At 39.8% G+C, this 72089-nt stretch overlaps 2 long non-coding RNA genes across 2 annotated transcripts; both read right to left on the reverse strand.

Moving 5' to 3' along the window:
- Positions 1–25148: 25148 nt before the first annotated feature.
- On the reverse strand, positions 25149–25759 carry LOC114456202 (uncharacterized). The gene is made up of 2 exons (XR_003672811.1): positions 25448–25759; positions 25149–25372 (listed from the first exon to the last, which is right to left on the reverse strand). It is a non-coding gene; the product is annotated as an uncharacterized LOC114456202 (long non-coding RNA).
- Positions 25760–35891: 10132 nt separating this feature from the next.
- LOC114456204 (uncharacterized) lies at positions 35892–38000 on the reverse strand. The gene is made up of 3 exons (XR_003672813.1): positions 37929–38000; positions 36156–36245; positions 35892–35920 (listed from the first exon to the last, which is right to left on the reverse strand). It is a non-coding gene; the product is annotated as an uncharacterized LOC114456204 (long non-coding RNA).
- Between the last annotated feature and the right edge of the window lie 34089 nt (positions 38001–72089).

Genomic DNA, 72089 nt, shown 5'->3' on the forward strand with positions numbered 1-72089 from the left:
TAGACTATTGTAATAGTTTATTCACATGTCTCAACAAGAAGGAGCGGTCTTGACTGCAATTAGTGCAAAACTCTGCAGCGAGAATTCTGATCCGTACTAATAGGAGGACTCACATACTGTATACCCTATTCTAAAATAACTTCATTGGCTACCAGTGTCTTTTAGAATTAATTTTGCAGGGTCTGGCTAATTCATGCATCAGTGATCTAATCCAGCCTTACACCCCTGCTCGGGCTCTGAACAATCTGCTGATGGTTCCTCGCACTCGTTTTCGGACCAGAGGAGACAGATCCTTCCAGCCTGTTGCTCCCAGGCTTTGGAATGATCATCTGCTTTCTCTGCTTGCTATTGACTTTGATGACACCTTCAAAAGCCCTTTTTATTTGTTCAAACTTGTCATTAGCTACTCTTGGGCTGCTATGATTCTATGTTGTCATGACCTTTTATACTGTGTGCTGTTTTTGCTTTTAAACTGTGTTGTGAAGCACTTTGTGGCTTTTTGTCTGTGAAAGGTGCTATAGAAATAAACGTTACGTAATACTTAAGAACACTTTGATAGAATACCACCCTGCTCGTGTCTCCTCCTACCAGTGATGTCGGTGTGTTTGGGTTGTGAGTGATTAGCTCCCTCATGTTTTGCACCCAGGTGAAGCTCGTTCCCAATCAAGCCTCCCTCACTGTGTTAAACATTACCCTCCTTGTGTGTTGCAGCGTTTTTTGTCCCCTGCTCCCAGTTTTCCTTGTGCCTTCTTCTGATTTCTGGATTTTGGTTTTTGCAAGATTTGTAAAATAAATATGAACTGGTTTTATGAATGCTATGCCTGCCAGTGGCCTTCATCTCTTTCTGCGCATGGGTCCTCCACCACACTTACCCAGTGTGACGGAGTGAACTAGCCACCTCAGGACCCAGCAGAAAATATTTTATGAAGGCAAGGGGAGGACCGTGGACCCTCCAGATAACAAGCTCGTCCATTTCTCAGGTTCTCTAGCTTCCAGACTAGTCCTGTAGTGCCCACTAGTTCCAAGACGCCATAGTTGCTGACTGTGCCAGCGCTCCAGAGGGGTATTCCATAAAGCAGGTTATGTTCAAACTCAGAGTATGTTCAGGCTCAAATGAGGGAAACTCTGAGTATCCCATTCCTAAACGTGAGGTATGTTCTTCTCTGAGTATGTTATCCTGGCAACATTGTCTGTGAACTAAACCTGGTCGCTGGCAGCTTTACTTTTTTTTTTTTTGTGCTAATGGTAGTTTTCTTTCTAATATTGTGGATACAGATCATTAAGTGAAAGTCACTGAGAGGTTGATCTGCATTAAAACATCTACTGACGTCTGTAGGAAAGTTCTATGGATAAAAACTTGTGGATAATATAGAGGAGATGATAATTTAAATAAATCCAATTTTGAGGATTGATTGTTGTTTGATATTGTTATACAGTTTGATTTATAGATCACACAATTTTGAAGTTATGATGTTGCAGTGAATTATGATACTGCTCTTGGAAGCGATGGGTCTCGGGTTTGCGTCCTGCTTAAGACTTTTTTTATGACATATTTTTTGGACGTTGAGTTGACTGGCAACAATAGTACATTAAAAATCAATATAAATGATGCAACATCATCTGTCTTAATATCCAGTGAAACAGGAGGACTCTTTATGCAGCCATCCTATGCTGCTGCCATGCCTCCTCAGACACATTTTATTCATATTATTCACCGCTCGCCACGTCACTGAAGCAATAAAGTGATGAAGGGACCAAAAAGCCCGACTAATCAAGGGCGATTTGAGCCGCTATAGTCAGTTCAGTTCAGCTTTAGAACAGGCTCATACTCCTCAAACACTGGCTTATTTCACCCATCAGGGTGAATAAATCACTCTCTTCCGGGTGGTTACTGTGGTAGTTTGTGTAACCTTTGATCCATTGATGATGGCTTTTTATCGCGCGTGTGCACGTAAGTAATCCAAGGTTTACATACTCAGAGTTGATTAACCCACTTCATACCAGCTGTAATGGAATCAGATACCCAGAGTTTCCCATCGCTGGGTATGTTGACCCAGAGTTTATGGATAGACTCAGAGTTTGTTAACCCTCCTTTATATAATACACCTCAGCTCCAGGCACTGCCTGTCCCGAATGCAATAATCGAAACAACAACTAATTCAAGTCTCTGTTTGTTACTGAAGAATAATGTAATTTTTGTAAAAGATTGAGTAACTTCACATTCACTAGAGGACCAATTCAAACTTTTGGAAGTTAACTGATAATATATATCAAAACTAGCCAAACTGGCAGTTTAAGTCAAACCTACCTAATCCGGAAACACTATAACTCCAGAAAAAAATAATTGCGCACCTCTCATTTTTTAACTCAAAGTATTGATACCCTGAAGCCACACCCAAGTGTAGTTATCCTTCCTTAAACAGTTTCTAAGAAAAGCTGTTCCCTTTGAAGATACCTCGAACAGAGTCAAGAAAACGGAACAAGGGCAATAACTCCATAAAAAATAATTATGTGCTTCTCAGTTTTGAACTCCATCAAATTATTGATACCCTGAAGCCACACACCAAATTTGGTCATCCTATCTTTAACAGTTTCTGAGAAAAGCTGTCCCCTTTAACTCAGACGGACGGACGGAGCCCAAACCTATATCCCCTTTTACTTTGTGGCGTGGGATAATAATGGATATGGATATGACTTACTCTTCTGGTACGTGGGAACTTTAGTTAAAGACCCTCCTGAATGAATGATGCCAGGACATTGTTAGTCACATGGTGCACACAGATTTCCTGCCATCATGTTGGTGTTTAGCTGTCCTCTTCCCTTTCTATGTCTTTATTCATGTCATTAATTACTTCTTCTTTATGGCATCTGTCATTCTGCTGGTTGTGTGTCAGTCAGTTCTTTCTCTTCCTCTCTTCTGCCTCTTCTTGCTGCTGACTGAGTGTGTGTGCTCTCTTGATTGTCCCCAAGTGTTTCCCATTAATTTACTTCCTTTGTTGACTGGGTTTAGTGAGAATTGAAGATTCTCAATAATCTAACCTCGTCAGCCTCTATTCTTTGTGTATATGCTCCTTTTGTGCTTAGTTAATTACAATTGCAATGCAATGGTATGTGTGCATTACTAGACACATTCTGCTGAGAGATGGGTGGGTGGGGCTCACTGCCCCCTACCCATCCTCTTTTTTTTAAACTACACTTCATACATTCATTCACAACACACACAGGGGTTAGGGAAGTGTTATTGCAACCTTCTGGGTTGGGGTGGCTCCATGTTTCACAATAGCGGCAAAGGGTCATTTCATGTCAAATCAACCAAGAATTGTCCTTCATCTCCCAGATGAACCACTGAAATGGTTGGGATTCATGAGAAATGCACAGAAATCACTTATTATTTTAGCTCACACCCTCAAAGTTGGGCATGTAGCGCACCCTTGCAACTTTAATGACCAATATTTTTGGAAATAAAATAGCTACGCGGTTCATTTTAGTGTCATGTTTAAGCTCTATCATGTATTTTACATAGAATCTAAAAGAAAAAAAAAAAGGGATTTGAAACAAATTAATTAATTATTATTATTATTATTATTTTAGGGGTAGCTCATGATTCCAGAAAGCTTCCCTGTGATTTTTGTGATGGGCACTCTGACACTTTTACAGGTATGAGCAAATATGTGCAGCATAGTCACTCAAAAATCCCCATTTAGCAACATAAAAACACCTGTGTAGTTTATTCCTCAAGTTCTTTACTGTCAACTTAGAGGTTAACGTAGTCTCTGCATAATATTTTAGTGTTCTCTATTGAATTCTTATTTTGGAATTCCACTGGTATTCCCTGATGCTGGCTTCGGCTGTAATACATTAATCCTGTCTGAACTACTGGCATAACTAGTGTTGAAATCATTTTAACAAGATGTCAAAAGCAAAGACAGAGTTCCTCCTTTGGCCAGGAACCTACTGTGACCCCTTAGGTGTTCATCAAAAGCCAGAAAAGTCTGGCTTGAGACAAGTAACTGAAAAAACCCTCGCAGAATTTCAAGTGGACAGAAGAAGCTCTGTACACTGTTTTAAAAGCTTGGAAAGTTGGGGAAAAAAGTATTTGAGTATTTGAGAGTGATACGCATGGACCCGAACATTAGCAGTAGTGAAGACAATGGTGGTGACATAATCTTGCTGTTAGATACTATGGAAAATACTTATGAAACAATTTGATGACCAAAAGCTTGGGCTTATCTTTAGACATATTGTTTCAAACTAATCATTCTATAACAGGTGTAAGCACCCACCGTTCACAGTCACCCTCATTATTCCTAAGCATAGGAGCAGTGTTTGGAATAACAGCGTTTAAAATAACGGCGTTAGGTAATGTGGTAATCTAACTAATTAGTTTTTACGCCGTTACAACAACGTTAACGTAACTGAACGTTAAATACGGTGCGTTACATGCACTGATTGAATAAACTGTTATCCGAAAACACCCCTGGCTTCATACACTGTAATGAGGAGGTGGGTTAAAAACAAGGTGAGCGATTATGATTGGCTTAGGTGGTGTCATGTTTCATGGTAGCCAATCAGAGCCAGTGTTCTTACACATGTGCCAACACACACACACACACACACACACACACACACACACTGCAGATTGGATGAATCAGCAGAGATGGTGAGCGTGGAGCAGTTTGATAAAAAGTTGGCATTTTTAAGGTGGCGATACAAACATTACGTTCAATTAATTGTGGTCAAAGGCAAAAACGTGTATGTGAAGTGTTCATTATATCCAGGAGTGAAGACTTTGTCCACATCTGTTGTAAGCAACTCAAAATTAATGAAGCACCTCACAACACACGCATCTAAAAAATCTGAATTATTTGACATATAGCAACTTTTTGTTTTTTTAACAGCAACGGAAATAGTTACTTTCCTTGGTAATGAGTTACTTTTATTACAGAGTTATTCAGTTACTAACTCAGTTGCTTTTTGGAACAAGTAGTGAGTAACTATAACTAATTACTTTTTTAAAGTAACGTTCCCAACACTGCATAGGATGTCTCATCCTCTTTAAACTCTACAAACAGTATAACTGTGGGGTAACATCACATTGTACTTTCAGCACAACCAAAATAGCTTAGAGCCAGTTAATTTTTAATGTCCACCCAAGCTACCTCTCCCTTGTTCTCCTCTTAGGGTGTAAGTGCCCTCTCTTTTCATATCTTTCCCTCTAATAAAGTCCAGCTTATCCTTCCTTAGATGAGGAAAAACCCATCTGACCAGCAAAACACAGGTTCGACCACACTAAGGGCAGGAGACAAGATTCCAATGGTTTAGATTTGTTTTTATTTAATACTCACATTGTACTTTTTTAAAAATATTGTTTTGTTGGCCTTTGTTGTACAAAACAGAAGGAAAATAAACCAAACTATATCAAAGTAACTTAATCAAATCAGTAAATGTTGAGGACCAAAGCCAGGACTTACGAGACAAAACGCATAAGTCCTGACCACCCGTGAGGCACAGCACATCACTCAAAATACGTGAAAGAAATCCACCACCAGGGTTAAGAACTGGTCCATGGTTCTAATCCTGAAAACAAAAGGTTAACCCAAGATACAGTTCACAAAATAACAACAAATTCAATTATAAATTACAAAAAGTAGTTTAAGTTAACAGCTACGTGGAATTCAAATTATTTTTTTTAATTTTTGAAGCACGCACGCACGCACACACACACACACACACACACAGCAGGAGTTTAAAATACAGTTCATTAGTAGCAGCCTTAATCCGTGATCTGTAGCAGAACCCAGAAAACAGCAGCACAGGATGACAGTAGTTACGGTGGAGGGACAGAACAGCAGCACCCACCCAGGAGTGGCCCGTGGCAGCCCGTCTGAGGCAGCCTGACACACGTCTCACCACCTGCCTTTACGGTAGCGCACAACTTCCGCTACGTTCCACACTCATATAAGGGACCAGCCAGCGTGGGGAAGACCAGGAAAGAGACCCGAACAGTAAAGCCGTCCCAGGCGATACTACCCGAGGTTAAAGAAGAATGTGCTGATTGCCGGTATGAACCAGAGACTTCAGCCTGATGCCGTTAGCACAAACACTCGACCACGGGAAGGCTCGACATAGGAGGAAGTGATCTCTGTATCGGCTCACTACCGGTGCAGATATACACATCCTCCTGCTGACCGTAATGCCCACCAATTCAGGTGCCAACTTGAGTGAGAGTTAAAAATCCATCCTGTTACATTAGGGAGGGCTGTGATGGTTACAGTTAAGCAACAAAATAAATGTATTTGTGTGTTTATTGTTTTGAAAGGATTGGGCCATGACAGGCAGTACGATCTGTCAATTTTACAGCGGTCCTACGGTGTTCGCGCATGCGCAGTGTTAGAGTTTGAGGTAAGCCAGTTTGTGGCACTGCTTCAACAGTGAGATACCCTCACAAGGAGCGACCGGGATTTCTTACAACCTTACAATTGCTGATAAGGAACTGGTCGTGAAGAGACTTGGCCCTGTCCTTAAAACAGATGCATGAGTCAAAAATCAGCTCAAAATTGGTCAAAAATTGCACAGTGTATGCCCGCCTTAAGGCATTGTCAAATAGGCTGTTATGGAGGAACATGGGACAGAAGTGACTGCTTCTCAACGAAGGACTCTGTTTCTCCCTTGCTTCCTCCCTTATCTCTCCCTGCTGCAGCTGGTCCTGTGAGCCTAACAAGAGCCTCTCTCTACGACTCATCCAAAAACTGGAATAATACAATTAATTAGTTGGTCTCTCAGTGCTATCGACCAGATTTTTTCGGCAAAAAGAACCGGGGGTGGTGAACCCGCATGTCCAAGCGGGATGTTTGCGGCTGGATATGCACTTGACCCTTGGAACAAGTGGCAAGTTGTGTGTCTGTCATTCTTTCCGTGGAAGACGTGGAGGACATCTATATGATTGGAATAATGATAGTAGGCATGCTGCTGATCGGAGCTGGTGGCTTCCTAATCTATCGAAATGTCCGTATTACGCTGGCAACTATTTTAGAAAAGCTGCCAGTGATTTCTGAAGGATGTAGCAGGGCTCTGAACACTCAGACTCGTGTGTTGATCGATATCAAAAGCAAGCAAGAGCTGCTTATGGATCGTCTACGCATTATGGATAACAACTGGGAGAAGTTGGATGCCCGGCTTGGAAGTAGTTAGGAAACTCATTGGATTACAACAGAGAAACCCAGGACAGGAGGCTATTGGAAAAATGACATAGCCTGTATCAAAAAAAAACATTGCTTATCTCCCTTTCGGCCAGCCAAGGCTACAGCCAAGGTTGACTCATTTCTTATCACCAGGAAGTTACTGCAGACAGTGGTCGTTACCCCCACTCCCTCCACCCGCTCCTTCCTTACATTCCCACCTGGAACTGTTGACACACGTTATCTGGCTGTTATCAGTAGCGCAGCTATGGGTCTTCAATTTCAAAAGCCTTCGTTGGCCATCTGCCCACCCCCTCTCCCATTTGTGCCACATGGAGACGTGGTTGCAGCGCCTCCTACCCGCCCAGACCCCCTCCCCCAGCACACCTCCTACCCAACTCTACCTACGTACCAGGGACCTCATTTATAAACGCTGCGTACGTACAAAAAGAAAGCGTACGTTACATATAAGCAAAGTTTGGGATTTTTAAAAAAAAAAAAACCTGATAATGTGCACACCTCCACGGCAGCTCCGACCCTGCCGTACGCACAAAATCATGAGAAACGGGAAACTCTGACGCCAACAGGAGAAGGATGAAATTAAAGACAGCTCTGTGAAATTTATTGAAATTGTGTGAAATAATCGAACATTTCACAACACATAACTTAATTGAATAATAATAATAATAATTGTGATCAAAATCACATGATCATTGCGCAAAACTGCTGATCAATTGGCTGCAGCACCTGTAGCTGTTATAAAAAAGAACACACTCTAATGCGTAAAGACACACAGTGGCTCATCTGGCACTACTGGAGGACGGGATACACCGAAGGGAGAGGATCTACAGAGATCTGCGAGATCTGTAGGACCCTGTAAGCTATGCGTCCTCAATATTTATCTTACCCCCACCTTCTGTGACTGTTTTAGTCGTCTGTTTGTTGTCTCAAGTGAAGTCAAGTAAAGCCAAGTTGTTGATGAATTTTGTCTGCACTAAGGACTGCTGCCTCCTACCAGATCTTTACTTCTACAAGTTGGCACTGATAGTTTAAATACTGCCTGTGAATCAAAATCCACTAAAATCCACATCTGAATCCTGGTTGTCATTGTCCCTGACAGTTATGAATCCCGATGTTATCCATTTGTATTCCTCCAGAATGTTGTTGGCTCCCCTTAATAAGATGACTAAAACTCAAAGTAGTACTTAGATCTGTCATGGATAACTCAATAGCCTGGTGCAGTATATGTGTTGGTTATGTTAAACCTATTAGGTTTGTGTGGTATTGTTTATTGATGTGAATAAAACACGTAGTAAATTCTGAAGGATTGAAGCGGACGCTGGCACCATTCATTTAAGCAGCTGCTTCTGCTGCCGAGATGGTGGTGTAAATAAATTTAGTCACCTGACGTTCGGTCATAGCGCGCACACACCTTGCATCACACAGATAGAGAGCATGGGTTAATCGCAACTACACTTCCCAGACATGTTCGGCCTCAACTGCCCAAAATGCATCATGATTTAACGTGACACAAAGCTAGCAATGATACAAACTAACCTTTGATAAACCACAGATACCTTAAAAAAGAAGAGAATGGGTTAATTACTGAGTGCTAACATAACGTGTGCTATGAATAAAGAATACCATGATTGCATTGTTCACAAAACACAAACACACACGCAATTAAGCTATATTCATGGCTTTCCGGATCTTTTATAAACTTTAAAAAAACATGTTTGTTTTTGTGTATTAAAATAAAAACACTACATTCCAGAGAAGTGGAAACTGAACATTGCAAAACAGTTGGCACTAAATAAACGGAGCAACTGATGCAGCTGAAATAGTCTTTCTACATAGCAGATAATAAGTTGGGTCAGACGATGCTATCTGTTGCACCGCTTCTAGCCCCGCCCACATCCACGACTTCCGAGAGTGGTCAACTGTCCACTCCAATCATGTATCCAGTGTTCATTTGTTAATCATGGACTTATTCATTTTGGCTCTGAACCCTGTCATGTTGATAGTGGATTGGAGACACTGCCCGCTCGTGTAGCAGTTCGTACTCTTCTCGTCACGCGTGGCGACCACGTCACGCATTTAGCATTTTTTGGCATTATCGGGCATTAAATTATAAACAGTCAGTCCTTGTTTCTTCACACATACACATACATCTTACACTGAAAATATAAGAATCAACATAAATCGCCCTTTAATTATATGTTTGAAGTACTTAAGAGAAAATAAAACCGAAGCTCATAGCCTGTGCAACACACCAGAAGACAGAACTGCAGCTATCTTCCGGGGTGCACTACTCACGTTCACAGGGGTGAGGCATTCAATGACGCTGGGATAAACATTTTCCAGTGCAATGTGTGATTCCACTTGTCATCATTATGCAAACTTTTTAAACTGTGTTACACTCAGAGCATGTTGCAGCTAGCGCTGTCCGAGTGTCTGTACTAGCTGCTACATGTGCGAGAAGATCTCCAATGATCGGCAAACTCTTTCTTGCACAATTTGTACACCGCTGGGTTTTCAGCAACACAGCAACAACGTCTCTGTATTGTTTATTTCACTATTTATATCTAGAAAATATATTATGATACTGATTTTAACACTAACTGATGTACGATGAACTGAATGCCCTATTGTTGGGATTTGAACAGAACAGAACAGAGTGGTGTGTTTGCAGTGATAGTGTGCTGTGTCAAAGCTCCCTACACATGATATACTGACAGATGAGTAGCAGAAGCACAGAAAACAGTGGTTACACGTTTGCTCTGAGTAGGGCCTCCAAAAACCTATTTTCAACCTGTGTAAAATGTGTAGAAATAAAAGCTTGTTTTATAGTGAATGATCTTTTCCAAGGTGAGCGCAGAGAGAGATAGATGGAGAGAGGCAGAGAGGGCACTGAGGACAAGAAAACCCACATGACAAAGTCCTTCTCATATTCAGCACTCTATATAACAAACTCTCTAGCCATGCTGATAATCTGTCTAGATCAGGGGTCTGCAACCTGCGGCTCTGGAGCCACATGTGGCTCTTTGACTCTTTTGCAATGGCTCCTTGTAGCGTTTAAAAAAATATGGTATTGATGATTAATGACAATAACTTAAAATAAAATTATGATAAAAGAATTGGTTACCCTAAAAATGAATCATATTGTGCAATAACTTTGCCACCTTCCTACTTCACCTCCTGCAACATCTACAGATCATCAACTTTCCTGCACCTGTGGCTAACCTTAGGTTTTAAATCCCTGCTAAGATAACTAAACCAACAAAAACACTATTTTGGAAGAAAATAGAGATTTTAATTGTGTGGGAAAAGATTTATTTAACTGCCACTATGTCGGCTTAATATGCATAATGCATGCATTGCAAGAAATTAGCTATTAGCATGTGTTGACCGACATGATCACTCACATGTCATCAAATTCAAGTTATTTTTTGTAGCCCTTCAACTCCATTAACTCATAAAATTATTTTATATTATTTTAACTGTATAGAATCTTAACACTGTATTGTCTTTATTGAGAATGTTTTTTTTTTTTTTTGGCTCCAGGAGGACTTTAATCCAGGTGAGATTAGGCAAAATGGCTCTTTTGAGAGTAAAGGTTGCAGACCCCTGGTCTAGATCATCTGTTCATTACATGGCACATAATGACACATCCAATTCAGAGTAAACTTTGAAGTCATACTCCATATAGTAGCAGGATTACGAGAGACAGTGTCTATTAGTCAGCCATAGGAAGAATGATCAGTATTCCACTCTTATTTCATATTATTACGGTAGATTGTGCAACCATGTGTTTTTGTGCTGATGCAAAATTTTAATAAAAAATTACTGAAATCCTGTGGATCAATAATTTACTTGGTTTAGTTAAAAGCACTCTGCATTAAGTAATGTGCAGTGCCTGTGATTCACTGATTATGTCAGTGACTAGAGGTTTACAGATGCCGCTCTGTGAAATTTTAATGGGCAGGACTTGGAATAAAAGCTTTAAGTGTAGTGGAAATAATGAACTGGTAACATGATGCTCCTGGTGAATTACATACTGTATAAAATGTCTACAATCACTCATTCTTAATGCTTTTAATAGAAGTTGGTGCCTGGTTAAGCCTTAATATGTATGGAGAATAAATTTGTACTATGACAATCTGAAATCTGAAACCAGATTGTTAAAGATTAGAGTCTCTACTTTCATCAACAAAAATAATCATGTTTTTAGCTTCTGTAATCAGCATTTGAATAGAGGCAAATTTCACCACAAATCACCAGTTTCTGACAAAAAGCAGAGAAAAACGGCTTTTTCTGAAGAAACCTGTCAGTGACTTTGAAACAATTTTTTATTTTTTTGCTTTAGGGACACTTCAAACATTGAATTTCTTTCTATAAAACTACAAAAACAACACTGAGACCGGGCTTTTGATGGCAAAATTAATATTATTTTGTTATCTGGGTCAGAGTTGGTCACCGCTAATCTCCTAATCTCTCATCCAAGGGTGCGCTGCTGCCACCTACATGTCTCCAGTTGGTCACTACACCATAGTACAAGCCTGACATTCACTGGAGAACTCCGTCACACTGTCTCCTAGCAACCCCAGCAGAAAAATACAATTGACGCATATATGCGTCATATATGCGTCAATTGGAGTGAGTTAATATTAAATTAGGAGAGAACATGTACAGTGATTGTAAAGGGTGTGTTTCACTTTTATTATACCTTTTGAAATGACTATTATTATTATTATCATTGTTATTATTTGGGAGCAGGTGCAATTTGGCGCCCCTTCAGCAGATAGCGCCCGTGGCGGCCGCCTGTGTGACCTGTCGGGAAGGCCGGCTCTGACCAAGCACTCTGAAAGTGTTGCTGTTAAAAAAGTAAAGTAAGTCCTTTTTTACTTACATTTGTTGGTATGAATTAACAGCTCTTCTTTTAGAGCTTTATGTGAAATGTAAGTCCAGTTACGGACGTATCCCCCTTACTGGTGCAATGTTCAAGTGTATAAAATCACTTTCATAGGCTTTAACTGTTCAGTGGCATTGACAATGCATACATCATGTGTTGATGATGATGAAGAATTTTTAATGTTTTAGGGGAACCGAACACTGACCTATTACGTGTATATAAAGGCTGACGAGGGTGAGCGATCAGAAATTCATTTAAAGGAGCGTAGGGAAGGATGTATAAATCAGACTCCATAGTGACACAACGGTGGTAAGGGTAACTACAGCCATCGGTCAAGCCGCCGCGTGGCACACGTCAACTGTTTATCACCGGAGCACAGCTGATTCTGTGACTAGAGTATGGATAGCCGACCGAACCCTGACGGCACCGGACGAGTCGGGTTCGGACAGATATTTAGAACTGGTGGGTCAGGTTCGGTCACATAGTGTCGTTTGCGCGCAGCGTTCTTTCTTTCCTGCTGCAGCTGATGTAGCCCTGTAGAATGCAGCTTTAACCACAATGGTGATAGTAGGATCTGCTGGGCAGGGACAATGGAGCAGAGGAGGACAATTATAAAGGAATACATTCTTTTTTCTCCACAAAAACATGGATTATCCTTATCTTTGATGCATGGATTAAGTAAATAGATCCAATCTTTTAATTTTTCTGACCAAGCTTTAAAATGGATGGCATCATATTTGTCAAATAGAAAACAAGCCACCATGGTCAATGGAGTGACATCATCTTGTTTGGATTGTCCACTCGGGGTCCCCCAAGGATCCATCCTTGGGCCCATTTTATTTTCACTTTTCATTAATGATCTGCCAGATGTTTGCAAGGGTGTGGACATGCAACTATATGCCGACGATGCAGTGATCTATACAAGTGCCAAAACATCTGACGAAGCAGCTCAAACTCTAACATTAACATTAACTCACATTCAGAATTATCTCATCACTTCCTGTCTCCAGTTAAATACACAGAAAACTGTCTGTATGTTTTTTTCTAAAAAGGCCTCCAATATTACCCGCTCCAATGTGTATTTTGGAGATGAAGAACTGCAATTAGTGAAGGAATTTAAATATTTAGGAGTGTTGTTAGACTCTACACTCTCCTTCAAGAGTCATGTCAAAATGATAACAAGAATAATTAAATACAATTTGTCTAACTTTAGCCATATAAGAAGATCAATGACTAATCAAGCTGCTATGATGTTTTTGCACTGTATGATCCTCTCCCATGTAAGCTACTGTATAACCAGCTGGTCTCTGACAGGTGTAACAATTCTAAAACCAATTGAGAGGCTTTATAAAAAAGGTTTGAAAATTCTAGACCAAAAACCATTTACATACCACCATTGCTGTATTCTTTCAAAGTATAATCTACTGAGCTTTGAGAACTTCATAAAATTCAAAAATGTAAGTTTTATTTATAAGAGCTTACATGGGTTGGCTCCACCGCCTCTTAATAATTACATTAAATACATGAAGACTGCCTCGAGGACCACTAGGGCCATAAGCAGGGGTGACTGTCAGGTGCCTGCGAGAAAAACTAGCTTTGGTCAAAACGTCTTGTCCTACAAAGGCAGCGTTCAGTGGAACAGTTTACCAACCACAGTGAGGGAAGCCCCCAGCTTTAACACTTTTAAAAGTCATTTAAAGGACTGGCTCAGCTCAACACAGACTTGTGACCACAAGTGATTTGAACTAATATTTTTATGGTACATCTTAGGGCTACGTGCATTGCACTGTTGCACTTTAAGTACAGATATTGGAGAAAGAGGCACATTGGGGCTATGTGCAATACACTGTAGCACTTTAAAATAAAAAAAATAAAAAAAGAATGATAATTGGAGAAAGAAGCAAATTAGGGCTGTGTGCAATACACTATAGCACTTTAAATAAAAAAAAAAAAAAAAAAAATCTTAGAAAGAAGCACCTTAGGGCTGTGTGCAATGCACTACAGCACTTTAAATATATATATATATAATTATAACTATTTATAACTATTTATTATTTATTTTTTTAATTTCTTTTATTAAAAGGCAATTCAGGGCTCTTTGCAATGCACAGTGGCACTTTAAATAAATTATTATGATAATGTAAATTTATTGTTGCACTCCTGTGACTGACCAACCCTGACTATGTGGAAGTGAACTGCTTTTCTTTCCCCTGTACATTTCTTGGCCCCACAGCATCCTGTCTTTTCTCTTGTGTGTAGTTGTTCTGGTCCCAGTGTTCCATTTACATGAAATGTTACTGTATTCTATGATCCCTATGTTTTTTGTTTTTTTTTGTGTCCTGTATGTAATCTTTTTATATATTGTTTTGTGTCTCACCATGTCTTATTGTTAAGTGTAACATTTTATTACATCAGCCTGTCTAGGGACAGCAGATGGAAATTAGCCGTTGGCTACAATCTGGCATATTTACATTTTTTTGAATGTTCATTAATATGTACTGTCCCTACTTACATAAAGAAATAAAATTAAATCGGTCTGTTATTAATAATAATAATAATAATAATAATAATCTACCTCTGTGTGTGTGTGTGTGTGTGTGTGTGCAATGGACCACCATTTAGTCCGGTTACAGTCTGTGTCATGACACCCGTCCATTGGGTGGTAGTGACTGTAGTGTTGAGTCAGATCAGTAGACGGTGCTACATAGTGAAGCCCACATGATGATTACTGCAGCTTCACTCACGACACACCTGCCACTACACCTAACTACTGAAAATAGATAAGTTTAGTGAAAGGTAGGCAGGCACACACACACTAAACGACAACAAATATGAAAATAACTCAAAATACACAAAACTAAATATTTATACAAAACAGCACTAACAAAAAATACAAAATGACTCCAGAATCACACTACTTAAGGCAACAAAAAATAATTATACAAAAAATGCACAAATGACGGAAAAACAAAAAAGTAAACAATATTTATACAGGAAGTACACAAAACGACAACAGAAATGCAGAATAATATACAAAATGGCTCCAAAAACACAAAATGACTCCAAAAAACATATATTACAGAGAAATACACTAGATACATATGAATGCATACTTCCGACGGGCATTGTACATTACAGAAAAAACACCAAACAAAAAAAATATAAAAATTAGTTACAACACATTTATCATGCGCATGTCTCAAAGAATTAAACCAGGGAAATTGCACACGCTATTTTACTTCCGACTGGCACTGTACTCGACTTAAAAACAACATGCATTTACAGAAAAATACAACAAAAATATGAAAATGGCTCAAAATACACAAAACTAAATACAGTATTTATAGAAAAAATACACAAAAGTACTCCTGAATCACACTATAATAGCAACAAAAACAATAATTATACAAAAATACACATGACTAAAATAAAAATAAAAAAAACAGCAAACATTTATGCACAAAAAGACAACAGAAAGATACACAAATACACATGAATCCAAAAAACATACGTTACAGAAAAATACACCATACAAAAAAAATATAAAAGTGATGCTGAAGTCATGCACATTTCCCATAGAATTAAACCAGGAAAATTGCACCCACATTTTGCACCCGCAAATATACCCCTTATGCTCCCACATGAATACATGCTTCCGATGGGCACTGTACTAGTAATAATAATAATAAAGGTTTGGATTATATAGCCCTTTTTTGAGGAGACTCAAAAGGCGTTACAGAAACCATTATTCATTCACACCAGTCACACCGGTGGTGGTAAGTTACAATGTAGCCACAGCTGCCCTGGCGCATACTGACAGAAGTGTGGCTGCAATTTCGCACCTACAGCCCCTCTGACCACCATTAACATTCAAGCACAATTCATACCCATTCATACGAAGCAATGTAGGTAAAATGCCTTTCCCAAGGAAACAACAACAATGGCTTGGATAGAGTGGGATTTGAACCCCCAACCCTTTGGTTACTTGGCGCGCCTCTGTTTGTGTTTCACTTTAGGTTGTGAGCTGATCTGATGTTGACATTAGGAATTGTTTGTTAATAAAATTGGTGCTTACCACTAAAACAAAAACATGAGGTTTTCACTGTTGGGTCAGACTCGGATGAGAAAATGCGTCCCGATCCGCACTCCAACTGTGACGCGATTAATTATTTACTCGCTGTTCGTGTGACTGTTTACTGCAAGACCTGTGCACATGCCTCTGTATACATCTGTGGAACCAAACAGTAGTTTAGTCCACCGTGCTTGTCTTCTTTCAGTCTCCAAGCCGTCAATCTTTTTTATTTCCGGGGTATTGGGACACCTCTCTAACCTGTCAAGAACGCGCACCAGCAACATTTAACGTCACCATCAGCGTCATTTGACTTCACGTCTGCAGAACTGCGCAGGGAAGTGCAAAATGCATCACACAAACTGTTCAAGGCAATAGGGATAAATGTGTGTGGTCTCATTCTCTTTAGTTTAGAGCGCTTCATCAATCATGAGCATTATAAGACTTAAAATGTATGTTTATTTTTTTCACAAATCCTGCTCTATGCTTCTTTAAATAGTGTGTAGGCCAGTGTGAGACACAGATGTTCCAGAGAGTTTTATTTAATTTGTGTGTTTTTTATGACTCAATGTGCAGTGTCTGAAACAATCTTCTTATTCCTTCTGTTTACTCAGTGATCCTTGTTTCAAGTGCACTTCCAAAATGTTTTTTATTTCACTTTGTTCGTTTTCAAAGCTTTTATAGACTTTTACCGTCAGTAGATTTTTTTTCAACTACTTCCTCTGTTATTTCCAGTGCTATGGCTGAAGGAAATCCATTCACACTGGCCAAAGCACTGTTACGCTTCAAAATAGAAATGTTTCAGAGGAACTTACAGCTTTAGGGCTGCTACAAAAGCCAGGGTTTGAACTTGTATGAACTTCCATGTTTCATGGGCCTTTTTTTTTTCTTCTTCATAGCATAATAAATATGATTACATTTTTGGTTCATCTGTGGAGCTATAAAATGGCACTTTTTTTTTGCACGTAAAATAGATCAGCTTTTAACTGAAGCAGATCAATCAAAACTTAATTTACTTTACAAATCTTATTACTGTATATCTTCATCAACACCGAAACACAGCTTTGATCAAAAAAGAAAGGTTAACTCTTCTGCTATCTCGTTTTTCTACTTGCCCTCTCATTTGTCCTATTTATTGAAAATTCAAACAAAGGGCGCATATAAATCTATTGTGTGCTGAAATACTTAGAAGGTGCCATTTCTGTACCATCTGTGCTGTGCCTACTAAGATTGCACTGCAAACCGGTGCATGTGCCGACATGTGGTTCAGAAAATTAGCATTGGATTGGGGGAAAGCGTAGAAATTCATTTGAAGCCGTTCAATAGGAATAGAGGTGACGGTGCACATTCTCTCATGTTCGCCATGTTTGTTTTACATGTGAGGTAGTTCGAGGGGGAGGAGCTTGCATTCTTATGTAGAATAGGAGGAGCAAGAACTGTCAGGGGGAGAATTTTCCCCTTTATGAGTCATAAGGGGGCAAAACTCACTTTTTACAAAATGTGGAATAGCAAGGGAGGGAGAACTTTTACAACTTTGGCCATCTGGATGAGGCTAAAGGAATGTATATCCTTGTAGCAAAACCATTATAATAGTAATTTTTCATAATACTGCCTCTTTAAACCACAGAATTGTATTTGTGCAGCAGAGAGAGAGGGCACAACACACCACTCCAGCTCCTGAAACCCTGCAGAGCCAAAGATCTGGCTCCACTGGCTCCAGGGCTGTCTATACACATGTATGTGTGTCTACACATACACACATACAGGCCTGCTTGAATTTATTCAACTTGAAACATTTTATTGGGCACAACAAATGGCCTAAATACTGTTCAGTCAGTACATTTCTGTTCTTCTGTTTCCTCTGCATTTAACAAAAAACAGAGGCAACAAAGTGACAGCTTCACTTCAATAAATGTAACTTCTATTTCCATCTCATATTGGACAAAGTTATGATTCGTGTTTCTGAAATGTTGTAATAAAAAGTGTCTTGTAGCCCCTGTCAGTGATGCTGTGCTGCAGCAGGAATGTGTCTGCCATGGCATCCGTCAAGTAAAACTGTAATTTGCATAATTTGCTGAAAAATAAAGGAAGGACTGAAATAAAAAAAATACCTGCCCAGCATAACAATGAATGGAATGGCAAGTTTTTGCCTGGGGCATTTAATGCAACCACCAAGCAAAGACGACAGATTCTACAAATGTAACATTTTTTTTACACACACAATATAACCATCAGACTAGAGAAACTATTCCAGCCGAGCATATGAAATGCGTTCTTGCAACGTCATCCTATCAGTCCTCCTATTGATCGCCTATCCACAAATTAGGGCTAAAAAACACACTCTGCCCAGCCACTGAGCCCTGAATCTAATGTTGAACACTGAGTGTCTTCTATAGGTTCTACGGAGTGGGATGAGAGCAATTAAAACTGATGCTCGGTAGAACCACCCACAGAGACCCCAGAGCCCTCAGGAATGTTATGGGAGCAGTGGCGGAAATGATTGACTCGGGCAGAAAATGCATACTGACAATTACAGTTAATAGGAATTAAAGAGTCTTTGGGCCAACCATTGGGATTCTATTCCAGTCAAACATGGGATTGTGATCCAAATGGCCTCATATCACAAACATGTCATATGAGGAATATCTGGAATATGAAAACTAGAAAATTAGATTTCAAATATTTTGAAAAATTACAATCTTTGGAGTAGATTCCAATCACACTTTTTCATCTAAGGGTTAAACAGGGTGGTATTTACCACTTTTGTACCTGCTATCTATTACAGCACCTGCAATGTATTAGCATGCATAATAAATGTTGACTTCCTTCTTTTGAAACTTACATTTGGCCTGTTGTGTGCATCTCTAATAGGTCAGATTGTAAAGCATTTTCTTTTTTAGGAATTGCAGATACCTGGATTACAAAAAAGAGCAAGGTTTTCTTTCATTCTTTTTGGATTTAGCTGGCAGCAAAATACTGACTTTGGGGCTGTGAATACTCATGAGGCGATCATTGTGATTATCCTGAATGTCACTACAGTTTAAATTAGTGAATGCCAAACTCACCCACCACAGAAAAATAAGAAGTTAAGACTCCCTAATCCAATAAACTGGGCTGCTCTTTAAAAAACATGAATAGACACATTTCAAACCTCATTAAAAATGTCTCTCTCACACATAATCTACCCTACATGTAAAGCTTCAGTTGTTAACTTATGAGTTTACTCCGACACTACCTTAAAGCTGCAGTATGTAAGGTTTTTTTGGCGTTATTTGGTCAAAAATCCATAATTATCTTTGAGCATATTGTAATCAAAAGTGTTCTGAGTGGATAGTGAATCTCTTCTCCTTCTCCTGGCTTTGTAAATTAAGTTCAGAAAAAAAAAAAAAAAAAAAGAAAAGTAAATTAAGTTCAGAAATTCAGGAGTGTGATACTGGATGTCAGCCAATCATAGATCTTTCAACAAACACGTTTGCTGTTTTAGGCGTTACTATTGGTTATTCGACTGAAGTCACTTACCAGGCACAACAGTTACACGGCAAAGCAAGCGTAAAAAGGCAAACCGAGGTGGAGAACCAACAATTTAAAGGCACAAACACACTCGGGATTAACAAACCGCTTTGTGTCCTTGTAGTTCCCCGTGACTGTGCAGGCTTTGGGTCAAGGTGAATTTATTTTACAGTCTGAATGCAGTCTAATGGTCTTCTGACAGGAATCCCCCAAAAGAGCATCAAACAGCTACAGCTGGTTCAGAACGCTGCAGCTCGGGTCTTAACCAGAACAAAGAGGTCAGAACACATTACTCCAGTTTTAAAGTCTTTACACTGGCTCCCAGTCAGCCTCAGAATAGACTTTAAAGTTCTGCTGCTGGTGTATAAATCTGTGAATGGGTTTGGTCCAGAATATATCAGTGACATGTTAGTCAGGTATGAACCCAGCAGGTCTCTCAGATCTATGGACACAGATCAGATAGTGGAGCCCAGAGTTCACAGTAAACATGGTGATGCTGCTTTTAGTTGTTATGCTGCAAAGAAGTGGAACAAACTGCCAGCAGAGCTGAAGTCAGCATCACATGTGAACATTTTTAAATCAAAGTTAAAGGCACTTTTTTTCTCTACTGCATATGATTGAGAGAGAGATTTTTTGTCATGTTGTTGATGTAATGATGATTTTACTGATGATTTTAATTGATTTTACTGATGATTTTAAATGTTCTTATTGATTTAAATGTTCTTATTGATTTTAAACAATTGAATGTTTTATCATGTAAAGCACATTGAGTTGCCTTGAGTATGAAATGCGCTATATAAATAAATTTGCCTTGCCTTGCCTTGCCTAGTGGTTGTCACTCTGCCCTGAGCGGCAGTCGGCTGAGATCACAGCCGCATCTGTGAGCTTGTGGCTGGGACGAGCTGACGGCAGCAGCCGCTGTTCAGGGCAGTACCTACAGAGTGATACATGGTTTCCTGTCTCTAAAACCCCAGAACAATCTCCAATAATACAAGATGAAGTCCCTACACGCACGTGCAGCCTCTTGGGAGCGCTTCACCCGCCTCCCTTATAGCTTGCGAGGAGGGAGGCTGGACGGATGGCCGACGGAGGCGTGTGACGACCTTGAGTAGATCTAGTTCAAAAACAAAGTTCCAGGTGGCGGTGGGGGAGAGGAGGGGGAAGCGTCTTTCTGCACAACAGCCTGGTGATAGATGAGACAACCGTGAGCGGCTGGCTTTGGGAGCCAAAGCTGATAAGTGATTCAGGCTAATTCAATTTCAATAGCCTTAAGTCCCGGTCTCTCAGCAGGTAATCCAATAAAGTGGCCTTTTAACTCGTGAGCTGAGCATTCAACTTCACCAAGATCAATTTAATTTTGTGCAAACGTTCCACAGCAGCCTCCTACTTGCTTTTGAGATCAATCATCACATGATCCGAGTGTTGAGAGCCCTGCTCCATCCTTCAGAAATGACTGGCAGCCTTCTCAAAACAGCCGCCGATGTAATATTGACTTTGCGATAGGTCAGAAAGCTGCCAGCTCCAATCAGCAGAAAGCCCACTACCTAAATTCTAATCATGTAGGTGTCTTACATGTCTTTCTTGGAAAGAATCAACAGGCACACAACTCACCACTTGTTCAAAGGGTCGAGCGCATATGCAGTCGCAAACGTAACGCTCGGACAGGCGGGCTCACCATTGCCTGTTCTTTTTGTCGAAAAAGTGTGGTCGATAGCATTGAGAGACCAACTGGTCAATTCCATAATTCCAGATTTGGACAAGATGCAAAGAGAGGCTCCTAATAGATTCACAAGACCAGACAAAACAAAGCATCGGCAAAAACAGATAAGGTGGGAAAGAGGCAGCAGAGAAAATGTGACCGTCCTCGTCGAGAAGCAGAAGAGAAAGTACACAGTAGTACACAAGTGAGAAGCTTCACAGACAAGCGTAACAGAAGGACTAAAGAAGAGAAGAAGCTACATGGAAAATAAAAATAAATAAAAAAGAGCATTTCACATAGCAGAAGAGAGAATAGGCAATCATCAGAGTGTAAGTGTGACTTCATGAGAAAAAGAAAAAAAAAAGGGAGAATAAACATACCTGTCAAGTATCAAGTGTTGGCCAAGAAACTCCTGTATTTTACTCCTATTTCGCACCATTGTCCTGTATTAGTATTTTCCTGTGAATATCCCGTATTTTAATGTAATAATAATTAAATGATAAATAAATAAAAACATTCCTCTGTCTTACTAAACTGAACACTGTCACGAGCCTCGCGAGAACTGCCACCTGAAAGGGCCTGAGTGGCAGTTCTTGGAAAACAACTCAGAAAAGAGATGATGAATGAAGACGTTCCAGATAAAAAAACAAAGAAGTTGTATAAATACCTTGTAAAATGTGACAAAGAGTTTATCTTCATAAAGAGCAGCAGATGTGACACAGTTACATGTTCTGTTAGATTAATAACTGAGATTATAACGTCTACCACAGCGGAAGGAACGAAGTAAGTCAGCATGAAAAATCAGCCAATCACAAGCACCACAAATAAACACTGCTTTATAAAGTGTTAAAGAATGTAAAGTCTGCAATAAATGTGTCTAATAAGTCATTAGTGAATACCAGAGAACCATATGAGTGATCATGAGAAATTATAAGAAAATATATAATGAAAATAAAATGTTAATGTCTCACTTAAAGACAAACAACGTGAAATGAACAGCAAATATGCAACGTGTTGACTTGTATATAAACTGTAAGTATATTAAATAAACATATGTGCTTCATATACGCATTTATGTTTTTATTTAGGCTGTTTTATAATTTAGGAATTAGGGCTGGGCGATATATCAAGATTGAAGATGTATTGAGTTTTCTATTTTGGCGATATAGAAAACTATAATATCGCATATATCGATATACGTCTATTTTGTATAAAAATACTAGTTTTAGGAGTCGCTGCTTTTACTTCTCAGAACAACATGTAAAGCTCATTTACATGAATTAATGAGTGTGTTCTAACCCAGACCTTCCCCATAATAAACCACACTACGGAACTCACTCACACATGCTGTCCCTGATAGGTGAAAAAGCCAAAATTGGCACATATTGTGAAGCTGTTTTAAATATGTCTGTGTGGCATTTTGTATCAGCATATTTAACACAGAATTGTCTTTCTGCTCAGATTTATATCATATATCACCGTTTTCAGAAAATATATTGAGATATGAGTTTTGGTCCATATTGTCCAGCCCTAGTAGGAATGTTCACAGCATTCAATGCCAACAAAGGTCGACCTACCAGATTATAATCACATAATTGTATTTAGTCAGTGGTTGATAAGTGGCTATTTTATATTCATTGTACACTTGTCTTAAAATATAAGGGATACTGGAGCTTGGTTGGGGGGTGGGTCAGTCAGATTTTAGTGTATCAATAAAAAGACTTGTTTGCATTAATATCACTACATGCTGTAAAATCACTATAGTGCTGTAATTATATTACTCTATGCTACCTAAGGGTTCAAGTTAATGATTAATATATGATTACTGTCCAAAGCAACATCAAATGCAGTTTTTTTCATCAAGGGACATGAAACTTGTGTTGCTGGCTGGCTGCCCACACCACGCATGAAGGGGGCCACTTTCCCCCCGCCAGTCCGTCCCTGACATCTATATGGGGCCATTATTGTAACAAAGCTATTTGTGTGCACGCAATGCAATCTGTGTGTCTGTACCTTAATCCGTGTGCGTTTGTTTCAATCTGTGTCTGTATAATTGCTATGTGTAAAAACACCTGGTCCTCATTTTCTGTCCAACAGTCAAGCTTGGTAACAGGAGCCTCTATTGTTGACGACCACAGCTAAAATGCACTGAAGACAAGGGATGAATGAAATGTGATTAGCAGTCAGGTTTGAACAAGACAGAGCAATTTTGTTGTTGATGAATGGATGAATGAAACGGTAATAAGCAGATTAATGGTGCTGGCTGCTGATTGCTTCATCCAAACTAGCTCTGTAAATTAATCAACAATGTATTTATAAATATTTTCTATTAAGTGTCACATATGACGTGTCACACATTACTTTCAAAATCCCAAAAATCCAGAGAATTATTATTAATTATGATATTACTGAGGAAAGATAGCGATATAATTTAAAAAATAAATACAAAACATTATTAGAAATGATTAGGTAATTCATGTAGCTGTTCTACTAAAACCTGCCACAGAGGGCAGCGTTACTACATTGATCAGCCTTTAATATCGGGTGAGAATATAGCAGCCGGACCGAATAAATGCTCATTAGCCTTGGTTTATTCACGAGGATTGTTGGGTGAAGCTCAATATGCTGCCCTGTGCACACAGCTTCTGGAAGAGCGAGCACATGACTACCTGGTGAAAGATACATGAGGTTAATTCCCTTCAGGCGGATTGTAGGGTGACTGAGGTTCGAAGATAAATTAACTCCTTAAACTTTAATTACCTCATGGCTTTTTGCACTTAGTGCCATTCTCTCTCACACACAAATAAGCGTGTTGTGTCCCCCACCCCCCACCCAAACATTGCTCTTTAAATTATATAACATTGTACATTTACATACAAGACTCATGTAATCCATTTTCAGTGGGTTACATGGGTGTTGTTGTGCCTTTGTTTCCTTACAGGGTAAGAAGAGCCAACACATGGGGACAAACATCCCCTTTCAACACTGTTCCTACAGCCACTGCCATGCCAGTCAATTACATACTGTACATACAAACAGATTTCATGTATCCACCCCTGGTACAAACCACTATACCACTCTGCTGTCACCAGAGGTGACAAGTAATAAAGTACAAATACTTTGTTACTGTACTTAAGGAGTTTTTTCCAGTATCTGTTCTTTACTCATAGGGCGACCATGGCTCAGGTGGTAGAGGGTCGTCTTCTGATCAAGAGGTTGGGGTTCGATCCCAGTACCTGACTATGTGTCGAAGTGTCCTTGGGCAAGACACTGAACCCTAAGTTGCTCCCAGTGGTCGACTAGCGCCTTGCATGGCAGTTCTGTCCCATTGGTGGGTGAATGTGAGAGTGAATGGGTGAATGAGCTGATATGTAAAGCGCTTTGGGACTGCTTCAGTGTGGTGATAAATTAAGTCCATTTACTTGAGTATTACTTTTTACTTTTACTCCTTACTTGTTAAAACAAATGTCTGTACTTTCTACTCCTTACATTTTTAAAATGAGCATGTTACTTTTAAGACCTTCGCAGATGACGTTACAACATAAAAAGATGCAAACCGGTGCGTTCTTTGCATTTATTTTGGTAGTTTAAGCTTTTTTTTTAGTTTTATGGTTAACATTTTCAAGTTTTTTTAAATGTTAAACTAATTAAGCATTTGTAATGGGGGTTGGGGAGTTGCTGGGGAAGTTTGAATAACAGTGAATTGACCAAAAGTTTATGGAGGGAGAGTAAAGCAACCGGGTGTGAGCACCCCTTAGTTACCAAGGAGGACAGCAACCATGATGTCACAAATTTATTAAAAAGATTAAGGTAAAACAGATTAAAATGCCCACAAATTAAAATCAATGTATGCTAAAATCCATTAACGATGTGGGCTAAGGAACGAATAAAATAGGGAAAAAAGTCACTGTCCACAATAAAGTGCAATGTGCAGCTACGCCCAGGTCCTCCGCTCCCCCTTGTCCCAAGGCGGTAGATCCCACTGGTCACAGGCTCAGGGTCCCCTGAAAATGCAAAACATAGGCCAGCACGGGGGTCCGAGACTACGTCCGAAGGAGGGGTGTTGCCACGTCACTTACAGGGCAAGGCAGAGTTCCCCTCTGCCTTTGCGTGTATGTGGCTCTTAACACTCCAATTAGTCTCGATACTTCCCGCTGGCTCCAGCCCTCCACACGCTGGGACACCTACACAGAACAACTACCGGCAGTCAAACGTCCCACAACAATATCCCCGATCTGACTTTGTCCAACAAGTGTTACTACGGTCCCATAGGGTACTCACACGGAAGGCAGAGTCCTCCTCTGCCCCTGCGTGTATATCGCCTCGCAACACTTGTGATCCCGGCGTGCTTGTGGTCCCCGATGCGTGTGCCGTCCTGTGCCCTGGGAGCCTGGAGGGCAGGGTCCTCCTCTGCCCCTGGGAACCTGGGGAGGACCCACAGCTTCCCTGCTGCTCCTTCTCCTGTCTGTGTCGTTTTTCCTCCCCCTTGCTCCTTCTCCTGTCTGCCCCTTTTATTGTGCTCCAGCCACAGGTGCTGATTAACCTCAGGTGTGTTGATTAGCCTCAGGGTTTGGACATAGTCATGTGATTGAGTTGATCAAATTACAGCATGTGACTGGCAAGGTTCATAAAACAAAAGTTAAAATGCACTGCAAAAATAAAACCAATACAAAACACACTAAAAACACAGCACACAATACAAAATAAAATACCATTTCACAGCAGGATCACACATTTGCCATTTTATTTATAATAAGTGCTAACTTATCCATGGGCCAGTTGTTCAAAACATTTAATCTGGATCAAAATTATCTGGATTTGGAAATCCCGTTTTTTGCTACCCAGGATCAGATAATCCGTTTTACTTTTATGCCGTTTTTTCAAAGCAACATTGAACTGGACCAACCTGATCCAAATACGCAGTTTTCAAGATTACCAAACCCGAATTACCAGTGCTCTGAATAGGACGACATATCACAGTGTGGGCTACAGCTATGTAAAGAACAACAGGTAGAAGAGCCGACATGGGGTCACTGTAAGTGTTTTCTATTCTGAGTCAAAACACAAAAATAACAAATATCCGCTTCCATTCGTAATTTAATTTATGACTCCTCATCTGAGCCACAACAAATAAAAAACAAATTTACATAATACATTGTGAATATTTTGAATGTCTTAAATAAAAAGGCAAAATGTCCAATAGTTACAACATAAATAATGTTCAGGGTTCTTCCTCATCTGAGGAGGAGTGACCAGCATTTTCAAGCCATGCTTTTAGGAGGCGGAACAAAAGTTTTACCTTAGTTTGCTGCAGTTTGGTCAGATTGATTTGTTCCTCTGCCAGGAGTATCTGTGCTTCTGCTCTTTCAGTGTGAGTGGAACCACAGGGAGCATGCAACATAATACTTGTGTCACAATGTCCCTCTCTGTGATGGTGTTCCTGATGCACCGGAGCCTGTTGGTGACTTTAATAAAGCATGCCTAAAGACTGTGCTTCCCAAATTCGTCCAGTTTGTGGATTTTGCCATCAGAGGGGAAAATACTTTAAACCATGTTTACTCCAACATCAGGCATGCCTACAAAGCTACACCCCTCCCCCATCTGGCTGGATCTGACCATCTCTGCATGTCCCTCACCCCCACCTACACCACCCTGCTGAGGAAAACAAAGTCTCAGTTAAAAACAATAGAAATCAGGCCTGAAGGAGCCCTCTCTCAGCTGCAGGACTGCTTCTCAACAACTATATGGGATTTATTCTCCAGTCACAACCTCCAGGAGTACACTGACACCGTACTCTCCTACATCAAGAACTTTGTTGACAATGTCACTGTCAATAAAAGGGTCAGGGTGAACAACGAAGTGAAATCCCTCTTAAAAAGCTGCAACACTGCCTTCAAGTCAGGGGACAGGGCAGCATACAGAGCGGCAAGGGCGGACCTGAAAAGAGGCATCAGGGAAGCCAAGGCGGCTTACAAGAGGAGGATTGAAGATCACTTTGCTGTAAACAACTCTAAAATGATGTGGCAGGGGATAAATCACTTAAACTACAGAAGCAGGAACCAAGAGACATCTAGGACTGATGTCTCGCTTGCAGAAGACCTAAACCAGTTTTTTGCCCGCTTTGAGACGGTCAGGCCCTCAGCTGACACATCACCTTCATCCCCCCCAGCACCGGCACACTGTTACTCCAGGAGCACCAAGTGATAGGTGCTCTAAGGTCAGTAAACCCCAGAAAGGCGGCCGGCCCCGACGGAGTACCTGGTAAAGTACTCAGAGCATGTGCTGACCAACTGACTGGTGTTTTCACTAACATCTTCAACCTGTCCCTGACACTGGCCACCGTCCCACCATGCCTCAAAACCTCCACCATCATCCCCATTCCGAAGAAGGCAGCAGTGGACAGCCCGAACGACTACAGGCCTGTTGCACTTTCGCCTGTAGTCATGAAGTGCTTTGAGAGACTGGTCTGTCAGCACATCCGGTCCCGTTTGCCTCCCACTCTGGACCCCCACCAGTTTGCCTACAGGGCAAACCGATCCACCGAGGACGCTATCACCATAGCGCTCCACACTGCGCTGAGTCATCTGGAGCATCAGGGAAGCTACATCAGGATGCTCTTCCTGGACTTCAGCTCAGCATTTAACCACATTATCCCAGATATCCTGGTCCAGAAACTAAGTCACCTGGGAGTCTCCACCCCCATCTGCCTCTGGATCAAAGATTTTCTGACAAACCGCCCACAATCTGTCAGACTCGGCCCCCACCTGTCCAGCACCATCTTACTCAGCACTGGCTCTCCACAAGGATGTGTTTTGAGCCCCCTCCTGTTCATGCTCTACACATCCGACTGCTCCCCGACTCATCTATCAAACTCCATTATAAAGTTTGCAGATGACACCACCGTGGTCGGGCTCATCTCAGGGGGGGATGAGTCTGCCTACAGAGATGAGGTCTGCAGACTGACTACGTGGTGTTCCGTTAACAACCTCCAACTGAACACCACAAAAACAAAAGAACTGATTATGGACTTCAGGAAGAGCAGAGCGGACCCAGCCCCTCTCTATATCCACGGAGACCGAGTGGAGAGGGTCCACACCATGAGGTTCCTGGGCGTGCAGATCTCCGATGATCTCTCCTGGACTGCAAATACCACGGCGGTGGTGAGGAAGGCTCAACAGCGTCTCCATTTCCTGAGAGTGCTCAGGAAGAACAACCTGGAGGAGAGGCTGCTGGTGACCTTCTACAGAGCTACCACAGAGAGCATCCTGACGTACTGCATTACAGCGTGGTATGCAGGGTGCACAGCAGCAGACAGGAGAGCGCTGCAGAGGGTCATCTGCACAGCCCAGAAGATCACTGGCTGCTCCCTGCCCAGCCTGGACGACATTGCTAACTCTCGCTACCTCAGCAGAGCAGGCAACATCATCAAGAACTCCTCCCACCCCAGTAATCACTCGTTTGACCTGTTACCATTGGGCTGACGGTACAGGTCACACAAAACCAGGACAAACAGACTCAGGGATAGCTTCTTTTCCAGAGCTATCACTGTAACAAACAAATCCGCTCACATCGCTCACACATACTGATCATATTGATCTTGTGCAATAATACATATTGCTGTTATTGTAGATCTGTACATTCAAGCTGCTATCTGTGTATTTATCTGGGTATTTGTCGGTACATATTAATGTGTCATATTTGAATTTTTTATTGTTTTTGGTGTGTTTTATATATTTTTTTTTTTTCTCTCACTGGCACCTTGGAGTTGCACTCAAATTTCGTTGTACCCTGTACAAGGACAATAAAAGGATATTCTATTCTATATTCTATTCTATTCTATTTTATTGAAGAACCAGACAAACCTGTGGCGTTCTGTCAGAATGAGGGACTGACTGGACGTATAGGGATGTAATTGTTAGACATTGTTTTTGGCAGTTTTATATCTGATGATTGTTTCTTTAAAGTTAATATACAGCGATGACAGGTACATTTAATATATTTTTGTTTGTTATTGAAATCTGTTTGGTGGGATTTTTTCACGGTTTCATTTGTTTTCACAAGATCATTTTTATTTTACTAGTACAGTGCCCGTTGGAAGTATGCATTTATGTGGGAGCATAAGTAGAGTTGTCAATTATGGCCAAATGAGTATGTGTTTGAAGGTTGGATGCAAAAAAAGGTGTACATACTCTGTACTCTGTAGTGTTATAAAGGGGTATATTTGCCAGTGCAAAATGTAGGTTCTCCTGTTTTAATTCTATGGGACATGTGCATGACTTTTTTATTTTTTTTTACTCACTTTTATATTTTTTTTGGTGTATTTTTTTTGTTGTCATATGTATTTTTGTATCTTTCTGTTGTGTTTTTGTGCATTTTTTTTGTATAATTATTGTTTTTGTTGCCATTGTTGTGTGATTCTGGAATCATTTTGTGTATTTTTGTGTAAATATTTAGTTTTGTGTATTTTGAGCGATTTTCATATTTTTGTTTTATTTTTCTGTAATGTATGTTTTTTGGAAGTCATCATTATGTGTATTTTTTTCTTTCAGTTGTCTTTTTGTGCATTTTTTGTATAATTGTTTTTGGTTGCCATGGTAGGGTTATTCTGGAGTCATTTTGTGTACTTTTTGTATAAATATTGTTTAGTTTTTATTTTTATTTTACTCATTTAGTATATTTTTCCTTTAAAGAAATAAATACCGTGTGCGTGGGGTCCCGTGAAATGTTTGAGACGCTAATAACCAAACTCCATAGACAATGTAGCGCCAATCAGAAAAACAACAAAATTGCGCAAAGCAAAACGTAAAGCTCCAAACTACATGAGTGAGTAAGTAAATTAAAGTATTATCTACAATTCGGTTGTTTTTAAAGAAAACAAAAATCATTGTTCACCTTTGAACCGAGTGGTCTGAACTTAACTTCCATGCACGGCACCACAGAGAATCTGCAGTTTTCCAGATGGAGTATTGAACAGGTTGAGTTCAATACCGACTCACCACTGGCTGACGATTTCAAATGACTTATTCAGAGAGCTCCCATTTTTGAGGGGTGATTTTAAATGACCATGAAATATTAACTTAAATAACTTTTATCAGTACAAAAACATTTTTAGTATTGACTTTTTTTTTAACCCAAACAAACTGCGACACAGTGACGTCATGAACCTGGAACCGGATATAGCATGCTCAATACCGCGCTCATTATTGAGAGAGTCGTAATCTTAAAACTAACGCTTTGAACGTTTTGCTACACCAAATTACTCCAAAATAACAGATGCACAAACTCTGGGTATTTGGAAGCCATTGACAAAGTTTCAGGTCGAACGGGCACCACGTCGGGGAGATATTCGCTCCACGCACACAGACCTTTCTTGCATTATAGATAGATTTTGACTTTACTATACTAAAAGGCTTATTTTTTAGCCAATGTCTACGTTATTTAGTATATACATTAAATGATACAAATGTATTATTAGACCATTTTTAAAGTTTTACTACATTTTCTTCCTAAAATACACCTTAAATCCTACCCCTTGTTGGGATCAGGATAATCCTGTTAGAACAAAGTTATCCAAATCCTACTGAAATGTTTTGAACAACACAAACTGAAGCTTTGATCCAGATTAAAACTAGGATTGGATTGTGTGATCTAATCCGATTTCAGAATCCTTATTTCCCTTTTGAACCGATATCCAAGATTTGATCCAATCCAATAACCAACATTAGATCAGATTACCTTTAAACAACTGGCCCCAGGTGTTCAAAGGTAACAGATTTAACTTGTTTTGTCTTATTATTGAAGGGTCATTTATTTTACTTTTTACTTAAGTACATTTAGTAGCATGTACTTTTTTACTTTTACACAAATAAGGGAGCATTTTCAATACTTTTACATGAGTGCGTACATCTCCTGTATCAGAGTAAAGGTAAAATGCCCAGCTTCTTTTGCCATAAGCCTGACCACTTGATTGCTGAGTGGAAGCATAAGCAACAAGGGTCAGCTTTGAAAGAGCCCAAGCGTGTAGGATTGATTACAACATCTACTACTGTCCAACAACATGTCCTTAAGGAGCCGGAGGGTTGTTTCAAGCCGTTCATTTTTAACAGTTTTGTGTCTCTTACAGACAAGACTCAGGATCAGTGTCTGGTCACGGTGTTGTGGGACACAGCATGCTCACAGTCTCTTATCCTGTCCAACATCCTCCCTTTGGGCAGGCACGGCGCCAGGATTTTTTCTCTCCGGGTGCTAAAGGGGCGCGGGATTAACATGTGCGGGTGCTGAGAAATTTTTTTTGTTCTTTTCAATATTACTTTTATAAGGAGGTTCTTTTTTTTCTTCAATAAAAGAAGCTATGCAACAAAGCATGTTAGGTATAAATGTATTTTTAACTGAATTTGGTCGAATAATATTTAACACAATACTAAAGCACAATACAAGTGACCACAGGGCAATAACAAAAAATAAATACATGATTAAAAATTATGTGCAAAAGTGACCTATTCAACACCTTACAGCCACTCGTGTACCTTTCAATAATCAGACAATAAATCCCAATTGCTAAACGTCATAGAAACATTTACTCACCCTTGTTTTATATAAGAATGATGCGTCGTTGCTGTACATCCAAGGCCTTGGTTCTTTCTGCATGTATTGACAGGCAAGCAAGATTGCTGAGTCAAGGATTTGCCATTCCGTTCCTCAGGTACGTTTTAACGCACCACATGGTGGAAAAACTGCACTCACGTAAAGCGGGGGTGACAGGCAGGATGATGGAAATCTGTAAAAGTTTGTAGAGGTCCTCAAATGAGACTTTGTACAGTTTAACCATGGACAAAAAATCATGCGTGCTGCTGAGAGTTTCACCTTATTCTTTTTTACGTTCCAAGAGCCTGCGACTTTGGTGCACTTCAGCCAGTAGGTTGTCTTTTTTAATCCCATAAAACTGGGCCATGGGCTCAAGGCTCTCCTTTTTAAAGAATGTGGCACTTTTAGTGTTGAGGGCTGACTTGCCAACAGAAATTGCACCTGCTTCTGTTGAAAACAGTCGTCTCATTTCATTCACTAGTCGGTCATTGACAGGGTAGAATGATGAGTTTCGGAGTCCGTCTGGGGATACCATAGATTATTGTCGTGGAGCTTCAACTACATAGTCCTGTAGATGGTGAGGATGTTGGGATTGTCTCTTTTCTTGTGGGAGCTGCAGCGGTTTTATGACACCGACCTTTGCGCACACAACCTCTGCCTCGCTCCATAATGAGCTCCATGATTCCTCTGTGCACTTTTCAATTAGGCTCGTGACTGTCTCCAGCAATAAATCAGGGGGCTGCAAAGTGTTTGACATGAACTTTGCTGTGCAAAAAAGATCCTAAAATAAGAGAAGATGGAGGATGAATCGATGAGTAAGATTAATGACCGTGCGTCAATTGATCTGCGTGGATTTGGCTGCGCTTTGAGTTTCTTCAGTTCAATGGGCTGCTGAGAAGAATCTAGCTCCCTTTTCTTATTAATAAAGTGGGCATGGACAAATGACCCCAAGAAAATTTGGAGATGTCATGCATTATAACAAAAAAAATCCCTCACTGGTTTTACATTTCTGACACAGTCCACCAAAACAAGATTGAGGGGGTGTGCATGGCAATGAATGTAGATTGCTTGAGGGACCTCTTCTCTGAATTTCTCCTGGACCCCGTTGTGAACACCTGACATTACCGTAGCCCCGTCATAACACTGAGCAATGCAGTGATCAATGTTACGTTTACTCAACGTGTCTTTGATCGTAGCGAAAAGTGACTCTGCATCTAAACCGTCAGCTGGTGTAAAATGGAGAAATTCTTCTACAACACTAACCTTTTTCACGTAGCGCACCACAACAGACACTTGTTCCTTTTTGCTGAGGTTCTTACTCTCATCTACGATCAAAGGAAATATTTCAGCATCTTGTATTTCACTACTTCTCTGATCCCTGATCATATTTGCCATAATGTCCAGAATTTCATTCTGTATATCATGATGTGAGTACTTTGCATTGTTTGGATTGTCTGCTATTTTCTGTGAAACTGTCTTGTCAAATTTGCCTATAATCTGTAAAAGTTCAAGGAAGTTTCCCTTGTTGACAACATGTCATTCTCCATGTCTCCTCTTTGTGAAAGTCCCTGGTATGCAGTGAAGCACAATGACTCCACAACTGCTCTGATACTTTTTTTGCATGTCCATCACTCAGAGCATTACATATTATTGAGCCAGACTCTTTCTGAATAATCCACTACTTCCATGCAACCATAGCATACTTGTGTGTCTTAAATGAAGTTGTTGCCTTTCTCCAGTTGTGGTACCCATCGCGGATAAATGCTGCCTTCTCTCCACGGTTTCCTGGACGTTGAAAATGGTGGCATGCAAAGCAGAAAACACGCTCCTTTGAAATAGAATATTCCAGCCATTTATAATCCTCATAGCATCTACGGTTGAAGTAACAATCCTGCTGTCCAACTTTTGTGGCTGTAAAATGCCAAAGAAGAGGCCGTCTTGGTTCTTCAACAGGTGACTGGCTTAAATCAGCGGGAGTAGTGTTAATGTCAGCTTGGTGGCTTTTGTTCTTCGTTTTCTACGTCTGCGGTCACTCTTTTTTTCTTAATAACAAAACGATCCATTGTAATGCACTGCTAGCTCACCCTAAAAAGATGCGCGAAAAAGACTCCTTCCTCATGGTATGTCAATAAATGGTCACCAGATTGAATGGGGTAGAAGCAGGGATTGGATTTGAACAGAACGGCTATTTGTGAACTTTTTAATGTTTTGAACTCAAGAAATTAATAATAAAACTTTTTTAAAATAATAAAATGCTTAAGGGGCTTAACTGGGGCTATACAAATTCTTGCCAGGGCTTTAGCGCCCCCTAACACCGGCATAGCGCCATGCCTGCCTTTGGGTGATCAGTTTGCCTCTGATGTGAGCATGGGGGTAAGGGGAATTGGAATGTGTTGTGTACCTGCACCACTCCACCGCATTCATGTGCAGTCTCCTTTAGTTACTGGTTTTTGTGTGGTGAGTGCACTGTATTAAATAATATGATAGTTCAACTTAAAAGTCTTTGTTAAGGTTCTGCCATAAAGATTTGAGCTCATTGAAACAATATTGGCACCTTCAATCAACTGAAACAAGCAAGTTATAAATGGTTCATAAATCATTGCTAGAAATTGTTACAACTCAACAGTTTCAGTTTAAACCACCTAGCATGTTATGTTGTACAAACAGTAAATGTGTATTGCTTCTCCATATTAATGAATTTGTATGAGTTATTTAAACTCACAAGCCTTAGTTGAAATATGTTTTAACTTACGATCTGATGTCAAAAGAAAACAATGTTTTGACGTCTTTCAACATATCAGGTCAAGTTATGAATGACATTTAACTCACTCAATGCAGTTGAACCAACCAAATTTATTTGCTACTTGGACACACAATACTACATTTTCAATATTGGCACCACTTACAGTCAAATGTTAGATGAACATAAATGTTTATGGCAGAAATTGTACAGACACTTCTAAGTAAAAAGAATGTCTACTTGTGATTTCTGTTGACATGCAAAAATAGGTTTTGTAAATACAATTCACAATCAAATAGTCACAGCGTTTTATTTTCGCTTTTTATTTCCAGAAAAGTAAAACATGGAACAAGTGTAGTAGCAAATGACAACATCTTGCAAAGCTATTCAAATTTTAAAACATTTCAGCAAACACATTTTATGTAATTCCATCTTATGTACTTGTGTAGGCTTGTCACAATAGTTACTATGTTGATTTATTAAATTATGGGCTTGACATTTATTGTCATTACATTAATTATTTTTTATACTATAATTTTATTTTCAAATATTTGTTAATACATAGTTTTATAACGACGGATTACTGAGACTTCAATTATTAAGTTAATTTCAAGTGCTTCTCAATAATAATAATGTTTATCACAATTTTTTGTAGCCTCAACATATCAAACTTAAAAGTTTTCTTATTGTGCCAGGCCTACTTGTGTTGTACACATGCTTGAAGGCACCCCTGCAGTGCCACTAAGGCCACAAATGCCAGGGATTAAAACTAGTCAACAAACTTTCAAAGACGAACCAATAAACAGGCCCACTAAAAAACATTTGAAGTGTCCAAAATGGCTCAAAACAATGAGCAACAGTGGGGGGAAAAAAAATAACAGCATTTAAAAAACAGAGAAATTCACATCTTGCACCTCAATATTTTGTTGCGGAGTCCATGTATCCTGGCAGAGGCCTGTTCGGGCTTGATTTTCATGACGACCTTTTGGAGAAACTCGAACGTGTACTTCATTGCTGATGGGTATTCCAGATTTACAGCATAGATGACACCCATCAGCATTGCCACACCACATGCTACACTCTTCTCATGGTGAATCACTATGCTTTCTTCCATGACGACCGCAACATCAAAGACCTGATGTGGGACTGCATCCTGCTCCTCTTTGTAGCCAATCAGCAGTCCAAGTTCCATTCCCTTCAACGCTTCATCCAGATGGTCACCATGGGCCTAAAGAAAAATTAAAATTACATGCTTTAAATGTTGTTACGTTTTAAAAAATATACTTTGATTTCAGCAAGACTGAATAAAATTTATTACATTTCTTTAATGAATACTGTTAATTAATTACCTCTATATAGTTTTCCAAACATTATTTTAAATATAATACAATACTCCAAACAAGTTTCTAAATGAGTTGTAATTATTGACGTAACTTCATTTGGATCAAATTTATCGTACTCACATCACACAGCCGGAAAACATTGGATGAATCTTCTTTGAGGTAGAGTGGAAGTCCCAACAGAGCAGCAATCCTCTTCCTCTCATTTGTATTCTGTAAAAGTGAAAAATTACAAACTTTACTTAAGTTGTTTAATTTATGTCTTCTTTATTTAACCAGGAAATTCCCACAGAGATTAAGAATCCCTTTTTCCTGGGGAATCATGGCCCCAGAGAAGAACCTACTGTACATTTTTTTAGTGGTTTTAAACACTGGAGTACCCGAAGAAAATCTGGGAATCGAACCTGGGATCTTCTTGCTGTGCGGCACAAGTGTTCACCATTGCACCACCAAAATTGTATAGTTGTGTTACAAAGACATGCCACCAAAACATTTTATGATGAATAAAAACAACAATAAAAAAAACTTATAAAAAACTAAAAAATAAATAAAAATTGGAATCAACCCCAAAGTTAATGCGAATGTGCAAAGTTTAAATACCTCAATTGCTAACATTTTTCAAGAAGATCCTGTAAGGAGCGAGGGAGAGGAATACATCTTCATTCAATAACTCATTTTTGCGAATCAGTGGCACTCGGTGAATCCAACATTTTGTTTGAGAACACGTTAAACCGATCAAACACAAATTACACTGAAGTGTTTGATGCAATTAAACAAAATTGAATTGAGATGACTTATTTGGTCAATATTTCAATAATCAACATAATTCTGGGTTGCAAAGGATTCATAGGTTTATCTTTTTATTTTGAGTAATTAGTTAGTTAAAGGAATAGGTCACCGTTTTTAGACAACGAGATATGTTCTTACCTTCGACGATTTCATTTGTACCTGTACCTTTGTACCTTTGGCGTCCGCACATTAAAGTGAAGATACTGTGCAGATGTCGAAGTACTCCTGGTATTATTACGCCTTACAATATAGTTCCCCTTTTTATCCGCTTAGAAAATCCACATTGTTTCATTTTTTGTGACTATACTTGGATCTTGTAACACTTCACATATCCACATTTAAAAAGGGAATACGTGGAAGAGCTTTGTCGCTTCCATCTTCACCTCGTTTGGAGCAATAGAGGAGAGGAGGAAAGGCTAACACCATCAGTTCTGTGTTTACGTGACTGAGGGCATGCGTGAAGACCAGACAGGTACACATAAACTTGTCTAAGCTAAGGTAAGAACATATTTCAGTATGTAAAAATGGTGGCCTATTCATTTAAAAACATGCATGCTTTCTTGTTATTTATATGAACAAAGGTGGGTAGAGCAGCCTAAATATTTAATTAAGAGTAACATTACCTCAAAACTATTTTACTCAAGTAGAAATAAAAAGTAGTGGCCCAAATAATTACTCAAGAGTAAAAAAAAGTAATTGGGAGAATATTTTACTTGAGTGTTGAGTATTGAGTAACTGAGTGTAAAAGTTTGATTCATGTTTTAGTTGTGACAAATGAGAAATAGAACATAAAATTATGTGAATATTGTCATATTTTCATAGAAAATACCATAAAAACAAAAACATAAATTAGAATTAGTAAAACAAATCAAATATTTTAACCCATAAAATTAAGATTTTTTTTCAATTCAAAATTTACTCATCGTGGCACAAGTTACTATATTTTTTACTCAAATTTTTGAAGTAACTACTTTTGCAAGTAGTCTTAGTAATCTGTTCTCTTAAGTACATGTACAATATATGTAAATGTATATATACAATATTATAATATGTATAATGTAAATGTAGCGGAGTACTACCCATCTCTACTTAGAGAAGTATACTTACATCTTTCTCAAGGGAGGTCAGAATGTCACCCAAGGAGCGGCACCTTCCAGACTTGCTTGAGGATTTGTAGAGTTCCAGGAGTCGGGGTACAAGTGCATCGAGGCCATCGAGAAATGAAGGCAGCAGTTCTTGGGCAGTAACTCGTTCGAATTCAGCTCTTATCTAGAATAATACAAAACTATTTATGCAGGGCAAGCACACAAAACAGGAATATTTCAACAGTTACATCACCTGTCTTTCTTGAAGCAATGCCGGCCATCGATTGTGTATTTCACTTAGTAGTGGTTCATCACCTACTATCTCTCTCCTCCGCTGAGCAAATGTTGACACCATCAACTCATCCACCATGTCACAATCGGGGATGGTTTTAAGCATTTCCCTCTCCATCTTCATACGATTCTCCTCCATTACTTCTTCACTGTCACCTTCCTCTGGCCCTGGACAAAAGTGAACTTCACCTTTTTTTGACTTTTCTTTTTGCCTCTCCTCCTTTTCGCTTATTCACAACCACTTCTGGAAGTCCAGCAACTGCCAAGTCACGACGGAAGTTTCCAACCTTGTATTTAAGGCTATGGACCCACGAATACCATCCTGCTGCAGACCCAGGATCCCTCAAGCTTGGATGCTTGTCCACAAGTGCTCTCACCACAATCTCATAATGATGACTTTCAGGATATGGGGTAATTTTACACATACCATCTGCAAGACAATCTAGAATGTCTGACTTCATTCCTTTGTTTACCTCTAGAAGGTATTCATCCTTTGCATATTGTGCATTGGCTTTCATCAACTTGAGTTCAGTGTCATAGGAGAACTGAGGTATTGGGTAAAGGTCAGGCCACTCAGCCAAATCCACGGTACCAACAGAGCGGCTAGACAAGCTCCCCGTATCCAGTGTAGAGTCAGAGCTTTCTCCCGAATCAGCAGTAAGGAGAACTTTCAATGTTGCTCGGTGTGCGGGAAGTTCTTGTATATCTTGCAGATTGCAGAGCGCGCTACCAAAGTCAGGGTCCTCAAATTGTACAGAAAAGCGACCTCTTATTCCCAATTTGTTTCGGAGTAGTTTTTCAACAGTAGGTGGTCTTTCTTCAATGGTGAGGCGCCTTATGTCATTTGGAGATAGGATTACTCGTAGGAGCATTGTGGATTGCCTCAGCTAGAGAAAAGAAAAAAGAAAAAACAGTCCCTGTTAGAGCTGGGAAATTAAATGCAATTTAATTGAAATCACAATCTACTTTGGTCAATATCTGTCATAGGACTTACTAATTTTCAGGTTTATAACTATTTCCTTGACAGAAACAGAACTTAGTTTTGATGTCTGGATGAGAAAATGGGAGATATTTGTTAAATGATACAGGATGAAAGTATTTTTGTTTGAAGTTTGAATTAAAAGGTATGTCTATATAAGTTAATCAGCCACAGGTATTTAATTTATTGTGGAAAAAAATCAAATCGAAAAATGAAAATCAATGGGGGGGGGTTTGAAGTCTCATACCATTTGTGAGTTCACAAGCATAAAAATACATCTGGTGCTGCTTGCATAGATTTGTTCATTAATAATAATAATAATAATAATAATGATAATAATAATAATAATAATAATAATAATAATAATAATAATAATAATAATAATAATAATAATAATAATGATAATAATACATTAGCACAACTAAAGAGTGACACAAAACATGACAAAAATGCAACAAAAGAGCGACAACAATAGAGCTGGAAAAGCAACAAAGATGCAACTTAAACAAAACTGAAAACAAAAATAGTTAAAAATAAAGACACAATCGTGATGAAAAAACAACAACAAAAAAAGATGAAAACATGCCAAAAACGTTTAAAGTAATCAAAAAAGACAAAAACATCAAAAACTACTTACTATTACTTCAGCAGGAAGCTTCTGGGCGTAATCAGAAGGCAGCCTCGAACAAACTTGTGACAACGGGTTCTGTGACTTGAAAAGCTGCTGTAAAGCCTTGACTTATAAGGACAGCCTGAAAATGGACATCCAACTGTTTCTGAAGTTTTTAAATGTTGACTTAAATGAATGAAGTAGCGTTTGATGGTGGTGGGTTCCAAATAACGACATAGTTCACACCGTAGTTTTTGGACAGGACTGGGTACTTTGTGCGTTTTTAAGTGCACCGTTAGAGCCACATATGATTTTACAATTGTTGTGCAGTTTGGATAAATGCAGACCAAACCTCTTCTTTCATGTCCATGTTTACCTTTGTAATGATTTAGTATTCTTTGGTCAATGTAAGTTGAGAAACTGCAAAATTTACAGATCCACTTCATCCACGTACTCAGGTAAAGGGTAAGGCTCGTTCCTCCACCTGAAACACAAAAATTTAATTAAAATGTAATAAAACATTCTTAATGACTCCAATTTGAAGACGGTCCTGGGCAAACAAATGTTTCTTTCAGCTACACAAAATGAAATTTCAAGCGCCACTGCAGGTGTCGTAGAATGTTGCAAGAGCAATATTGTATATCCAATTACACAATGGAGTTTTTTTTTTTCACTCAAACTTGGCTGTAAATACTGTTTAAGTGGCGCTAGCCCGCAATTAGCTTTGCCCGTTAGCTTCTTCGCGATTCCATTAGTGTGTATTGGTGTCTCCGACCCAGAGGCAGAGAAGATGCAATTGTGGTTTTCTGGCCACAGACACCAGGGCGAGATGAAAGACCCCCCAATCATCCCACTAAACACTTGTATTACCCCGAGAGGAACTATGGAAAGGATTTATTAAGGTGAACAATTTACTTAGTACTGTTTTAACCAAGCACATTTTTTTCCAGTTCGGCTTTACCTAGATCTATGAAAATGTACTCTGTTCAGGCAGGGGTTGAGAGGTTAAGACAGTATAAAATAGTAATTATGTATGCAATTTTTTAACAAATTCTTAGTGCAATAAAAACCTAGCTCCCTACTCTCATTACTTCTGCAGAGCTAACCCTCCTTTTAAACACAAATTCAGATGAAAAAAAAGAGAAAAAGATATGTCAATAATTTGTGCCGTTTCATTATATTTTTCTCTTACGGTTTTTAATATATATTAATATTTTTATTGCATGCAGTGGTTGGCACTGACACACACACAATCAAGCAGCAGAGAAGTCTCAAGACTTTTAACCTTGTGATTTAAAAAAAACTGAACAGCACAAAACATCAGATGTTTTGCAGCCTTATAATGGACAGGATGACCTCCGATCAGATAAAAGAATCATTGATATCTAAAATGCTAGAACAGCACAAACCAAATAGTTTACCGCACACAATTGACATAATTTTAGTATGAGGGGCAGTTTCAAGATGGTACGATGCAGGTGGATTTCCATACATTTCCAGACCTCCGTGAATGCGCGTTTGTAAAATGAGGCGTGCACGCGCAATGTCCTTCAAGACAAATGCGTGTTGAAGTGCATCATAAACACATAGAAAAAGATCTAAATTTGTTACAAGCACAAAAGATTGGCATACATTGAATGTGAAACTTGGCCAAAACGCAGACAAAATAGACTTCAACCTCTCAACCCCCATCTGAACCGAGCATACTTTCTTCAATTTGGCTTTACCAACAAACAAGAAAAGCTTCTGGAAAAAACCGTCAAAATAGCGACAAAAACAAGGATGAAAACACAACAAAAAAGTGACAGAAGAGCGACAAAGAAAACCCAAACAAAGCAGCAACCAACGCGCAGGAAAAGCAACAATTGGAATAATAGAAAAGTGTCAAAAAACGACCAAAAAAAAAAAAAAAAAAAGGCGACAAAAACGTGTTGCGTCAATTGTTACTTCTACATAGGGTTTTTTGTCGCTGTTATGTTGCTTTGTTGTTAGATTTGCGTGACGCCAAATTGGAGAGAATGTGCTCAGTTCAGGTGGGAAATGAGGTGAAAATAGTTACCTTCGTGTGGTGCAGGGGCTCGACTGCCCAGTCACCGCGGAGTCCACAAGTTGCGTGGAACAGCATTTAAGCAATGCGGCGCGGAAATTGTGCAAGTACCAAAATACATGCTCGACAGAAAAAAAAAACCTTAGAAGTTTACCTTTGCAAGGGCAGGGGTGTAGCTGCTAACTCTTTTCCCGACCTCGACTTGTTTCTGTCCGACCCGGAAACTGAACTTTAACTTGTCCGTCAGCGAAAACAATCCAAAAATTGTGGAACGCGAAGCATGTGGGCAAATGAACAAGTATACCCATTTATATGACAAATGCCGTCCCTATATGTAGATTCAAAAAAATAAAAAAATAAAAAATAAAAAAATTCAAAAACCGCTCGCCGACCCCCAAGCTAGCTAGAGCACCACATGGCTTGCTCAAAATGACCAAAGTATAACAATATTTATATGTGCGTACAGCTTTAGGTAGTATTGTGCCTCTTTCATCTGTCTAAAACCCAAGTAAAATATAATGTACTTACTTTCAACACGCTCCACGAAGACAAAACTCCACCGCAGGAAAAGGCTGAGTTGTGGCCGGCTGGCCGCGAAGTCAAAGCGAAGGGCGGAGTGATGTGAATAGTGTCCTTCCGCTAATAGGCCTACCTCAGCTTTATCGAGATTTATTAATCTTAACAGCCATTTTTGAAGATGTTACGTTATATTTATTATTAAAAGTACGCTTTCACCCTTCAAAAGTCTGTATAATATTTAGTCTGCATTTCCAGCACTATATGTGCTGTGCAATAATATGGTTGTGGGGTTACAAGATCCGGTCTCTTTCTAAAACTTACCAAACAAAGTCAAGTTCATGTATTTAAATGTTACCTCAACACACCTCAAAGAGTTATTCACCTTTGAACTTATTGACATAAGTTAAAAACTTAAAACGATCATTGTCATGTGAAAACAAAGTACAATCTAACGTAACAATAACAAAATGGGCATACGACTCTTAACAGTGTGCCCGCTTAAGTTTCCCCATTGATGGCGTGGACTTTATCATGGGAAATGATGTAGATGATGGCAGAGTTTATCCTGTACCTGAAGTTGTGAATGTTCCAATCCTAGGCTCGGAAGTTGACGGCGTGTTGACCAGAGCTCAGACCCGTAAGCAGGCCTAAGATATTGATTTGTCAGACACTGTTGCTTCTGTGTTATTAGAAAATACATCCCCAACAGATGCACTCATAAAAGGCACCCAAGGTCCTTTCCTTTTGCCCCGAACAAAATCTGGCAGCCAATCTCTGCTCACGGTGATGTATGTTGTGGAGATGTGCGTTGTGGCTCCGTTGACTCTGTTGTACAGCTGTGTGGTTCCTTTTGTGTGATTGTGTTTTTAGTACAGCTAAGTCTCTCCTCCCTAGTGCCACCGTATTGGATGCACCAAAGTTCACTCTGACCTTTAAGCTTGAGGTGGATGTGAATGCAACTGGTGGAGAACTCCTGCAAGATGATGAGGGAGACGTGTGCCACCCTGTGTTATTTCTCTATGAAGTTCAAAAGGCAGGTGATGCTTGTCCCGTAGGTGAGTTGTGCAGAGTGGCAGGTGCTCCCAATCAGGTGATGAGTGGGAGGCTAGAAGAAAGAGTAGAGAACAGTGCTCTTCCTCTCTCCAGTTCCAGTTTTCAGGCTCAAGCAGGACCTGTGGGCTCTTGGTGTGAAGTTACCTGTGGGTGACCTTCATAGGCTAAATGATCAGTTATTTTGTTTTGGGTTTTCTTTTGGTGTTTTCATTAGTGGCTTTTGTCACGGCAAATTTGCGGTTGACCTCATTTGGAGACATGATTTATTGCTGTGGTTGAGTGATGGAGTCCAGGCGAGGCATTGATGATTTTATAAAAAAAGGTTTATTATAAAACTAAGTAAAAAGGAGTACAAAGATGGACAAAATTAGTGACTGCCCCGGGCGGACGTCCGATGATCGAGTGGCACAGTTCTAACTCATCACGTATATTCCCCCTCAGTCCCCCTCCCTCCTCCCCTCAGGAGATAAAGAGGACAGGGTGGAGGTGAAAGAAGAGGGTGAAAAGAGACAGTTTCTTCTTTAGGTCAAAACAACCAGTTCTCTGGTATCTCCTGATTGCCGTGAGTGTTGGAGGTGTGTGCGTGTATGGTGTTTGTGTGTATGAATGGATGTGTATTGGGTGTGTATGTGTGACTATGTGAGTGTGTGTAGGCATGTGAGTGTGTCATGCCTCTGTGTCTGAGGGATAAGATGTGTTTTGGGAAGCTGACCTCGAGAAGAGAGCAGAAAACATGAGACAGCAGAAATGAAAAGTCTCAACTTAAAGCCTTAAAAAGAATAAGGTCTATGAGTAAATATGTTAATAAACATAACTAACAATTTTGCCCTGACACTTTTCAGCAGTGCTCTCGCTTTAAGTTGTTTAGCTGTAGAAAATACATTTGGCCTGTTTCCCTTATTTGCTTATGGCAGCGTTTTTCAACCACTGTGCCGCGGCACACTAGTGTGCCGCGAGAGATCGTCAGGTGTGCCGTGGGAAATTATCCAATTTCACCTAATTGGTCTAAAAAAAAAATTTGAAAACATATTAATTATTATCTGCAAATAATATACCATTGTCGAGTGTCCGTGCTGCAGTAGTGAATAAAGGTGCGTGCACACCGAACGCGACGGAAGCGATGCCGTTGCCTTAAATCGTCCCTGATCGGTAGTTTGCACATAGTGGTGCTTTTTTGTCAGTCCATCATTTCATCGCTCCAGCGACGCGATCACTAGGGAACTGTGTGTGTGTGTGTGTGTGTGTGTGTGTGTGTGTGTGTGTGTGTGTGTGTGTGTGTGTGTGTGTGTGTGTGTGTGTGTGTGGCCCCGGTAACAGGGTAGAGACAGAGAGAGAGAGAGAGTGTTGATGACGTCTTTTTTTTTTCCTTCTTGCTCCGCTTCTACGGTTAAATGATCAACTTAACGGAGATATTAAAGGATGACTTCCCTCAGAATGTGTTTGATCAGTAGTTACTGTGGTTTTAAAGAAATTTACCGCTTTAATTTTGAACCTGATACTTTGAGGAAGTAGAACAGCCTCCGCTGCAGCCGTCAGCACTGAAGCGGGAGCGGGAGGGAGGGGCTGCTGCTCTACAGACAGTGGAGGACGGGAGATATCGCTTCACGTCGCTTAAAAAGTTAAAATTTTTCAACTTTGATCATGCAAGTCGCGTCGCTGAGGGGGGGATAAATTGACGTTGCGTCATTTACATTGATTTTTAATGTAATCGCATCGCTTCAGTCCCTTTAAGACCACATTGTTGTTTCATTTGTTATGTTCAAGCTGTATTTTTGAAGTGGACATGATAAGTGCACTTTTTATTTGAAAGAAGAAATACAAATGATGATAAAGTCCTTTATTCTTTGTGTTTATTTGATTCCTATTCAAGACACTTTGATGAGAATGGCTATATTGTTAATATAGGCTACAGAGTATCATTTTTTAACATGTTTGGCTGGTGGTGTGCCTCGTGATTTTTTCAATGAAAAAAATGTGCCTTGGCTCAAAAAAGGTTGAAAAACACTGGCTTATGGAACCAGAGCACCTATCCTTTTTAAATTATTGGCAAAAGAGACATCCTATTGTAACATAATTATCAAGGGTTAAGCATGATTCTCACTCTCCTGAACATAGCATATGAGGCTACCAGGAAACTCAGGTAAGTTATAATATTAATGTACTAAATTATATTTATATAATTGTAATATTATTACTATACCTAAATAGAAACCCATAAATATATCACTATACACTTTAAATCACACAGAAATAAACAACACAACACAGTAGCTCAGTTTTACATGTGTATTAACAAACTCAAATGTTCTTCATGACATTATTGAACCTCATAGAAAACACAAACACAGAGTTGGGAAAAATAACTCTCCTCACTAGATGTTGAAGATATATTTTAGTCAGTTTTAAACCAGAGTACTCTGTACTGATTGTCTTAGCAAGCTTGCTTTTAGTTTTGTTGGCGCGCTTTAAAGTTGGAGCTCATGAGGAAAAGGGAAAGCTTTACCTCCCTTCCGCGATATGGAGACGTCTCCTACCATACAGAAATCCCAGGTAACTGCACACACCTGCCCAGCAAAAAGATGGCGCCCTTTTTCCCACACCTCGAAACGGCGGATGGATCAGCAGCCCTCATCCCTCGTCTGATGGCAGCGTGGCGATGTAGCTGCTCCAGCTAGCTCCTGTGTCAGCCGAGAGGTCACGCTAAGTCAGCAACAAACCAGTCCAAAAACGCACGCAAATCCCAGCATGGCAGACGGCAACAGTCCACAATTCATCCTCGGAATGAAACCTAGGAGGCAAAATTTGTACTTTTTCTCACAAGCTTGTTGCAGCTCCATCACACACCGTTCTTCTTTGTTGGTTTTTCTTTTCCGCTGTTCTCTTCTTCGTCTACTACTCCTTTTCCTGTCACTACGCAGTGGAACAAACTATGTGACTATAAAGTGCTCAGAGTAGTTTTAAAGCCTTTCCACAGTTATTTAAACATGAAATGTACATATTTTAACAATAACTTATTCATGCAATTTAGTAATATTATTTATCTTTAACTTCTTAGAGTTCTTTATAACAGAGCTTGTATAAATTGGATTCTTGAAGTTCCATTTTTATCCAAAACTCTAGAAAGTGTCTCTCTAGTTGTTCGTATTCAGGCTGCAGCACTTTGAGCCAGCTGAAGACATTTTCATTAGTTATTGGTACATCCCTGACAATAAAAAAATACAGTAATCTAATAGTACTGGATTCAACACTAATGCAATTTAAACTGGTCATTTATGAAGTAAATCAGTTTAGTGGTTTCATCTTTTGTTTTTAAAAGGAGAAAACTACCACTTAGATCCTGGGTTTAAGACGTTAGAGTGTTATCTCTGAGGTGTCTTTTACTGGCATTGCATTGCATGTTTACATTGTGCTACCAGATAATGCCTCCATTGGAAATAAAAGTAAAGTACAAGTATTACAACAAAATTCTGCGGGACTCTCTTCTTAAATTAAGTATGCATTAAAAACTAAGAATTAGGATAAAAACAAAGTGGTGATCTGTCTGCTATAACAGGTACTGTTGTGCTAAAGACCACAGTATCCGAGACCAAGACTAGCCCAAAACCACAATGTAAAAAGACTGCAAGAGATGATAGTGACTACGCAGGTGGTGCAAATAGACATGCAAATTCAATTTCATGTTTCCACCAACAACCATTTTTACAGAGAAATGTAGATTTTTAGGTAACCGGAACACATATGATTAATAATTTAGATGGAAATCTGAGTAGATCTTGTTCACCACATTACAAAATAAATGTTCAAGGTCTGCGTAATAAAGGAACTGAGGCAAGATAAAGCTGATTTCTTAAGATTATAAATGACTGAAAGGGAAATAGCAAATCCATCTGAGAAAACAGACAAGATAACTATTATGTAATGTAATAAACATGTCAATAGCAAGCTCATACTATCCAGCTTCTTGGAAAATTGCAATAATTACACCTAATTTCAAGTCTAGATACAAATTGGCTCCATCCATCTACAGACCTTTTAGTATCCTCCATAATATCAGCAAGGGTTGGGAATAACCAACTCATCACACACCTAAATAAAGGCACAAACAGTCTGCATCCAATGCAATTCAGCTTTTGTAAACCTCACTCGACAGAAACTTCATCTTGTTAAAGCTGCAGTTTGTAAGTTTTTTTTTTTTTTAATTTATTTATTTATTTTTTTATTCTATTTGGTCAAAAATCCATTATCATCTTATTATATTGTCTTGCATGTTGTAATCCAAAGAGTTGTGAGTGGACAGTGAATCTCTTTTCCTTCTTCTGGCTTTGTAAATGAGCTTTAGAAATCCAGGAGCGTGACACTGGACTTCAGCCAATCAGAGATCTTTCTGCAAACATGGCAATCCCATGAGCTGTTTTAAGCATTACTATTGGCTACTTGAGCTGCTTATCAAAAGTTAATGCACGTTCTTGATCTGAGAGTAGGGACAGTCCCATGGCGTTATATTCCAGCAGAAGTCTCTTATGCGGCTTTTGGCAGAGCGGTTACACTGCAAAGCAAGAGGAAAAAGGAAGACCGAGGTGGAGAAGCAACAGAATAAAGGCACATACGGGTTCAGGAAGAACTGACTCCGCAGAGTCGATGTGTGCAGTGGACTGTGCGCAATCTGGTTTTAGTCAGCGCAGTTTGCCCCGAGTCAGAGAGAGAGAGTGAGAAGAGACAGAATAAATAGCTTATTAAAAATGATCAAAGGTGGAAAGAACAGACCCAATTCATCTGCAGTGTGGACACAGTGTGTTTGCTCTGATCCGCTGGGATCGGCTGCTTGTGTTTAAGTTGTGACTCTGACCCTCTTACCGTCCTCGCAGCAGGTTATACGTGCTTTCATGTCTCTAAAACATCAGAAAACTATTCAATAACACAAGATAAAGTCCCTAAATTTGAAATCCAAACGCTTGCTGCCATTGACGTTTTATGTCACTTGTGTTTTTTAACTGGGGTTGCTAGGAGACAGTGTGACAGAGTTCTCTCATGAATATCAAGCTTGCACTATGATGTAGTGACCAACTGGTGCCATGTAGGTGGCAGCAGCGCATTAGCCATGATGGGCAGAGGTCAGAGGAAAGAGGAGAGGAGTTTACGAGACAGAAAATGGCGCTATGAGAGTTGACGGTGAAGCTCACACTTGAGCAGAGCATGTGTGGAACTAAGTGGACTATTGAGTGTCGTGATCGTGAGAGAAAACGATCAACAAACGGGGCAAGCGGTGACACTTGGCATGTCCAGTAGGAGGAGGAAGTTGCGTTGGTGGAAACTGACGGGGCAGTAAGAAACCATTCAACTTTGACCAAATAGCAAAAGTGATGCTTTAAAACACTCAAAGATGTACAAAAGGAAAAAGGAGTCACAAAGACTTCTGTCATACTTCTTTTTTTAAATATTGCTTTAACACAGAATATCATGGTACATGTTTAAATATAATTTTAAATCGATTCAAATGATGATTGAATCATTGTCTTATTACGTGTTTAATGTCTACAGTACTTTCAGGGTATATGGAAGAATCCTGAGGTTAATTTCACTCCCTTTGTAAGACTTTAAAACCTTTCAAAAAAATGTAAGACCTCGTCGCCACTATAAGCTGTTGTTAGCAACACATCTTTAACAGTTAACAGAATTGATGTAAGCTGAGAAGGAATACAAGTTGAAAGAAGAAATGAAACTAAAGGCAGGTTTATAGACATTCCCTTCAGGTCACAACAAGCAACAACAGTTATTCCAGGCCAACTAGCAGAAAACAGGAAGTTATTACAATATGATCAAAATTCAGGACATGTGTCTGTGATTGTGTGATTTCTTTTCCATCAGCTTCTCTGTGTCCATCATCTCTTTGACAAATTTGACAAATTCTGCAAATTAACATTGGGACCATCCATACTGACAAAGACAAGCTGCCTCATTCAGTTTTGCAACACACTCCTGTGAATTGTCATGGCAGTCTGTTCATTTATGACTTTATGCCTTGATTTTTTTGTTTGTTCTAGAAATAAACAGGCATTCAAATCAAATGTATCTATGTGGCATGTTTCAAACATAAAATTGCAAACCAACTCTCCCTGACACACACACACACACACACACACACACACACACACACACACACACAGTAGGTGAAGCAGCAGTGTTAACTGTGTGTACTTAGCTCTTTTAGCTTTAGCTTCTTTAGCATGTCCTGTGTCCCAGGAGCTGGGACGGAGCATTCGTCCTGCTAAAGTACGGTGCTAACCCCAATCCCATGACGTATCCAGTTTTGTCCTTGCCACAGGTGAACGACAGCAATGTCCGAATTGGGAACGGAAACATCGACTTAAAAATATCAGAAATGCATTCATTTGAGTTCAATGAGTGGTGATTCACCGCTGTGTTGAGACACACGTACCGTTGATAGCCACCTTTATGTCAGCAGACAATGAAGCTGTGTTGGCTAGCTGACCTGTCACGTTACCAGGTGGTCGTGTTGCTGGTGGACCACAGAAAGATGCTGTCCACAGCTGCGGCTGTCTGCGGCCAACAGCAGTCTTTCTCCCAATTTAGTTTTCTTCTCATCTGTTTTAGCGCCAGAACATTCACTGTCACGTGACGTTGCACCCGTGTGGTCCCGAGGCAGTCTAGCTCCAAGTATGCAACAGAGTCAAAGCTTGAATACCAATAAATTGTAATACCTCATAAAATCTTTTTAAGGGCCTTAGATTTCCCACAATTGATTTATCAACTTTTAATACTCCCCGTGACCCTGAACAGGATTAAGTGGGTCTGAAAATGAATGAATGAACTTTTAATACTTATTAAGACCCAACAGACATCCTGACTTTTTAATGAGGTGATCAGTCTCCATGTGTTTAAACCATCAGTAATAATATGTCTGTAGATACGTGTGTATCCATCGTCTCTGTTTACCGCACGGTATAAATGTCTAGTCATTGATCAGAGATTAATAATGAGAAAGCTGTGACTATAGAGAGGCTGTCCAGTATGGGGAGAGATTTGTCTCAAAGATAATCACAAATACGTAGATCCACAAAGTTTAAGAAGGTGTCCTATTTTTATTTCCTCCTATTTGTCATACTTGAGGTGCAGTCTGAATAGTTTATTGGTTTGGTGTCTGACTCAGTGTATAAACTTGTAATTCTGACCACACCATCATTTATTTGGCCAAACTGGTGCACTGGGGACCTATGCCATTTTACTCTGTGTTATATAAAATATAGCATCACATACATCAAGAGAAGTGTTATCAAAAACATTGTTACTCATAAAAATCCATTAAAATTATGATAAAATATTTTTGTTGTACAATGATCATCAGGAGACAAGTGAAGACTGCAGTGATTGTGACGTTATTAGATATTCTTGTGTCAGTAAATGGAATGAATCTTCAGCAGAAACTTCTTTACTTCTCCCTAGTGGATGGTAGGTCTCGAGACACGTGTGGATCAGCAGCTCTGTGTGTGTGTGGATTTGAGCAAAGCTGCGTTACGTTTGTCTGAAAAACTCAATTCACACGTGGGCCGATCCACAAACGCACTTTGCTTGATCCACAAGCACAATTGAAGATTTATATATGATAATTCATGATGGATACACACACATAAATGAGAAAACACTTGTGGATCTGAAAATCTAAGTGCATGCACTTCCCGTGCGAGCTGCTCACCTGCACCGGGTGTAGCTACAGTGTTGGATGTGACATCCAACAGTGTCACACAGCACCGCTGCTCCTTCTCTTCATTTGAATTCAATGTTTAGTACTGAGTTCAACAAACTATTCTTCAAACACTCACTTCTACTAAATTACATATTATTTAATTGTGAGTTACAGCATCTTCTTTTAATAAACGCTGACAGCTGTTAAAAAACTCATCAAACTCTCATGATCAGTGTGTGATCACATGCTTCAGTTTGTTTTCTATAATATATTGACTAAATAACGCCATCTAGCTAACCTGAGACAGCCCAAGTCTTCTGAAAAACCTTGTCGTATGTCAGTCTTGACTTCCTTTTATTGGACAATCTCAGGAGGAGATCAGTGTGTGATCCAGTGAAATCACATTCCCTGCATAATTTCCTAATCACCTGAAACTATTAAAATGATTATTTCCGTATTTTTCAATGTGTGTCTGATAGGCCCTAAAACCCTGTTGTTTTGGTTTGAACACTACACGTGTTCACATGACCTCAAGGTCAGCAGCAGAGGGGAGTCGGCTTCCCTGTGATGCTAAATCATGCTTGTAACAAACATCTCTGGAGACCAAGGAGGGTCCAGTCATGAAGGTAGACAGTTAGACAGACAAAGGCCGACATGGATAGAGAAAAGAGAGACTCAACATGTGGGCTTAGTTTACTAAACTTTGCTTATGAATAAACTTCATAAAAATAGTATTACTCTTGTCATCTGTCCTTGGAGCTGTTCACAAAGAAGGTAGAGAAAACCCTACAAAATGTGGTGCTGCGTGATCTGGATTGGCTGACTCAGATTATATTTTGACGTCAAGATGCAACCAACAGTGAACCAGAGGCTTACTGAACTGGAGACAACAATGCAAAAACTAAAACCAAAAGAGGTAACTAGACATTGTGGAAAGGAAACCACTGCAGGGTTGCTGGAAGTAATTTTGAACAGGGGGTGCAGTGAAATGTTTTATTTATTTTTTGACAAAAAAAAACTATGAGCCTATAGACCTATTTCACTACTGTATTGTCATATACACTTCAGTGCACACGGCCAGGGTCTGTAACGCACAGACATCATCAGTGGTGGGGATGTCTGCAGAAACTTCCTGTTGATAGATAGATGAGACAGCCTTGGATAGCTGGCTTTGGGAACCAAAAGAAGATAAACAATGATCCATTGCAATAGCCTTGTGTCCCGAGTCTCTGTGCAATCCGGGAACTCATCTTCTCCAAGTTGGTTTCAATACCGCGTAAACAATCGAAAAGCAGCTACTGCTTGCTTTTGCTCCTTTCATGGACCATTTTCTTTCATTTCCACCACAAATTTTCAGTTGGATTGAGATCTGGACTATTTGCAGGTCGTGACATAAAAAGCTTTCTTTGAAGACAGAGACAAATAGGGTCACAGTTTTTGCTCTATGGCAAGATGCATTATCATCTTGATAAATAATGTCATCATCCCCAAACATTCTTTCAATAGAAGGAATAAGAAAAGTGTCCAAAATGTCAAAATAAACCATCTCCCTCGTGCCTTTACCTGACATACAGCCCCATATCATCAATGACTGTGGAGATTTACATGTTTTCTTCAGACAGTCATATTCATAAATCTCATTGGAACGGCACCAAACAAAAGTTCCAGCATCATCACCTTACCCAATGCAGATTCCAGATTTATCACTAAATATGACTTTCATCTGGTCATCCACAGTCCAGCTTTTCCTTAGCCCATTGTAACCTTGTTATTTTCTGTTTAGGTGTTAATGATGGCTTTCATTTACATTTTCTATAAGTGAATCCCATTCCCTTTAGGTGGTTTCTTAAAGTTCGGTCTGCTTATTTGTTTTGCTGTGAATTTTCTGTTTTCAAGAGATGTTGCTTTAAGCTTTCTGTCTTGATGCTTTGATGTCTTCCGTGGTCTACCAGAATGCTTGCCTTTTACAACCTTCCCATGTTGTTTGTACTTGGTCCAGTTTTTAGACACAGCTGACTGTGAACAACCAACATCTTTTGCAACATTCCGTGATGATTTACCTTCTTTAGGAAGTTTAACAATCCTCTCCTTTGTTTCAACTGACATCTTGTGTTGGAGCCATGATTCATGCCAATCTGCTTTGTGCAACAGCTCTCCAAGGTGTGAGCACTCCTTTTTAACTGCAGACTAATGAGCAGATTTAATGTGATGTAGGTGTTAGTTTTGGAAATGGACACTTACAGGGTGATTACATATTTTTTTTCTTCAGAACTGAGCTATTCTATAATTGTTTCCCTCTGCTTGATCTAAGAAAGCAATTGTTATTGACTCCCACATTTTTTTTCTTCTTGATTTCTTTTAGTGTTTCTAACCTGTTAGAACGTTGTCATTTTAAATGACTTCAGTTTTGTGGCATGTCTGTGATCTACTTATTTTCTACAAAATGAAATAACTGAATGAACATCATCCAAGACTGGTGATTCCATCATTTTTGCCAGGGGTTGTATAGACCCCTTCATGGCCCACGTCACGAGTGACGTCACAACTCTAGCTGGAGGCAAAAACAGGAAACGCCGCTGGCTAAAGACTGTGGAGGCAAGTAATGTTACAGATTTAGAATGTCGTCTTGTTGTGTGTTTGGGTACCAGAATAGGAGGAATAACGTTAGTGGACGTAAATTAAAGTTAGGGATGGGAATTGATAAGAATTTAGTGATTTCGATTCAATTATTGATACTGCTTATTGATTCGATTCCTTACTGATTCTCCTATCGATTCTCATTGGGTGAGGGAAATAAATAATACAAATGGATTTGTTTGCTTTAACTCTTTATTTTATTATCTTTGTCTCTTTAATTTCCTGCAGTAATATCAGCTCTCTTTTAATCCACCAGGTATAGATTGTTTTCAAAGCGCAATATAAAATTGATGAATAATAATAATAATTATTATTATTATTATTATTATTATTATTATTATTACAACATATGACACATTTTGGCTACAAACATTTGAGAATATTTACAGCGCTTCTTTTGAACTTGATCCAAAACGAATTCACACATAAAACAACAAAACAAATAATACTGTAAAAAAGAACATATTAACCAAAAGTACAGCTGCACTTATTGTTATGTATTTAAATGATAAAGCTTTAGTTTATTCTTTGTTTATATTTCTATAAATGGACTTTGAGAGATTCTGTCCCCTAATTGTTACATGTGATGTCATCAGCCATGTGTGTGTGTGTGTGTGCGTGTGTGTGTGTGTGTGTGTGCGTGCGTGCGTGTGTGTGTGTGCACGTGCGTGTGCGTGAACCAGCACCAGTCCGTCTCCCGTGTCTGATTACTTGTTATGAGGACATAAATTGGCGATGTGGTGTGTGTTCTTGCTGAAGTTTGTTGTTTTCGGAAGAAAAGTCCGTGCAAGAAGCAACTTTAGAGCGAGTGTACAGAACCCGGAAGTGACGAGCGTAGCAACAGATGCTACAAACACAGCACGGAGGACAACACAGCTGCAGGTGGAGGAACAACTATATGGTGGAAGGAGCTTCACTTGGTGCTAGCATAAACACAATACACAGGACCTGGAGGAGTTTATCGTTACGTATTTGAGACGCAAGAGGAACCAATAAGCGGAGTTGAAATACAAGCAAACAAACAATTCCTAGGAATTGGATTACTGGGAACCGGTTCCCAGAAAGAACTGGTTTTCGATTCTCATCCCTACTTGTGCCCTGAAAAAACTAAGACAATTGTGGTTTTGCCTCCAGGCTAAGCCCCGCCCAACAAAATACATCACAATGTTTACAAACAATCAAAGGGTCTATAGTGTTTCACGCCCTTGCAGCCTCACACACTGATCACTTTTCCAGGTACACTCAGTTAAGTCAATGAGGCTCAGGGTTTAGGGAGGAGATTGAGATTCTATTATTATCTCTCTCATATTTGGACCTCAGGTGTGGCCTTTAATCAAGCCTCCCTCACTATTTAGCTGATTGTTTGGTCACAGAGTGGTTGAGGCATCATTGTCATATCATGTCCTTCTACCTTCCTATTGCATTTCCCCTGCCTCTCTGGCCCTTCCCCCTTTGCTTGCCTTCATTTTGTAATGTGTGCTTGGAGTTTTGGGTTTCCTTAAATGGACGATTACTATATATGCCCACTCCTCTGTATCTGGGTCCTCAAACACACGCCTCAACTATGATACAGTCTCATTTAAAGAACATCAGTGAACACGTAATTACTACAATTAAAACCAGTAAATTTGACACATAAAAGCTACAAGAAAGCCCATCAAAATAAGTGAAAGGAGTGTTACAGACTACATATTTTTGCTAATTTGAAGAGACACCAAACTCATGTATGATTAGTGTGTATGATGATGCAAGTAAGAAGGTTTACTCACCTGCCACTTTTTCTGTGCCAAGATTAATTTTCATTTGAATTCAGTTCTTGCAATCTCATATAAACCTCCTCGACAGGTGGTGATGGATGATTTTTGACTATAAGCAGCATTATCAGTCGTTGCTGATAAGCTTCTAGTATAGTACAAGATAAGCAGGATTAGCATACGGTAGTTGAATAAACAAGAAGACAGCATTTGTCAGTGTCTGCTCTCAGACAGCTGCCTGTAACTGGACTTGTCTTATTGCATTTTTTAGCCTTTTAACGCGGAGAGGCAGTCTCATATTGTAATTGTAACACACATGATACTAAGATTAATAAGCAAGCATAAGTAAAGTAATAGCGAAATAAGTATACAGGTATAGTTTTGGACTTGTAAATCAGAAGACTAAGTACAACTCAAGGAGAGAGGATCAGAAACTGAATAAACAGCTTTTAAAGGTGCCATGTATTATGTGAACAGACAAAAGACATCAAACATTAACCATTCAGTGCATATGTACAGTGTCAAGTATAACTATAAAGTTCCTGAGCACCCTGTTCTAAATCAAAATGTAGAACAAACAAATTATTCAAGATGATAATACTAATAAAAATAAGTCAAATAATAATTCCTTGGATCTGTGATGCTCCAATGTTCGAATTGTCCATTTCATTCACACATAAAATAACAGTACATCAACACAGGCAGGGATTTAGAGTCCAGAGGTAGGTTATGTGTGTGTGAGAGCAAAAGCTCATGTGCTACAAAAGCTTCCGACCCCCTGGATTAAGCAGGAGGTGGGGTTCCATGCTGGAACACTCCGTGAGTTACAGGTTCTCCTGGATACAGTGAGATAAATGCCTTTCCATAGCTCACCATCAATGACCTGGCCTGTGCAGAGAACACAATTCCTTAAATAGTTCAGGTTGTATTATAAATGAATTACATTCTATATACTAGTCAAATATTGTATTTCATGATTCTCAGATTATTAAATTATCATAAATATGATTAAGTATTTAAATTAATCATCTAAATAAATAAAATATTAGCATACATTCAATATAAATATCATAAAAGCAGCTTGCATGTTTTGCTAAAAACACACCACAACAAGCATTAATGATAACTCTGATCCACATTGAACATGATTACTAATATAACTTGTGATTACAATCCATGACAACATGATTGAAAGGAAAATGAGAAGGTTGGCATAAACAAGTGATCACTATAGGACCGACTGATGCCAATGCTAAGCACTGACTTACAGCTTTGCTCCGTTTCACATATCGTGTGGCGTGATCACGGTGGTCGGTGTTTGGCAGTCGGCTCCTATGAGTTATTGCTTAATTAGATCACTTTTGTGATTTGTCACAACAGTTTTATCATTAACTGAAGTTAACCTACCTGTAGCAACAACATCCACAGCGTCTCTTGCGTGTGCCCGCCTCTTCCAGGTAGTGCAAGATATGGACTTTCTAATTGGTCAACACCCGTGTTACATAATCATTGCACCTCAGCACCAGTATTATAGTAGATTTACTTAAGCACTGTACTTAAGTACAATTTTTAAGTATCTGTACTTTACTTTAGTATCATTTTTGGCAAATACTTTGAAAGACAAATATTGTACTTTTTACTTCACTACATTTCTACAAATGCTCTTGCTACTGTGGAATGATCGAGGGAAGTCTTTCTCAGTTTAACTCTGCTTTATTAATAGTTCTCTCATACACAGCTTCCAGCATCAACAATAAGAAATGCAGGCTTATTACCATATCTGCTGTAAAACACATCAGCTAAGCATCACTGCCGTGAAACTAAAATTAACCTTCCCTTACGTGGGCTTCATATAACTATTAAATGACTGTTACAATATATTTTTTCTCTGTCAGCTCATACATTTTTTTTTTTAAATATTTTTGTTCGTACCTTTAAACCTGCAGTTTATATAATAGTTAGACACTCCACACTCCCCCCTCAATTTATCCCATCTGTTATATCTCTTTCTCTGACTTGGTATGTAGGGCAGACTGTGCACGGACGGACTGAAAGCGGATTGCTCGCAATCCGCCGCACATACCGAGTTAGAGGGACCTCTGTGTATTCTGTTCCTCCCAAACACGTCTGTGCCTTTATTCTGTTGCTTCCTTACCTCAGTCTTCCTTTTTCCTGTTGCTTTGTCGTGTAACCGCTGTGCCAAGACTGCAATGAAGACTTCTGCTGGAATGTCGGCCATTGCACTTTTACTACTCTCAGATCGTGAACACGCATAGACTTTTGACGAGCAGCCCAAGCAGCCAATAACAACGGCCAAAACAGCTCATAGATTGCTCTGTTGTTAAAAAGATCTCTGATTGGCTGAAGTACAGTGTCATGTCCCTGGATTACTGAAGCTGATTTACAGGGCCAGGAGAAGGAGAAGAGATTCACTGTCCACTCAGAACAGTTTGGATTACAATATGCCCAAAGATGATTATGGATTTTTTTACCAAATTATGCCCCCAAAAAAGTACATACTGCAGCTTTAATACGTCAAGCTCTAAGATAGGCAGGTCAAGTGCAAAAACGGTTTGTTGCTTCGGCAATACAGAGCCTGAGAAAGATACTCCACCTGTGCATCTGCTTCAGCAAAACAACTACAGTATTATATCAATTCTGATTTCTTTTTGCTCAGATTCGATTTTTTGTTTGTCCGTTCACATTACTATTTAAACTGTGACCTGTATCGGATTCCAGTGTGAACAGTTTGCGGCTCCAATCTGACCCACATGCACATTGACGCGTTTGTCTCAAAGTTTTTGTGCAGAGAAGCCAGAGAATGAAAGAGCAGGTGCAGAGGAGAACGATGATAAAGAAAAAGAGAGACACATATTTTGTTTTGGCTTTTTGTGGTGCCGATTTGCTCTTAAACACAGATCATTTATGATATGAACCTTCAAGCTTTGACCCAAACCCAACAGAGCAAAAATGAAACCGACAGGTCCGACAGACATTAGGAACCCGACAGTTAAAACCTATTATTTTCCTCATACAAATGGAATATTTACGCTTGTTTCAGTGGTAAGCATTGCCTTTAATAACAAACAACTGTTAATGTCACAGAACAGATCAGCGAATGTCAAACACACAGGTGCACAGTGCACGCATGTGAGACAGTGAATCTATTTGCATAATTCATGTATCAAATATAAGGATAATCCATGTTCTTGTGCAGAAAAAGGATTGATTCAACAGTGGATGCTTCAAGCCTATCCCATTCTGCCCTGTCCCTCTCTAGTTCATGGTGAGCAGAGGATAGCACTCTCTTTTTTTTTTTTTTGTTACTAATGACGCGAACGTATCAAATGTGCATTAAATCCGCCTTAACCGTTCACACTGAGGATTGAAAAAGATCAGATCTGTATCTGATTCAGGACCACATATGAAAGTGGCCTAAATCTGTTCTGGAAAAAATCAAATTTGGGCCAGATGTGTGTTCACACTGCTTATAAAAAAAAGTCAGATTTGGGCCACGTTTGTCTGTGAAATACTTTTTAGTGGAGATGGACTCATCTTTAGCTCAAGAAGAAGAACAAAGTGATTCACACAACTTTGGAAATAATCTCAGTTGAATAAGGACTTCTTACATTTGAATAATTATCTGTTTTATCAGGGATAAAGCTTACATTATGGTAGACTATGCTTTAAACATTAAGTAATGAATGATGTTTTTTTGTATTTTTTTTAGATGAGTGCATTGAATGGCCTTTTTTCATTCATTATTCAGTTCTACCACTATTGGGTACCTTTTGCATTGCATTAATAAACATGTCACGTTTTTTTAATTGCACTTATGATGATGACATTTATGTTTAATATTTTTACTTTCAGTAAATTTATACACAAATATTTCAGTACTTTCACTTAAGTGATATTTTGAAGTAGCTACTTTTACTTGGAGGAGTTTTTGACAGGGAATATATGTACTTTCACTCAAGTAAAAAAAGGTGATTACTTTGTCCACCTCTGCTGAACACACTATAGATCAGTGAAGACAAGTGAGATTTGTACAAAATAGCTGCATATATGCATAGATAAATTCTAAAGCCTAAATCATCCGTCCAAATAGAAGCAAATCTACAAATCCATTATTTCAGAGACTTATGTAGTGTTTAATATGCTTAGTATGAATGTGGTGGGCATGTGAGTGCTGGTGGTAGTAGAAGGGCAGCCTCACTTCTATCAGTCTGCCGCATCGCAGCTGTGGCTACAATAGTAGCTTACCACCACTGTGAGTGGAGTGAAAGAATAGTGCAATGTGTCTATGAAAGGAGCTTTATATAAAATCAAATTTATTATTAGGGCGCCAAGCCCTACTTGGCACGTAGAGTCTTCAGTTAGACCTGATCTAAAGTTCAGCCAATAATTTTGCTCGAGCAAAATATGCGCAAATTATTAACGAGAAAAGTGAGTCACTAGGTGGCGCTATAATTGGTGCAAATGCATTTTGGCCTGTAACTTTCACATTTTAAATCACATCTTCCAAAACTTCATATCCACCTGTTCACTGCAATTGGCACGTTGGCCTGTGTCCTGATGCTCGCCTCAAGCCGTCATCCTTCGTGACGTACTTCCAAGGGCTCCGCAAAACCTGGGGGCCGAGTCGCGTGGGAAGGCTCGGCCCCCTTTCATAACTGTTTGCAGTTCTAGTTATTATTATTAATACTCTTATTAGCATTACCTTTTGAACTTCTTATATATAAAATAAAGTCAATGTATATGTATTGTAATGTTGAGGATGAAGATATACACTAAAGCACAATGACATTAATGATTAAGCATAATTACTATGATCACTTCATCTGTAAGGCAAGTATGGAGTTAAACAAATAAAAACACTATGATGACCTAATTGAATGTTTAAAGAGTAAGTACAGCCCTGCCTTCTGCTGACCTGCCACAAGGTGGAAAATTTAAAAAAAGGTCTTGATTATGGGCGTTACTGCAGTAGCAGTAAAACACGCCCGCTCTGATAGCCGGTCAACGCTGTGGGCAGAAGTGTCTGTACACACACAAATAGCATAAGCTGCAATTTGTCACTACAACCACAGGCACACACAATCTCAATCATTTACATATTTCTCTTTGCAAAAAAAGTTTCCTCTCAAACTTATATGAACACAACCACTGACAAACCACAACCCATGACTCATCCAAAGCAATCTAATTGGCTTTCGAAAACACGTCGACCAATAGAAACTTTTAAACCACAATGAAACCAAGTCCAAAATTCAAATCATTGGATTTTGATGCCCATTGCGGTGCTCTCTCTATTTATTTTCCTTAAAACATTACAGTGTTTTTATTTCATTAGACTTTAAATAAGCTTGAGCGCCCAGAGAAGAAAAACCTCCTGTTCCAATGGCTGAACTGAACCAAGAACCAGACTTCAAGAACCAAGCCTGAAGGAGCTCAACACAAGAACACCAGAGAACAAAGCCTGTGTGAACTGAACTCTGAGAATCAACACAGGAGATAACACTGAGATAAGTCTATGCCACTTTCCCCAGAGCTACCCAGACCCCAAACTTGCAAAACATTTTGCCATTTTCTGATAAATCTTTTTGTAGTTCTGACGTTCTTCTGTGGGGTGTTGAAATGAGCGTGACACAAGCACCACTGTTTTTTTGTGCTCACCTCTCGTCTCTGATCCAGTTGAGGTTGGCATTCACACTCGTTTACCGGTGAAGGGTGTGGCACTCATTCTCTGCAACGATTTAGCAAGAAAAAACGTTTTCCCGTTGCCCGAAGTGAACGATAATCTTATTGTGGATACTTCTGCCCCTGCTGCTGTCAAAGATTCCTCTGTGTTGCCGGCGTGTGCCGTTGTTACACGTACACAGGCATGCAAGTATGATAATGTGACAGATTTATCTGAATAGTTTATGTGCTGTGGTAATGATTCTCAGAAAATAGAAAATACTGTTGTAAAATCTGGAAAGTTTGTGACTGAAAATCTGCTACCAACTGATGCCAATTTGTCTTTTGTTGTTGACAGGGCTGAGTTTGTCCTTGCACAGCAGTCTGACCTAACTCTACTAACCTGCCTCTCCTCTGCTGCCAATGCGAGCACGAAAAGTCCCTCTGTGTATTGCATTGACAACAGTGCTTTAGTGTGTAAGTACTCTCCCCCGAACGGTGATCTGGGCTGGAATTCGTTTGAACAATTGGTAGTGCCCCAAAAATTTCGATCCCAAGTGCTTAGTCTCGCGCATGACAACTTTTCCTGTCATTTGGGGGTTAAAAAGACCTACAACCGCAAACTGCGTTATTTCTTTTGGCCAGGTTGGGTTGCTTTTTTTCAACATCAATCAATCCATCCACAGACCAAGCCACAACTTTTACATCAAAACTGTTTGCTCAGGTCCTCTCCACTCTTTCCATAAACGCCAAATGTCCAGCAGCTTTCACCCTGCATCTCAAGGTGCTCTTGAACGATTTCATCAGACGTTAAAGTCCATGATGAGGAAATACTGCCTTGAGTCTGGTAAGGAGTGGAATGAGGGTTTGCCTTTTCTTCTCCTTGCAGTGCGTTAAGTTCGGCAGAGTTAGTTTTTGGTCACAAGGTGCGTGGTCCTTTGAGATAGCTCCGCAAAAAATACTTATCTGATACCCTGAGTCAGACTAAAAATGTCTTAGATTATGTGAGTTCTTTTAGGGAGCGCCTACATAAAGTGTGTGATGCTGCGCGCAGCACTCTTTTGGCATCCCAAAAGAAAATTAAAATAGTTTGATCGAAAAAGTGTTCAGGCAAAATTATCTGGACCTTATGTTGTAGAAAATAAACTACGTGAAACAAATTACGTTATTGGAACCCCGGATAGGAGGAGGAAGACCCGTGTGTGACTCGCACTTACCTTTGTTTGTGCTCCCTGTATCTAGTGTCCCTTTGCCCCCTCTCAGTATTTTTCTGAGAGTGATGGACTTCATGTTTCCTTTGCTGATCTTTGTGGTCGTCCTCCTTTTTTTTTTTTTACTTGTCTGCACATGCTGTCAAAGGTCAACACTACATAAAGTGCAATCATTTTTAGACAGCAATGCATTTTTTTGTTTTTGCAATTAAATAAATTGCATTATTTTATTGCATAATTGTGACCATCACCAGCACTCCCTAAGGAAGGGTAAGAAATGCTTTATTAAAGTGAGAATATAAAAAGAGAGGGCAGTGTTACACATAGGTGAGGGGGTGGTGGGGAGGTGGAGGGGGAAGAGAGCAGGGAGGAGCGATTCAAGGTAGAGAAATGGAAGGGTGGGGAGGAGTTGATAACTGTAAAGTGAGATGTGAAGTTGTAGACGTGGGGCTTAACTATAATGGTGGTGGCTGTGGGCAGAGGGAAGGAGTGAGTGGTATCTCCTGAAACAGGTGTTTGGAATCAACATGTCTAAAGTTAAGCCCTCTACAAGTTTTATCCCACAGTTCAAGACATGCTAGTGCATCGTAGACCGATGTATGTGCAAGAACCGCCACTGCAAACCCAAGCGCTGCCCCGGACTCGAGGACGCAGCCAGATTAGCAGAAAGAGCGGGGGCCAGGGAGCCCAGGCAACCATTCTTTCTGCAGGAAGTTTTCTGATATCGTTTTTCCATTGACTAGCCTCACCAGTGTCTCACGACCATATGTTTGGTCCCCAGAATGCCAGGAATCGTTCAAGTCCGCTAAAGCGCTCCTCTGCAGCACACCGGTGATCTCCGCTCCAATTTTTTCCTTTTAAGGTGGAGGTCGACGCCAGCGTTCAGGGGGCAGGTGCGGTGCTTCTTCAAGAGGATGAAAATGGTATTGACCATCCAGTCGCATATTTCTTCAAAAAATTCAATAAACACCAAATTCAATACAGCACCATCGAACAGGAGGCCCTGAAGCTGTTGCCCACCCTGCAATATTTTGGAGTGTATGTTGGGTCGAGTTCGCTTCCTGTTCAGGTCTTCACAGACCATAATCCTCTTGTGTTTTTGGCACAGATGGGTAATACGAACCGCAGATTGATGTGATGGTCGCTGCTAGTGCAAGATTTCAACATAAACATTTGTCATAAAAAAGGTAAAGATAATGTATTGGCTGGTGCATTGTCTTGTGTACACCTCTCCTCCTAAACTAAAAAAAATGGTAATGTTTTTTTTATTTAGGGTTGGGGGTATTACGGCTGTGGCCGTAATTGTGTTTTGTATATGCTACTTTGTTTTGGCGTGGGAGTGAGTGCTCTGTCATTGTGTGGATCTTTGTCTGTGAGTTATTTTGTCCAGATTGAGTGAGTGCTGTGAGATGTGAGTGGATCTTTGTGTTCTAGGTGGTGCTGCCTGATTAGAAGAGACAAGCTGCATTGATTGGTCCTCCACCTATAAAATGGCAGCCAGCAGCTGAGACCAGGGGGAATCTTCTGACAGCAGCACACCCTGTTGTGCCCAGCCTCTAACGAACGTTCTTTGTCGAGCATGGTTTCTTCTGCGACCTCAGTATTTTGGTGGACTTTTTTTCTGCTTTGTAAATCAGTTAAGAAACTCATAAACTGTGAAAACCTACATCTTTGGTGTTAATAATTTGTTTGGGGACTGGAAACAACACCCTTTTTTCACAATATTGTTGTGTGACCTAAAATATACAAGAAAATACAGTAATATTGGCAGCTCTGACTGAGTTGGCGAGAACCCTTTCTTAAAAAAGTAAGTCATTAGGTTATCAATCATCTACGGAGTCCAAAGAACAAAGGGAGAGAGGAAGCTTGTTCCAGAGTCAAGGCGCTACAGCTTTCATTTGAGTTTTAAAACATGCACGACGGACCATCAGCAGGCTCTGCCCTGAGAACCTGAGGCTCAGAGATGAACTGTAAAGTTTGATGAGGTCGGCTGTGTACGCGGGAGCCTGTCCGTGTCGGGCTCAAAAGAAACAGTACTTTAAAGTGAACTCAGTACAAAACAAGGAGCCAATGAAGACATAAATAGGAAATGAAATAGAAGTGATCTGGGCCCTCTGGTTTGTGCAGGTCAGAAGCCTCACAGCTGAATTTTGGACAACATTTCTGTGACCTATTGGTTTACTTTTGTGCATGCCCCACCTCTTAAATCTTTGGATGATATTTATTGCACAACTCCCGAAAGACTTTGTAATGTATACATTCAGAACCAACTTCACCAATTTAAAAAAGACAAAAATACATTTTTGATAGTTCACTCAAGTATTAATTGAGTGTATAGGTTAGAAACTGAGTAATGCCACTTTTAAATCCTGCAAGAGCGTGGAAGAAGAATGCTTAAAGACGGCATGGTGATAAATGATGAAGAATTCGGTCCAGGCTTAGGTCTTTAAAAGGCCTATCATTGGAGATAACGTGTTGAAACTTTATCAAAGTTTATGTCAGGAAGCACAAAGAAGTCTTTCCCCGTGTTTCTTATCAGGTCTCTCACCATCATTCGCACGCTTTCAGATGGCTTTTTGAAAACCTCTGTGCTGCCAGCTGAAGTCTTCACATCATTGCTTTAAATCCACATTCACGACTGTCTAGATTAACTGCAATGGATTCCTCCTTTCATTTTAGCCAGTGAGGCTATAACGACAGTGCATTAACAGATGCTATTGCAGAGAGGAAAGAGAAAGAGAGATGGAGAGGTTTCCGTCAAACCCTGTTTTATTCATGTGAACACAGTGACAGGCCACAATGATCCGTCTCCTTCAAGCATACACAATTAGAGCTGTAACAAGAGATAGAAAGCAGAAGGAGGGAGACATGTCCACACAGGTGCAGTTACGTAAGCAGCGCTGAGGAAATCAGGCTCTGCTTATCTACAACCACCCTCTCTACATTACCTTTTTGATTTCATTGTCTGACCTTGAATCTGATGCTTGAATTTAAGTCCATTACTCAATTGTACTCTGTGGAGCATTTACTGTACAATGGTAGGTTTGTACAATATCAAACAGGGCAAAGGAAACACAAAAAGGAAGTATTTGTTTCTTTATGTATTTGAATTACACACTTCAGTCTGTTCCTTCTATTAAAGCTCTTGCCCAACATTGTCATTTATTTAGCTTTAATGGCTGGTTTGATTAAAATTGCAATGTCTAAATGTAAAGAAACATGTCAAATAATACATTTATTTTGTTGAAACATCTTTCCAATAAATCCACAGCTTCAGGCTACAATGCAACATGGCTCTGTGCTGTTACATACAGTAAGTCAATTTAAGCCCAAGAACAGACAGTGTACAAGAATATTTGAAACAATTGGTGGAGAAAGGTTTAAAGAGAAAAGCATAATTGGTAGCATTTGAAAATAGAGTGGCTGGCAATTTGAATAAAGGAGAAAACAGTTGATATGAAAGAAGTCCAGAAGCTGTACACATGACATGTAGAGTCAAAGACAGAATAAGGAAGAGAAAAGAGCAAATGAATGATTGAAAATGATCCTTCATGTGCAAAGTGCCACACTCAGCATTCTATAAACTGATGAGCCATAAAAGATGCTACGTGATGTTCAGAAAGCAACCAGTGCTGACATTTATAATCTAGTCCCTGTAGACTCTTGTCCTGCCTACAACTATTGCTTTGCCTCAATGTTTTGTGCTGAGTGTGTATATATTTGTTACACAGAGCTATCTGCTGATGGATGTGGTAGCTTGGACGGCAGATGTCCTGCGGATATTGTAGGTACATCCTGGCTTATGTAAGTGACAGCTCAGGTATGCGAGTTAAAATGACTCTCTGCCTCATTAAACCTCCTACATGAAACATACCCCAGGCAGAGATGAAGTAAACAGAGTAGCTTGTGTAGCTTTAAGGTGTAAATGTCCTTTTATCTACAGTAGGTATGAATCAAATGTTACTGTTTGCAGGTGTAACCCAGGTTAAGTGTTTATCAAAGTGAAAGTATGTTATAAATAGTAATAAAAAAGAAATAAATAAATTTGAAAAAAGAATTATTAAATGGGTAAAATATGATAAAATGTTTTAAAACGTTTTTCATATTTTATTTATTTATAAGAATTTGTTAAAAGTTTAAAACTGTTAATTCGTGGGTTATTTGTTCAATCTACTTTAATAATAATAATAATTTAAAAAAAAGTGTATTTTCTTATTAAGCACGCAGCTGCGTGACCCATGTGACTAGCATCAGCCAACCGGATTGTTTCCCGGAAATGTACCTGCTAGGCGAGGGAGACATGCACGGAGGTGCTGCTGCTGCATAAAAAAGAGAAAAGGAGACCAGGCAGAAACATACACGGAGCTTCTGCAGAATAGAGAGCAGTGAGAACGCATACAGGCGGTGCTGCTGCGGGGAAGGAAGAAAGGAGAGCAGAAAACAAGTCTAAAAGTTGTTGGATAAGTATTTTTGCTTTCCAACCTGTTCCAGTGCGGAGATTGGTACCGTGATAAACGGGACTTGGCCATTTAGTGTGGGTTGAAAAATATCCAGCTAAAGTGAACTTTGAAGAAGACGTGTTTGAAACAAGATGGCGAGCCGCTCTCGAACCAGCCTTCGAACCACGTGGACCTTCTGAACTGTGCATCTGCCTCGAGTGCTACGCCCTCTGCTGATAGGTGCATGGTTTTCATCTGAACTGGTAGGATTCAACCATACTTCTGCAACACTGCAGAGGATAAAGACTGAACTGAACTGCTAAGTCAGAGTGAAGGGAGAAGAGACTTTTTCTGTGAAATACAGATTGGATTCAGCCTTTTGCTGAATTATTTTCATTTCTATTTTTTTTTGTATTTTTATTTTCCAATAATTGTAAAAGGGTATTTTACAATGGTGTTTGTTGTAAACAAACTGTCCAACTTAAAAGGTACCTAAATGTGATTCAAACTAATTAGTTAGCTTATGATACTTTGAACCACTTGAATAAAAATAACTTGAATAGAAAATTAATTAAAAGGTTGCAACCAGTAAAACTAAAAATAGATCTGAAACTGAATTAAACACAAAAAGGGTTTAACAAAAAGGGATTCACACAAAATTGTGATTTTTCTATTGTATGTTTTATGTTGTCATTGTTGTATGTCCTTATTCTTATTTTATTTTTCTAATACAAGCCGGCTATTTAAACTTATCCTCTGGTCTGTGGTCTTTTACTTACATATCTGTAGTGTTAAGCTGTGAATTTCTCCAGCAGTCGTACCTTACCAAATTCTTCTGGTCCATTCTTGTGTGATACACTATTAGATGATATTACCCTGTAATTACCCCACTAGGGCGTTACAGAATTGGCGAGCCAGCCAGGAGTTATTCTACGGCTTTTCACGTGTTGTAAGTTGCAACTGAAAACGACTTTTTTGACCCAGACCCCAAAATAGAAAAAAAAACCGGCAAAAAACATGGACATAGTCAACACTGAGAATATAAAAATCCCAAACTCAGTCATCATTAGTGAGTTTACTGATGATGCTCTTGATGCTGAGTTAACTGACTTTTTGACAAAGTACGGGCGTATACTGAGAACCTTAAAAATTGATAATCTGCAGTCTCCATACCACAAACATGCTATTGTGGAGTACGAGAGTGGAGCTGCCCTGGAAGCACTTGAGCCTTTGCTTCCTCATACGCTTCGAAGTCAAACTGAAACATGCCAGATCAAAGCCCTGTCCTCTGAGTACATGGAAACGGTCACTAGTAGCGCCACCAACAGTTTCTTCAACAAACTGCAAGAAATAGCCAGACTGACAGGACAGTCATTTGAAGCAGTTTTAAATGAGCACATTGCAAAATGCAGTCAGTCAATAACAAATGAAACTGAAACCGAACCAGCTGAGACACCAAACATCAATGTTCCACTTGTCACAAAGGGAACCCAAAGTGAAACTGAACAAACGAGTCCACTCAACTTGAATGCTAATCCAACCGAACCAGCCAAGCCAACACCACTTGCTCAATCGACAAACTTTTCTCAGAGTTTCTTAACTCCCTCAGAAGTGCAAAAAGTAGTTGTTGAGCACATAGTCAGAAGTGAAGCCCATCTGTCCAAAGAGTCATACTCTTTCCGCTTGAGGCCATTCTCTGGTAAAATTCCTTGCCCCAGTCATGAGGTAGACTTTGACACATGGCGCAATAGTGTTGAGCTTGTCCTCCAAGATCCAGAACTGTCAGATTTAAAGCGCTCTAGGAAGATTTTGGACAGTCTTGTGCCACCTGCAGCGAATGTAGTCAAACCTTTAGGCCCCAAAGCGCTGCCTTCCGCTTACATTGAGCTGCTTAATTCAGCTTTTGGCACAGTAGAGGATGGTGATGAGCTTTTTGCCAAATTTCTAAACACGCTCCAAGATGTGGGTGAAAAGCCAACCCATTATCTTCACAGATTGCAAACAAATCTCATTAAAGCCCAGAAAAGAGGTGGCGTTTCAGCCAGTGAAACAGACCGACACTTATTGCGTCAGTTCTGTCGTGGGTGTTGGGATAATTCCCTTTTAGCAAACCTTCAGTTAGAACGAAAGAAAGATTCCCCACCCCCATTTGCAGATCTTCTTCTGCAGTTAAGAGTAGAAGAAGACAAACACATAGCCAAAGAAAGCAGAATGAAAAAGCACTTTGCTGCTACCAAACCCAAAGTTGCTTCACATGCCCTAGCTGCAAACACTGATCTGGACTCTGCAATGCAAATGGATCTAACTACAATGCGTGCGCAAATGACTGAGCTTAAGGATCAGTTCACAAAAATGAAAACTCAAAAAACAGAACCACCAGTCACTTCCCAAAACAAGCTTGTCAAAGAGTTAAAAGCCCAAATCGCTGAACTCCAGAGCCATCTTGCAAGACTAAACCCCCCAAGTGTAAATAAAAAGAAAACTGACACACAAGCCAACAAGACAAATCCCAAACCAAACCAATCGACACCCCCAGTTACTAAAAACAGACCCAAGCCATGGTACTGTTTCCAGTGCGGCGAGGACGGACATATTGTCTCCGCCTGCTCCGACGATCCCAATCCAGCTTTAGTTGCTGAAAAGAGAAAGCAATTAAAGGAAAAACGGTCACTGTGGGATAAACAAAACCGAAACCAGCCTTTAAACTGAAACCAGCTCTCATTACGGGACAAATGAGTGCTTCCAATGAATCGAGTCCCAACCAAAACTCTAACAGATCTAAAAAGCGCTTCTTTCACAACAAATCAGCCACTGCAAAACTACCAAAAGGTTTAGTTGGAGCAAAGTACACTGCTCAAGTACAAATCAATGGTCAAAATTGCAGCTGTCTCCTTGATACTGGGTCTCAAGTGACCACGGTGTCTCAATCCTTCTATGAAAACAATCTCTCAAACCTTGAGATCCACCCGATAAATGAGTTACTTGAGATAGAAGCGGCAAACGGTCAATCTGTTCCTTATTCGGGTTATATTAGTGTTGATATTACCTTTCCAAAAGACTGTTTTGGCTCTGAGATTAGTGTGTCCACATCTGCCTTAGTTGTTCCAGACACACGCTCCAACATTCAGTCATCGTTATTAATCGGTACCAACACTCTAGACATCCTTTATGAGAGTTTCGCCCAGACAAATGCTGATCTCCAAGCTCTACCTTATGGTTACAGAGTAGTACTTAGTGTATTACAGCAGAGACAAAAACAGAAAGAAAACAGTAGTCTTGGTCTAGTCAGGTTGTTTGGGAAAGAGCCAGAAATCCTACCAGCAGGTCAGAGTAAAGTCTTAGAAGGGTTACTCCATGTAAACATCAAAACATCAGACAAGTGGGTTGTAGTTGAGTCACCTTCCACATCTTCTCTACCAGGTGGTGTCCTAGTCACACACTGTTTACTTAACCTTCCAGACAAATGTTCACAAAAGTTTCCAGTTGTGCTGCGTAATGAAAGTCAACATGACATAGTCATTCCTCCCAGGAGTGTCATTGCTGAAATTCACGCAATCCAGGAAGTTGTGTCAGCCAATCAGATCCAAACGTCACAGAAATCAGGTGAATCTGCCCAAGTAAACTTAAACTTTGGAGACTCTCCTGTCCCAAACGAATGGAAAGACCGAATCACACAAAAGCTCAGTGCAATGCCTGAAGTTTTTGCACTACATGACACAGACTTTGGTTGCACAAGTAAAGTAAAGCACCAAATAAAGTTGAGCGATGAGACACCCTTTAAACATAGACCACGCCCAATCAGACCACAAGATCTCGATGCACTTAGGAGGCACTTGAAAGAACTGAGTGAAGTAGGAATAATCCGCGAGTCAGAAAGCCCCTTTTCGTCACCTATAGTAGTAGTGAGAAAGAAAAACGGCGATGTAAGACTCTGCGTAGATTTTCGCAAACTCAACCTCAACACGATCAAAGATGCCTACGCTCTCCCTAACTTAGAGGAGGCATTCTCTGCCCTCACTGGTTCGAAGTGGTTCTCGGTCCTTGACCTTAAGAGTGGCTACTATCAGATTGAGGTTGATGAGGAAGACAAGCACAAAACCGCCTTTGTATGTCCCATGGGTTTCTGGGAATTCAATAGAATGCCCCAGGGTATAACAAACGCTCCCAGCACGTTTCAAAGGCTGATGGAGAAGTGTATGGAGGACATCAATCTTAAGGAAGTCTTGGTCTTTTTAGACGACCTTATAGTGTTTTCCGAAACTCTTGAACAACATGAGACACGCCTTCTCCATGTGCTTGGTCGCCTCCGCGAGTATGGTCTGAAGTTATCGGTCGAAAAATGTCGCTTCTTTCAGACGTCAGTTAGGTACTTGGGGCATATCATCTCACAGGATGGAGTCAAAACAGACCCCGAAAAAATATCTGCGCTCAAAACATGGCCAAGTCCCAGAAATCTAAAAGAGTTACGTCAGTTTTTAGGTTTCGCAGGGTATTATAGGCGGTTTGTCAAAGATTTCTCTAAAATAGTGAAACCCCTAACAAGCCTTACCGCGGGGTACCCGCCTTTGAGAAAGAGCCGCTGTCCTAAGACCGACACTTCCCCCTACTTTGAACCAAAAGCACCTTTTGGTGATAGGTGGTCTGGAAGTTGCCAGAATGCGTTTGAGACTGTAATAGCGAAACTTACCACAGCTCCGGTGTTAGGCTTTGCTAATCCTAAGCTCCCTTACGTATTACACACAGACGCAAGTACAACAGGACTAGGGGCAGCCCTGTATCAAGATCAGGAGGGGGAGATGCGCGTAATAGCTTACGCTAGCAGAGGTCTGTCGAGAAGCGAAACGCGATACCCCGCTCACAAACTTGAGTTTTTAGCCCTTAAATGGGCCGTAACGGAAAAGTTTTGTGACTATCTTTATGGCAGTCCTTTCACAGTCCTAACTGACAGTAATCCTCTAACTTACATTTTAACAACAGCTAAGTTAGACGCGACAAGTTATCGCTGGTTGTCCGCCCTGTCCTCCTTCGAGTTCCAACTTCAGTATAGGGCAGGCAAACAAAACGTAGACGCAGACGGCTTGTCTCGTTGCCTCCATCCAGAACCAGTAAATGACTTAGTCTCTCTGAAAGAACAGGAAAGAATCAGTCAGTTTGTCAACCATCACTTACCTGGCACCAATCCGTTCATTCAGGTCACTTCAGATACTGTCAATGCAATCTGTGAGAGACACCTAATACTCCATCCTTTTGACTCTGATA

The sequence above is a fragment of the Gouania willdenowi genome, chromosome 22, assembly GCF_900634775.1.
Source record: "Gouania willdenowi chromosome 22, fGouWil2.1, whole genome shotgun sequence".
Taxonomy (NCBI): Eukaryota; Metazoa; Chordata; class Actinopteri; order Blenniiformes; family Gobiesocidae; genus Gouania; species Gouania willdenowi.